At 35.9% G+C, this 72,089-nt stretch overlaps 4 protein-coding genes and 1 pseudogene across 4 annotated transcripts; 3 read left to right on the forward strand and 2 right to left on the reverse strand.

Annotated features, from left to right (window-relative positions):
* Positions 1–6,041: 6,041 nt before the first annotated feature.
* On the forward strand, positions 6,042–6,944 carry LOC122103872 (annotated as a pseudogene).
* Positions 6,945–16,455: 9,511 nt separating this feature from the next.
* LOC122103873 (olfactory receptor 2G6) lies at positions 16,456–17,406 on the forward strand. Its single transcript, XM_042674563.1, has one exon. It carries the CDS (start codon positions 16,459–16,461, stop codon positions 17,404–17,406), a length of 948 nt encoding a protein of 315 aa, XP_042530497.1. The 5' UTR covers positions 16,456–16,458.
* A 10,301-nt stretch (positions 17,407–27,707) lies between these two features.
* LOC122103874 (olfactory receptor 14K1-like) lies at positions 27,708–28,682 on the forward strand. Its single transcript, XM_042674564.1, has one exon. It carries the CDS (start codon positions 27,708–27,710, stop codon positions 28,680–28,682), a length of 975 nt encoding a protein of 324 aa, XP_042530498.1.
* Positions 28,683–52,314: 23,632 nt separating this feature from the next.
* On the reverse strand, positions 52,315–53,268 carry LOC122103824 (olfactory receptor 2T11). Its single transcript, XM_042674489.1, has one exon. It carries the CDS (start codon positions 53,266–53,268, stop codon positions 52,315–52,317), a length of 954 nt encoding a protein of 317 aa, XP_042530423.1.
* Positions 53,269–62,370: 9,102 nt separating this feature from the next.
* Positions 62,371–63,339, reverse strand: LOC122103875 (olfactory receptor 2T2). Its single transcript, XM_042674565.1, has one exon. It carries the CDS (start codon positions 63,337–63,339, stop codon positions 62,371–62,373), a length of 969 nt encoding a protein of 322 aa, XP_042530499.1.
* Positions 63,340–72,089: the final 8,750 nt, after the last annotated feature.

Genomic DNA, 72,089 nt, shown 5'->3' on the forward strand with positions numbered 1-72,089 from the left:
GGAGGATTGTAGTTAGAGGCCAGCCTGGGAAGAAAAATTTTTAACACGCTATCTTTAAAATAACTAGCCAAATTTCAGGCTGCAGGTATAGATCTAGTGGTAGGACCAAGATGAACAAGCAAGCAGAGCAAGCAAAAGGCCTTGAGTTCAAACCCTGATTTCAGTGAAGAAATAGGTAAAAGGCCACACTATTTAGTTTTAATAATTTTAACATTAAGAACTACCACAACAAGCCAGGTGCTGGTAGCTCACACCTGTAATCCTAGCTACTCCAGAGGCTGAAATCTGGGGATTATGGGTCAAAGCCAGCTGGGCAGGAAAAGCCTGTGAGACTCTTATCTCTAATAAACCACTCAGAATACCAGAAGTGGTGCTGTGGCTCAACTGGTAGAGCACTAGCCTTGAGCTGAAGAACTGAGGTACCATGCCCAGGCCCAGAGTACAAGTCCCACAACTGACCAAAAAAAAAAAAAAAGAACTACCACAACAAAAACAAATGAGTGACAAAATAAAATAAAATGTGACAAAATAAAAATAAAATAAAAATGTGAATCCTGAAACTCATAGCATAAACTGTAGAGGAATTAGAAGTTTCTACATGCAATTAAAGTTAGCAATTTTACCAAATGCTGTTCTAACAAGTTTTATATAAGCTTCTATGGGAATCATAAAGAGACAATATGTTTTGAAGAATAATAGTATTTTTTAAAGAGGGAGACTTGCAGTGATTCCACTGATCACTCACAAACCCAGCTCCCCCCCCCCCCAAACTTGAAAGTATCAATTTCTAATCAGATAACTTAAAAAGACAATGATCAACTTTAGTTTTTTATATTGAGGATAAGTCTATGACAATCTGACATTATTGTGTGACATTTGAAGTGGCAAAAACTGCTATAAATTTTTAAATTCTCTGATAGATTTTTCCTGAAAATAATAATTTACTGTCTTCACTTACTCTCATAGTGATATTACCAACAACTTCAGAGAGAAAAATTATCACATTGTCTTCTGATAGTCACTATGTATATTTTAACTAGAATTACTTTTTCATTTCATAACAATATTCCGATGTCAACTAAAAGATCACTGTAAAATCCTGGGGGGATCCAGAGGTTCAGATAATAACTTGAAAAATACTCACAGTAGGGCTGGGAAGTTGGCTCAGTGGTATTGTGTTGCCTTGCATGCACAAGGCCCTGGGTTCGATTCCTAAGCACCAATAAGCAGAAAAAAGCCAAAAGTGGCATTGTGGCTCAAGTGGTAGAGCACTAGCCTTGAGCTGAAGAGCTGAGGGACAGTGCCCAGGCCCAGAATTCAGCTCCTACAACCTCCCTGCACCCCTCTTCCCCACAAAATACAAACTCACAGTTAATGACTGTTCTTAACTCAGACGTAAGAACACAGTATATTCTTCTTAAAGGACTTAAAGAAATTTTAACCCAATTCCTATGCACACAAAATTTGAGAATGCCTTCAGATACATAAAACTTCATTTTAAATTTCATAAATGTTCATTCATGTTCTCTTTTATCTGTGCTTGCTCATGAATCATCAGCAACTACTCTGGAAACAAAGTCCTTATTGTTCAGTAATAACAGGCTGCCCAGGGGTATTTCCAGCCAGATAATTATCTCCAGAGTATAGTAGAAAAGTGCTCAATTAAAATCCAGAATGGACAGGGTTTGTAAAAGCAGAAACAGTATCAATTATGGGCATATAGATAATGATTAACTTTGTGGATGAGTGAGATCAGGGGTGTAAGTAACCATTATTGATAGAGTACATGGAGCATCTGTTTGGATCTCAAATGCAGCATCTTATATTTTAAGCAGCTCAGACCAGATGACCTCATTTATCTTCTGACTAGAACATATACATGGTGATATGCTCAGCTCTGTAAGGAATTGACAGAACTAAATGGCAGCAATTTCCTTTAAAAGCATAATGATGCATGTTTCTTTATTATATGCTTTTTATTGTAAAAATACTGTATAGAGGGGTTACAGTTACTGATGCATGTTTCTTATATGGTTGTTAGAATTGAAACCAGTACCTTGCATAAGCAGTACAAGTTATATCATTGAGGTACAATCATGGCCCAAGGAAGAGAGTTATAAACAATCATTAAATGCCATAGTCTAACATATCATAGAGATTAATAAAAAATAATGAGCCATTTGATCTAGAAATAGTTTTAAATAACTATATTTTAATATTTTTCCACTTTTATCTTCAATATGTATAATTGCTATGTGCACATATTATGAGTAATAGTTACTTTTATTTAATAATTCCCCTAATAAATGAATTATTTTCCCTTATTGTGTCATGCAGTACAAATATAATTTTAATAGATGGGCATATTAGGGTTCTCCAAAAAACATCATATATTTATCTACTGATTCATGTACTCTGGTGTCTGGCATTTCTAAAATCTGCAGAATTGATATTACATCTATGTCTGAAAGAGAGAAGATGCTCTGTAGACATGAGGAACAGTTATAGCATGACTGCACCTGCCAATCACCGAAGGAAGCAAGAGACTTCCGTATTACGTGAGCCTTAGCCGATTGTGTCGGATATACTCACAATAAGAAGTTGGTAGACTTTATTCAGTCAACACATTTAAATTATAATCTCACTCAGACACATATTCACAAAAAACACCATGAAAAATGTTTGAACATATACATGGGCAGCCATGGTTCACTCTAGTGAAACACATCTGATTTTATAGTGGTATTTAATACTTTCATGTCTTACAAACTAAAGACCAGTCTAGATAAGGTGCAGCGATATGGAGAAAAAGCAGTAATGGTGTTAGAAATTCAACCTTTCTAACACCAAAATGTTCAATTTCAACATTCACATTGAAAAGATCAACTTAATTTTAACCAAACAAAACTTGATTGTTCAGAAAATTAGATACAATATTAATATTCTTATGAAACTTTTATAATTCTCTCTAATAAAATCTGGTTTTAATAATTTGAAGTATATGTTTTAGTGAAATACATTACATTCATAATTCTATGCCATCAATACCAGCATTTAAATATCTGAAAATGAAAGTGGGATCCTAATCCATAACTCCAAACTTGCCTCTGACTTCTCCCTTGGAATGACAAGTATATAGTATGTCTGTAAGAATTTTTCCCCAATTTTTAGATGTTTCAAGCAATTGAAATAATAGAATATTTGTCTTTTCTTTGTCTAAATTCAATCTCAAAATAGCTCCAAAATTCATTTCTGCTGAACCATATACAGAATTTTATTATTTTTAAATTTGAATAATATTGTTTTGTGGTATATGATATCAGGACTTTGCCACTGAACTCAATGCTAATTCATGAATAAAACATGTTTTTTTAGTTTGAGAAATGGGAGTAGAAATTTATGTTGTCTCTCAAAGTTAGGACCATACATACAGCTCTCTGTAAAAATTACAGTCCTGTAATTCAGGAAGAGGACAAGCTTTTAAACAAAAGCCTAGCAGCATGGGATTCTGCATACGTTTGCTGAGGCACACTTTAAGACTGAATGTTGGCTTTGCTTCCAGTTATTTTTCAATGTGCAAGTGTTAATCACATACTACTGCTTCTTTATCCATTCATCTTCTGTTGAGCAACTTGAGTGATTCCATCATTATGCTATCAAATGAACAATGCTACAGCAAATATGTAGGTATATTTCTGGTATACTAATTTCCTTTCCTTTAGATATGTGCCCAAAAGTAGTATGGCAGGGTTACAAGTAAGATCCATGTTCAATCTTTTGAAGAATCTGTATGTTCATTTCCACAGAGGTTGTATTAGTTTTCTGTCCTCTATCAGTATATGAAGGTTCCTTTTTATCTACTCCCTCAGCAGAATTTCTTGGTTTTGTGTCCTTGATGGCTGCCATTCTAACTTGAAGTAGATGGAATTTTAGGGGTGTCTCTATGTGTGTGTGTGTGTGTGTGTGTGTGTGTGTGTGTGTGTGTGTGTGTGTGTGTGTGTGTGTGTGTGTGTGTGTGTTCTGGGACCTGGAGCTTGAAGGTGTCCTTGAGCGTTTTTTGCTCAAGCTATGTCTACTACTTGAACTACAGCTCAGTTTCTGGCTTTGTGCATTTAACTGCAAATCCCAATATACCAATCTTGTAAAATTTTAGTGGCATTACACAACACAGCAATTAAACACAATTTACCTTCTTTTAAAAATGTTTGTTATTCATGATATATGCATATGTAAATTATATAGAACTCTTGCCTTACATATGTACGATCGTATGTTCAACTCTAAGCAATAAGTATCCTAGATATTTTCCACACATTTGAAGGTTATAAAGAGGATTGTTGCCATTCAGTTCTCTCAATGTGTCAAAGAACTTTCTTTCTTCCTTCCTTCCCTCCCTCCCTCCCTCCCTCCCTCCCTCCCTCCTTTCCTTCCTTCCTTCCTTCCTTCCTTCCTTCCTTCCTTCCTTCCTTCCTTCCTTCCTTTCCTTCCTTTTGCATGCTTGCTTGCTGTTTTTGTAAAAGTCCTGGGGCTTGAACTCAGAGCCTGGACACTGTCCTTGAGCTTTTCACTCAAGGCTAATGCTCTATCACTTGAGCCACAGATCCACTTAAGCTTTTTGGTGGTGTATCAAAGTCAAGAGTCATGTGAACTTTTCTTGCCTGGGCTGGCTTTGAATTATGGTCTTTAGATGTCAGCCTCTTGAGTAGTTTAAGATTAAAAATGTAAACCATCCACCCAGCTGAAAGTATCTTTCTTATATGTTGATTTACATTTCCTTGCATTTATGCCCAAAGCACGGTAATAAAGTAGGTCTACTTTTAAAATTTTGGTGAAACTTCAGATTGATATCAATACTAGTTACACTGGTTTACATCTTTACATCTTTGCCAATATTTGTTCTTTTCTACTTGATGATTATTATCCTCTCTAGGATGAGATGAAATCTTGGCGTTGTTTTCATCTAAATTTCTTTTGTAGATAAAGATGTGGAAGAACAAAAAGCAAACAAAACCAAAGCAAAGAAACGCAAAAAAAGATGTTGAACATTTCTTCATGTGCTTTTATTTCACATATTTGTACTTTTTGTCTGGAGCTGCTGGTGTGCTGAGGAAATATATTTTTATATGAATCTCCAAGTTGCTGGTATACTCTTTAGCTCTCAAATTTACTGCCTGAGCAAATTAGTGAGGAGAGCAAATTTCTGTCTCTTTCCAGATATCTATCCATTTTTCTCTAGGTCTTTATCATTTCTCTCTCTCTATATATAATATAATAGAGATTTATGTACATGCATATGTATATTTGTTGATATAATATTGGCATTCTTGTAAAATTCATCTAATATATTTATATAAAGATGTATGCATGTATACATAGTGATAAGTATGTATTAGTAGGAATACATGATTTTTACAATTTCTACTAGGTCATTTTCTTTGGATACTTTACACTAAAACAGCTAATTCAAAATATAAGAGAAGTAAGGAACTTGCAAATCAATTTAGTCTCCAATATTTCAATAACACTTATGAGCTTGATGTGTTTGGGATGCATATTCATCATGATTCACATAATACAATGGAATTCACTGCCTCTTCACCCTTATAAGTCTTATTTGTTAAATACTAAGCAAAATTTAAATTTACACAGATAAGAATAATAAAAATAATTTTAATACATAGAAACCAGTTTTATGAAATAGAAGTAAATGCCACTAAAGAAAATAGTCCAAAACGAGCTTTACAACGTCGGTGCCGGGGGGTGGGGTGGGGAAGGGGGTGAAGGAGAAGGATTGGGATTGGGGGGGAGGGGGGAAGCTGGGAAGGGATGTGAAGGGTAAACCAAAGGAGGAGGCTGCAATGCTTGGTAAGAAATGTACGCATTATCTTGCCCATGTAATTGTAACCCCTCTGTACTGTATGTTCACAAATAAAATAAAATTAAATTAAAAAAAAAAGAAAATAGTCTATTGTCATTTTATTCATTATTTCTCTTCCATTCTTTTGTTTGCCAGATGAGCCAGCATTTTCAGAAAATGGCCAATGCCAGCATGGTTGACTGTGTTTCTCCTCCAGGGCTTTGCTGATTTTGGGGATTTCAGATTTCTGTTATCCATATTTTTCCTTCTATTGTACCTGGCCACTCTGTTAGGAAATCTGGTCATCATCATGGTCACTACCATTGACCCAAACCTGCAAATACCCATGTAACTTCTTCCTCAGAAATCTGTCCATCTTGGACATATGTTATATTTTTGTCACTGTCCCTAATGCTTGTGTCAACTCTCTCACTAACAATCAGGAGATTTCTGTGGCTGGCTGTGCAACTCAAATATTCTTGGTCCTTTATTTTGCATAGATGGAGTTCATATTCCTTACCATAATGGCTCAGGACCACTATGTGGCCATCTGACAGCCCTTCCTGTCATCATACACTGGCTTCCCAGCTCAGTGGTCTTGTCTATGGAGTTGTACACACTGCCAACACATTCAGGCTGTCCTTCTGTCAGTCCAATGTGGTCCCCCAGTTCTTCTGTGACAGGTCTTCTCTGCTGAGGCTGTCCTGCTCAGAAACCTTCAGCAATGAACTCTTAATTCTTGTTTTGTCCATGGTGGTAGGTGTTGGCTCTCCTATCTTCATATTTACATCGTATGTGCTTATATTTTCAACTGTGCTCAAGTTCCCAGTCAAAGAAGAGAGAGGAAAGGCCTTTTCCACTTGTGTCCCCCACATTTTTGTTGTGTTTGTGTTTTTTGGTTCTGCTTCTATTGTGGACTTAAGATCTTCAAAATTTCTGCAACAATTGAGGATTTGATTTTTTTTCTGTATTGTATACCTTGGTTCCACCATTCTTACATCCTAATATCTATAGTCTTAGAAACAAACAAGTAAAGGAAGCTGCCAGGAAAGTAATTTTAGGAAAATTTTCTTTAGGAAAATTATAAAATCTTCTTTGCATTTATTCTGTGAAGCAACTGAATGAGATTCAAGTAAAAATATATATCTTCTTCCTAGACTGTATATGTTTCACTGACCACATACATATCACTCTGCTGACTCTTTTATGAGGGGTTGTCTATTTTATTACAGGACATAGATCTAGGTATAAGAGCTCCCCCCATTTCAAATCTTGTATGAATTTTCTTTTTTATACATAATTCTATTACAAAGGTGATTACAGAGGGGTTACAGTTACATAATCAGGAAATGAATACATTTCTTTTTTAACAGTGTTTCCTCCTCCCTTATTTACTCCCACTTTTTTCCCTACTGATCTGCCTCTCCCACAAGTTGTAAAGTTCATTTCCAGCATGGTGTTGAGTGAGCATAAAAGTGAACTGATTCACTTTTTGTCTCACCATTTCTGTGATTCTCCTTCCCTTCCCCAAATCTGATAAACTTATATACAAGACAAAGGGCACAGAAATAAAGAACAGGGATATCAGGGAATAAACCAAAGGAAAAAGAAAGTTAAAAGAAATAACAGAAAACAGTACAATAAAAAATAAAACCAACTCTTGTTTCCATTTCTTGGAGTTCATTTCCATAAGCATCATTTTCTTTTTTCTTTTTTTTTTTTTTGTCGGTCGTGGGACTTGAACTCTGGGCCTGGGTGCTGTCCCTCAGCTCTTCAGCTCAAGGCGAGCGCTCTACCACTTGAGCTACAGAGCCACTTCCGGTTTTCTGGTGGTTTATTGGAGATAGGAGTCTCACGGTCTCTCCTGCCCGGGCTGGCTTTGAACCGCGATCCTCAGATCTCAGCCTCCTGAGTAGCTAGGATTACAGGCGTGAGCCACCAGTGCCCGGCTTATTTTTTCTTTTAAATAAGTTTTTTTTATTGTGAAAATACTGTACAAAGGGGTTACAATTACATGAGCAAGGTAATGAGTACATTTCTTATCAAGCATTGTTGCCTCCTCCTTTGTTACCAACATCAGATACAGTGAAAACAAGGGCTATACTGTGGGGGAGGTACATACAAAGCAACAAAAATATCACATGGTACCTTATAAATAAATTAAAAACAATAGCAAGAAAGAAAAAAAAAACACTTGTGTCCTTATCTTGGGGTTCATTTTGCTTAACATCAACTTATATGAACTTTTCTGCTTGTCTCAGACATATACTAGTTATTGCAAATAAGGGAAACCATGGGACCTATATTTCTTTGGACCTGGATGACTTTACTTAGTGTAATTTTTTCCAAGTCTTTCCATTTCCTAACAAATGGGGCAATGTCATTCTTTCTGATGGAGGCATAGAATTCCATTGTGTATATATACCACATTTTCTTGATCCATTCATCTACTGAGAGGCATCTGGGTTGGTTCCATATCTTAGCTATAGTAAATAATGCTGCAATAAACATAGTTGTGCTGGTAGCTTTAGTATGTTCTTGTTTATGATCATTCAGGTAAATGCCCAAATGTGGGATTGCTGGGTCATAGGTGAGCTCTATGTGGAGTCCTCTGAGGAACTTCCATACTACTTTCCAAAGTGGTTGAACAAGTTTACACTCCCACCAACAATACAGTAGGGTTCCTTTCTGGCCACATCCCCTCCAGCATTTGTTGTTATTAGAGTTCTTGATTATAGCCATTCTAACTAAGGTGAGGTGGTATCTCAATGTTGTTTTGATTTGCATTTCTTTCATGGCTAGAGAGGTTGTGTGTCTATTGACCATTCTGATTTCTTCTTCAGAGAGGTTTCTCTTTTGGTCTTTAGCCCATTTATTTATTGGGCAGTTGTTTCTTTGAGGATTTGTTGTTAGGGGATTTAGTTTTTTGAGTTCCAAGTGTATTTTAGATGTGAGACCCTTATCTGTTGTATGGCTAGTGAAGATCTTCTCCCAATCCATGGGCTTTCTATTGATCTTGTTAGCTATGTCCTTTGCCATGCAGAAACTCTGCAGCTTCATGCAATCCCATTTGTCCAACCTTGATTTTTTGTGTTTCTGGGTCTCTATTAAGAAAATTTTGGCCTGTGCCAAGGAGTCCTAGGGTTTCTCCTCTTATGTCCTGTAATGTGTCTGCTTTGTAAGGGTGTCTGCTTTGACTTTGAGGTCTTTGACCCATTTGGAGTTGATTCTGGTGCAGGGTGATATACAAGGATCTAGCTTTAGTTTTCTACAAGTGATTAACCAACTTTGGCAGCATCATTTATTGAAGAGGCTTTCTTTCTTCTGATTTTATATGGTCATATGCACATAGCTATTGAGCCACTGTGGTTCTCTCTTAAAAATATCCCAGACAGAACTGGGAAGGTGGCTTAGTGGCAGAGTGCTTGCCTTGCATGCATGAGGCCTGGGTTTGATTTCTCAGCACCACATAAGCAGAAAAAGCCATAAGTGGCACTGTGGCTCAAGTGGTAGAGCACACTACCCTTGAGCTGAAGAGCTGAGGGACAGCGCCCAGGCCCAGAGTTCAGGCATCATGACCAACAACAACAACAGAAAAGAATATCCTAGACATATTCTAGTTATTACAGATGAGGGAATCCATGCAGCCTATGTTTTTGGGGGTCTGTCTTATTTCTCTTAATATAGTTTTTTCCAAGTCTTTTTATTTCCTTATGAGTGAGGAAATGCCATCCTTTCTGACAGAAGTATAGAATTCCATTGGGAATGTATAACACATTTTCTTGATCCATTCATCCCCTGAAGGGCTTCTGGGCTGATTATATATCTTAATTATGGGAAATAATGCTGCAATGAACAAGTGCTGGTGGTTTTAATGCGGGTTGGTTTGTGGACATTTGGGTAAATATCCAAGAGTGGGTTATAGGGAAGCTTTATGCTTAACCTTTTGAGGAAACTTCATACTGCTTTTCAGAGTGATTGAACAAGTTTACATTCCAACCAACAGTCTACAGAGTCTTATGTATCCAATCCTATGATTCATTTGTAACAACTTTTCCATTTGTCATCAAAGAACTGAATAAAGATTTATAGAAACAAGTAATTATTTTAGTTTCGTGTATTTTGTTATCTTAAATATTTTAATATCTTATATATCTTAAAACTAACACATTTATACAAAATATAATTATAAGTTAGTTAACATTTCACCTTATCTACTAGGCAGACACTTCATTTTTGAGGGATTTTACAACATTTATATACTCTAATGAGTGGGTCTGCTGAAATAAATTTATTTTTTTTAAATTTTTTTAAAAAATTTATTATAAATTATTTTATGGTAGTATGTTTTTGACTTATCTATGTTGGTAATATAACAAAGTACCCTTAAAAAATTCAAATATGAGCTAGCCACTGATGGTTCATGCCTGTAATTCTAGCTTCTCAGCAGGCTGAGATCTGAGGATTCTGATTTAAATCTAGCCCAGGCAGAAAAACCCCCCATGAGACTCTTATCTCCAATTAACCATTCAAAAAACAGAGGTGGAGCAGTGACTCCAAGTGAAGAGTCCTAGCCTTGAGCTAAAGAGCTCAGGGACAGCACCCAGAGCCTGAGTTCAAGCTCCACAACCCTTGTTTCCCAAGGGATTCTGTATTACCATCCATCCTATGGCTTTCCTGGTTGTGTCTGAAATATTTGTTCTTACTGTAACAAATACCTGAGATAAATCAATTGGTGAAGGAAAAACAATTCATCTGGATCACAGTTTTAGAGGTTTTGTTTTTTATTTTACATTTTGTATTGTGAAAATACTGTACAGAGGGATTACAATTACATGAGCAAGGTAATGAGTACATTTCTTACCAAGCATTGTTGCTTCCTCCTTTGTTTCCTCTTCCTCTCCCTTCCCAATTACCCCTTCCCTCCCCCACCATTTATCTTTACTGAATTTGTATGCACTTCCCAGCTCCCAAATCCTCTAATACTGTAAAGACGTTATGTAGAAAAATCAACTTTACAGTTTTAGAGGTTTTAATCTATAAGCAATTGCCTTTATTACTCTGGGCGATTTGTGGCCCAGTACATTGTTATGGGAGCACATAGCATAGGAATCCTATTGTCCTTATATCTGGGTGAAGAAAAGCAAAACAAAACAAAACAAAAATAACTATGAGGCCAGGTCCAATAGTTCTCTTTCAAGGCATACCCTCAGGGACTTAGAAAGTCCCAGTGAGCCCTACCTCTAAAGCTCCCAGTGGTTTATAATCCAGCTTCCCAGGAGGCTGAGATGGTAGGATCATATTTGAAACCAGGTCAGGCAGGAAATTCCATGAGATTCTTATCTCCAGTTAACCAGCAAAAATCCAGAGGCAGAATTTTGCACTAGCCTCGAGTGTGTGTGTGTGTGAAATCTCAAGGACCAGAACACAGGCCTTAAGTTCAAGCCCCAGTATTGACACACACACACACACACACAAAAGAAAGTTGAATTAAAAATTTCCATTATGTCCATGAAATTAAGATCAAGCCATCAACAGATATATGGTTTTGGATATATTAGCTCTAACCTATAGCAATGGTGGATACTGAACAAAATACTTAAGACATTTACATATAGAACTTGGCTATGGAATTATGTTTATTGTTGTAAATTAACACCCTTATGACTTTAACCAAACATATTCATATATTATAAATATATAATTAGGGGAAGTGGCGCTGTAGCTCGACTGGTAGAGTGCTTGCCTTGAACTGAAGAGGTGAGGGACAGTGCTCAGGTCCAGAGTTCAAGCCTCACGACCAACCAAAAAACAACCCTAAAACATAAATATATAATTAGAGAATAAAAGAAGGTATCTTTGTTAATGAAAAATTGGAGATAAATTGAAGATATACTTGGATTAAGTCTAATTAATAAAATAATATGCATCTTATCTTAATATCATCCAATAAGGGCATGCTTGTTAGTTAAAATAAAATATTACTCTTAATGTCAGTATTTTCTGACACAGTCACACTGCTTATTTGTGCATTATTCTTTATGTTTTTTTTTTTTTTTTTTTTAAGCAATTTAGCTTTGCATATGAGAGGTTCTGAAACAGAAATACAAATCTTGATCTCTGGGTTAAAATGGTTAGCTCAGATATAGTCACTTGTAATGTGGCATATCCTTTTGCTATTCATCAAGCTTTTGAGTTTTATATTCTCACATTAAAATAAGATCATGATACAGGTGATCTGAATTCATAGTAAACTTGAATCAAGATCTCCATGACTGTCCATGTTTTATATTATGTAAAGTCAAAATGGAAATAACCCCTGTTTTCACTGTATTTGATATTGGTGCCCTGCATCTTGTATATACATTTCTCTAATTTGGGGAGAGGCAGGGAAAAAACAAAATGATGAAACAAGGATACAGGCTGACTCATTGTAACAATGAGTTATACAAGACACTACGTTGAAAACAAACTTTACAACTTGAGGTGGGGAAGGAGGAGGGGAAGTGGGGAGGGAAGGGATGGTGGGGGAGAACAAAGGAGGAGGTAAAAATGCTTGATAGGAAATGTACTCATTGCCTTAGTCACGTAACTGTAACTATTTTGTACAGTATTTTTACAATAAAAACATAAAAAAGAAATAATACTATAAGTGCACAGGAATTCAGTAAAGATAAATTTGGCTTTTAAATATTTTGTTGACTTGCAAAAATTTTAAAGTCCATTTCAATCCTCGTAAAATCCTTTTTAAATTCTGACCTGACATGATCAGTCACTATTTTTTAAAATAGTTCTTTCTTCTGTATTTTATACTTATTTTTGTTTCCACATTTCCTTTCCATTTATTTTTAATCTATCTCTAAATAAATTTCAGTTTTTAATTTCCCACCTCAAATTTGTTTAAATAATTAATGGATGTATTATATAATATCAATGCATATATAATAATCAATGTATATATAACATCAATGACAATAATGTTTAAAAAATTTATTCTATTTCTTTTGTGAGCATAGGTCAATTAGAAGACTTGTTTCCCAAGAAGTACTGATTCTAGGACCATAAATCTGTATTGTATCTCTAAAAGTTTAATTGGTGAGTTGGGATTGTAATCCCTGAGGAGTTACAAATTATAAATATGTCAGACTCTAAATGTAGGCTTTTTACCTCTGTATGGAGGTTTTGTACTGCATCTCTCCTTAGAACTACTAATTATTTTATACTCTATCTGTGAGAAAGTCTATAGGTGATAGAGTCTATACACATATGGCTGTTCAGTGGACTTTGCTTGCTTTTCTAATTTCCCATTCTCAACAATGTATAATCAGCTGGCTATGCTCCCTGCCTCCTGAACATCACTAAGCAAGTACCTGCTTCCTTTTCTCCCTCCTTATAAGTTTTATTGGAGTTTCTAGTGTTATTAAGTTTTTTTTTACTTATATTGTATGAGATTTATCACTGATTTCTACAAAAAGTGCTTAATGAGACAGAGAACATCCAGGAAAAAGTTCACTATCAGGTATTCTCTAACATTTTGATTTGAATGTTAGTGTACTTAAAATTTTAAACACAACTTCCAGTCATAGAAACATGCACTATTATATTAATTTCTGTGAGGACTATAAAATGAGTGTGCTGATAGTTTACAAACAAACATTTAAACATGTCCCTAGACTTGATCCATCTCCAATCTAAGAAATGTCCATATCATCATTGTATAGGTTTGGAAAGAACAAAGCCACATTCTTCTTCTTTAAATGTTAGTCAGATGACCTGATTAACTATGGTCATGTCAAATAGGAATAACTGAGTCTGTCAAATACTGATGGCAGAAATGGATATGCTTTTGTTGAACTGATGGATTTTACTAGATATGTACTCTAAATGACAAGTAAGGAAATACAAAATTTTAAGCTGCTTTTATACTCTAGGCAGCTTTCACTTTTTTTTAAATTACCTGATATAACAAAACACTTTTTCACTGGCTCTTTTGTCTTTTTGTTGTTGTCTTTCATGTTGTTTTTCATTGGACTCAGGGTCTGGGTCCTGTCCCTGATCTCTTTTGCTCAAAACTAGCACTCTACCACTTTGAGCCACACTGGTGGTTAATTGGAGATAAAGGGTCTCAAGGACTTTCCTTCCCCTCCTGGCTTTGAACTAGCTTAGATCTCAGCTTTCTGAGTAGTTTGGATTACAGGCATGAGCCATCAGCTCCTGGAATTTTGTCATTTTTAATATTGTACAACATACCGTCTTCAGAACTGATTTCATTAGATCACGATGGATTTTTAATTTATTTTTGCCAATTCTGGGGCTTGAACTCAAGGCCTGGGCTTTTGTGCTTATGAATAGCACTCTACCACTTGAGCCACAGTTCTACTTCTGGTCTTTTGTGGTTAATTGGAGAAAAAAGTCCTCATAAGCTTTCCTGCCTTGGCTGGGTTGGAATCAGGATTCTCAGATCTCAGCCTCCTGAGTATCTAGGATTATAGGCATGAGCCACCAGCCACTAGTCATAATGGATTTTTAAATATATATATGTCTCTATATATTTCTTGTAGAAAGAACAGACACAGATTTATCATTGTAATGTATTTTTAGGGCACACTACAGTATATTACATATAGACATGATGTACAGCTCATCTCTTGTGCTCCTTACATAGCCGACATTTTGTAATTGTTGGGCCATTGGTCAAGAGACCCTGTCACAAGACCTCTAGGACTGACAGAGAATACCAACTATAGCAATAGGAAACTTGTTTCTCTTTTGAGTTTGGTCATTCCATTTTCCACCTTAGTTCACAGTACTAACACAGGAAGGTGTATATATATATATATACATACATAGTAGTATAAAGTAGTTTTCCCTAAACTTGTAGACCTTAAGAATCAAAGGCATAGAAAAACTCATAGCTTCCTAGGATTTTTCCATTCCTTCTTAATCTATGATCACAATTCAGTAAAACTTTTGTTTGTATCCAGACAAATAACAGAAAATTCAGGGAACTACTGTATCTAAATAATGGGAAGGAAAAAAAAGGTTCTAAGAAGGTTAAAAAGTAGATAATTTAGTTTGGTTAAAAAAGTACTGCCTTGTCAAGTCAAATGCTTGATGTCATACCAAACATAAAATAGGTATAATCCAAAGGTTTATCCTTCAGAAATTTAAAAATCAAAATAGAAAATATATTTATCTGAAGGAAAATGGAAATTGATGCTATAAAATGAAGTAATGCTGTTTTTAAAGCAGGCCTATAATCCAAAATGCATCTATGTATATATGCTTATTTAACAATTTAGCATTTGTTACATTATCATTTGGGAATTTTTTTGTGTGTGTATCTGATATTCCTGGGGCTAGTGTGCTATCCTTGAGTTTTTTTGTTTTTATTTTTTAACTTAAGCGTAGCACTCTACTACTTGAGATTTTTGGTGGTTACTTGGACATAAAAGTTTCACAGACTTTTTCCTGTATATTCTGGCTTTGAACCACAATCCTCATATTTTAGCTTCCTGAGTAGCTAGAATTATAGGTATGAATCACTAGCACCCAGCTATCATTTGAGAACTTTTAAATAGTAACAATGACCATAACAAATTGTAATGTTCATTTCCATTTTATTTTTTCCTTGTATTTATCTTTAAATAGTTGTGCAAAGGAGTTAACTTAACATGCCAGTTTGTGAGTACAATGCATCTTGATCAATATCATCCCTTCAATCATCTTTTCTTTCAGTCTAAGGAAGTGTGTTTTTAATACATGCTATACTCCTGATTCATGTTGGATAATGACTTTAATGACTTTCATTATCCATCTGCTTTAGTAACATGTTTCATTAATTTAATTTACATTTGGTTTCTTAGACAATTTTCTTTTGTACACATGAAGTTAGTTTTCATTTTACACAGGCTGCATCATATTTTATTTGGTAAAAATTTGTTTTGATGAAAGCAGATTGGTAGTAAATTTATACATTTGTCAAAATTTAACTATAAAATAAAACTTTTGCATCAAAAAGAACACTAAAACACTATGTTTTACTACATAAATACATAATTTTGATGTGTAAATATATAAATGAGAAATATGCAAAAACAGGTAAAGAATGACTAAATAGACTTTTAAAAAGACTTAAAGAACTAGACATCAGTGCCTCGTGTCTGTAATCCCAGTTACTCAGGAGACTCAGTGGAAGCCCACACATAGAGAGAGAGGTAAGTCCCTGGGACTCTTATCTCCACTTAACTAATAAAAAAAAGCCATTAGTGGCATTGTAGCACTAGTGGTAGAGAGCTAGCCTCGAGGACAAAGAGGCTCAGGGACAGTGTCCAAGACTGGAGTTATATACAATAGACTCTCTCTCTGTCTCTCTCTGTCTCTGTCTCTGTCTGTCTGTCTCTCTCTCTCTCTATATGGTAAAATAGAAGGAGGGGGGTTCATGTCAATGGACATATAGTCAGGAAGCTATTATAGATCATTTAATATTGTCAATGGAATATTTAAACACAATAGCCTCAGCGGGCAACAGATTATCAATGTTTTCCTCATTACCTTCTTTGTCAGAAATATTAATTGTATGGTGAACAAAACTGCAGGAAATGGAAGAAGGCAATAACAGCTCTCAAAAAGGATTTCTTCTCCTGGGATTTTCAGATCAACCTCTGCTTGAGAGCTTCCTTTTTGTTATCATTTTGCATTTTTACATCTTGAACATCCTGGGGAATTCTGCCATCATATTAGTGTCTCTCCTGGACCCGAAGCTTCACACTCCTATGTATTTCTTTCTCAGTAATCTCTCCTGTGTGGACATCTGTTTTACCACTAGTGTGGCCCCACAGTTGCTGGTTACCATGAACAGAAAAGACAAGAGCATGAGTTACGGTGGCTGTGTAGCCCAGCTCTATGTAGCCATGGGGTTGGGTTCGTCCGAATGTGTTCTCTTGGCAGTGATGGCTTACGATCGCTATGCTGCGGTTTGCCAACCATTGCGTTACACAGCCATTATGCACCCCAAGCTCTGTACATGCCTGGCCAGCATAGCCTGGCTCAGTGGCCTGGTCACATCCTTGATCCAGTGCTCTCTCACTGTGCAGCTGCCTCTTTGTGGTCACCGCAAACTGGACCATATTTTCTGTGAGGTGCCCGTGCTCATCAAACTGGCTTGTGTGGACACAACTTTCAACGAGGCAGAGCTCTTTGTGGCCAGTGTGGTCTTTCTAATTATCCCCGTGTCCCTCATCCTGGTCTCCTACGGCTTTATAACTCAAGCTGTGCTGAAGATCAAATCAGCTGCAGGGCGCAAAAAGGCTTTTGGGACGTGTTCATCTCATCTGGTTGTGGTCATTATTTTCTATGGGACCATCATCTTCATGTACCTTCAACCAGCCAAAAGTAGGTCCAAAAACCAGGGAAAGTTTGTATCTCTTTTCTACACCATAGTCACTCCACTTTTAAACCCTATTATCTATACTCTGAGAAACAAAGACGTGAAAGGAGCCTTGAGGGCAACGTTGAAGGGAAGTGTTTGGGGGTCAGAAACCTTATGAGCTGCTGCTATCACTTTGCACAGCAATCATGGATTATTTGCACTATTTCTGTACAACATCAGTAAGTTTATTAAAAGAACCCTTTATTCTAAACCACCGAAAGCACAATGATGTTTCTTTGTTCCCAATCTTCTCCTCATTCTCTAGAATCTATGGTGTAGCTACAAACATCCTTTTGCTCTTTCTCAATAATGTCATTCACTTGAACGTTCTTTTTATCACTGTCTGATGCTATGGCCCAGTTGATAAATTTCCTATTAATTACGGAAAAAGAAGTATGTATATTTCAAAATATATTTATTAATACATTTTTGATGCTAGGTTTGTTTTGGCTCAATATTTTGCTACAATATGAATACATTAATAGACGTACTATATACTATTTTCCCTTATTATTGTTATTAAATATTTTCTCTCTCGGTCTCAAGTTTGATATTGCTCATGATATATTATTATAACTCTACCAGTTTTCTTTTAAATCTGTCCTTTTAATTTTGTCCATTTACATTTCTATTTAAATACCATCTATCTTATACAGGAATAATCGCACATTAAATTTTGTCAAGTTTGACTTTTTTCTTTACAGTAGTTACTTCATTAATATATTTAATTTTAATTTAAGTATTTTGCCTCAAAGTACAATAATAAAAGATAAGATGTACGTTGATCTTTTGATACACATATACAATTTAATGCAACTGAATTTAATTTTATGTTTATAATATGTGTACATGATTATTGAATACATATATAATTACATGAACTTTTACATCCCATATGTAATATGTATATTGTTTTTGTATATAACAAAATGTATATGTATATAACCATGTGTATATAAGTATATGCAATATGCACTATTATAGAAATTACTGTATAATTTATGTTATATGTAAATATATGTGCATATAAATACTATTATGTGTAATTTAACTAACTTACATATAATTTAACCAAGTATAATTTAGCTAACTCACATGCAATTTCTCTTTCTAGTGTAAATTTCCACGGACCAACATTGTTCCATTTTCTCCCAGAGCATAGCCTTACTAAAGACTGCCACTGTTAACCTTTTTTCACTACATGCAGCTTTTACATTCCACATATAGATGAAAATATGTAGTATTATACATTTAATGTGTGGACATTTCACTTTGTGTAATACATTCTAGGTCCATATATACTATTATAAATGATGGGATTTCCTTATGATTATATATCTTAAAGACTTCAATAATTATGTTATAATTATATCTATACTCATTTGTATATTACAACACAATTTATAATATTCAAGATATATGTTCATATATTTACAATAGAATAGTCTTTACTCCATTTATTTTTAATGTGATGATTAGATATTTGGATGAGCATCTGTTCTGTACTGTTTGCTTTCCATTTGACCCATGTGTCCTGTGCATATTTTCACCTTCAAATAATCTTCATTTGCAAAGCTACATTGAGTCATACAGAATCCTAGGTGGACAGATTATTGAGGGAAATTATTTCTGTCTACTGCTTTGATGTCATTTCTATCTAAGAAAATTAAGGATTCTTGTAAATAATAAAATTGAATTTTCTGGCTGATTATTAATTTATCTATTTATTCAATTTGATTCTGATGCATCTTATAATCAATTTCATTCTGCTTTTAATGGCTAAGATTTTAAGCTTCCTGGACCTGAAGATTTTTATTTGAACCTAATTTTTAAAATTTACAACTGTTCCATTACCATAGTTCTATATACTCAAATGAAAAAGTCGGTTCACAGATTACTGAGGTTCTTTCTCTCTTTAGAATGTTTTCCTTTACCAGTTTTTATTTTCTGATTTAGTTGTATAGTGATAACTCTTTATATTTATTCTGATTATTATTTTCAATTAATGTTGAACTTATCAATTCTAGATTTCTAGGTTTTGTGCTTTTAATTTCCTTATATCTTCTGATTGCATTTACATTTTAACTAAAGTCTTTAAACACAGTTACTCCAGCTGGTTTATGTTCTGTCTTCCATCTTTGTCATTTTTATATCCATTCATACTGATTGAAATTCCCTTTTCCATATGTAGTGGGAATATGTACTATGAATGCCCACAAGTCCATCGAGTGATAAGTTGTGTTTACACACAGTATGGACTATTCATAAAATTTAATGTTATTTTGCAATAAAAAGAACTGCAATGTTGAGGCATACTACATGAAAATAAGTGAAATAAAACAGCAAAATGCCTACGTGATAATCCTGTAGCATATATAAACATGTCCATTTCAGGGACATGAATTAGATTAATGGTTACTTGGTAGCCTGATGGTGATTCTAGAAACATTCTCTAAGCAATACTACTTTAACAGAACTTCTGACAGTGTTCAAAATCATAAAAATTGGTTTGAAAATCAAATTTCTTTTCTGATCAAAGCGTGGTTTCCAATCAATGCCCAACATAACCCTAAAGTTGTGGATCCAAATGGCATGTTGGAAAGTAAGAACTGATTAATTATGAGTCACAATTAAAAATGGGTATTTGTCATGTTCTTGAGCTTTGAGAGAAATGTTACCCAGGGAATTTTCACAGTTACTCTTTATCTAGTTGAAGAAATACCAGTTTTTTTCCTAATTTTTAAGTTTGTTTCTCTACATATAATTACTAGATTTTTTCAACCTACACACTAATATCTTGTTTCTATTCATTTTAGTTTGAGAGTTGACTTCTGCATATCAAATATGGGTCCTTACATTCTACTATAATCATGTATTAGTAGTAAGATTTTTTATTTATTTATTTATATTTTTTATTTTTATTATGAGAATACCGTTTTTTTACAGCTCTTTGGAATTATTAATATAATCCATGAATAGATCAATAAAATCCAGCCTTTCCAATCTATCCATCATTTATTTTCCTCTCTTCACCCTGCACTAGCTAGGATTTCTAGTATAACACAGAGTAGAATTAGTAACAGGGGCAACTTTGCCTTTACTTTTATTTTAGGATAATAATCTAATTTCTCAAATTAGCTATTTGTTTGGCAGTGGAATTATGTATTGCTGTTTTCAGTGTTATAACATTCATTCCTCCGACTCCAAGTTTGTTAAAGAGGATTTTAAAGCCATGAATGAATAATAAATAATTTTATCTGTCATGATATTCTCTATATTTGTACTAACTGAATTCACGTGCAACATAGAAACTTTACTCCTGTGTAAATCCATTTGCTACTTCTTTCTTTTGATAATGTAATAAAGTTGCATTATGTGTTATGAATTATGCATGCTATATTATATATGTTTTATATATAATTACATATTAATAAATATTGAGATAAAATATATTTATAAAGGCTGTTATATAATCCTTTTCTTTCAGTTTGTCAAAAATATATTCTTAGCTATTATCTGATCTTTTTTCTTTTCTTTTTTTCTTTTTTCTTTTTTCTTGGTGTGGGGCTCAAATTCAGGGACTGGGCTCTGTCCCTGAGCTTTTTCACTCTACAATACTAGTAAATACATGTTTTCAACTACTGTAATCTTGGTCCTAGTTTTATAAAGGATACCATTAAAGCTGATATTAAAATAGCCAGGAGACTAAACCTCTATTCTTTCTAGCTCTGTGCATTGTGTCAGGCCCTAAACTTATTGAAACTGAAACAACACAGATTGTAGGTCTTGGCTTTATTGTCTAGAACCATATGATCTTTATTTCTTGGGGTCTGTAGGGTACTGTGTCTCTACAAAAGACATATATATATATATATATATATATATACATATATATTTAACAAAAAGTAAAATTATCTAAGTTACATTTTTACTCGGTAGGGAGTAACTTTTGACTCTAAAATAAAAGGCATTCTTAATATAAAGGACAATTGGGGAAACGGCTATGTTATACAGGATTTAAATTACAGCCTTGAAGTATTAACAGAGTCCCTTCTAGAGGCAATTAATTACCTGATTTTAAACTCTTCTTGGAGTAAATCAGAAAACAAGAAAAAGCTTCTTGAACTTAAAAGTATAATGACAGCTATCCTGACCATGAAAATTCAGATTTAGATAAGCCTTTCTTTCTATATATGACTATGATGGAGGACATGATGGTAAAAGTTTGTATTGATAGTTGGAGAAATATTCTGCAAAAAAAATCTGCTTATTTTTCAAAACCATTAGATGCAACACATTTGGATTCACATTTCAAAATTAAAACACATTTCTCTGAAGTTCTTTCCATAAAAACAGCCATATTGATCAAGGAGTAAATAATTTTATACTTATGAATCATTAAAGGATTTAAAATCAACCCCTGAGAGGTGTTCAGTACCAAAGTTAAACCTCATCCTTAAAGCATAGTTGTAAATTGAAAATTCTTATCCAAAATAGAAAACAACCAGATATAGGTGCCATCTTTATAGTTGATATCAAGCTAGTAAGCTGTTTATGTAATATAGGTATATATTAAATCTACATATTTTGAAATTCTGCTAATATTTTATGATTTCATTAAAATCCAAATCAGTATCTGTATAGGAAATACTGTTTTCTCTTCACTCATGCCTTTGACTTCTCTCTTAATTAATAGAATAGCTTGATATCTTCTGATCCTGAGCATCTCCTTGTCCTGATAGGGACAACCTGTCAACTAAATTTCCTTACAACTCTATTTCTCCTATCACCTCCTAAATTAAATAGAAAAAAAAAACTTTTCCAGACTGGATCAGCAGTCCACTCTTAGCATGAAGTGGTGTTACATGTAAAAGATGTAAAAGATGGACCGTCCATCTTCTGTACTACTCCTCTTAGATTAAATGGAGTCAACATCATTTTGAGAGCAAATGAAGCAGGATAGGTTGATGAGGTCTTAGGGGAGATACTGTTTTCCACAAATATTAAAAGGACCATAAATTAGACATTATTGGCTGATGCCTATAATCCTAGCTACCCAGAAAGCTGAGATCTGAGGATTGCAGTTCAAAGCTAGCCCTTACTTCCTGTGACTCTTATCTCCAATTAATCAGCAAAAAGCCAGAAGTGGATCTGTGGACTGAAATGAGGGAGCACTAGCCTTGAGCACAAAAGCTCAAGGACAGCACTCAGGCTCTGAGTTCAAGACCCAGAATAGGTACAAATTTACTTTTAAAAAAGGTAATTAAGGCCAGGTGCTGGTGTTCATGCCTGTACTACTAGCTATTCAGGAGGCTGAGATCTGAGGATCACAGTTCAAAGCCAGCCCTGGCAGAAAAGCTGTGAAACTCTTATCTCCAATAAACCACCAGAAAACTGAGAGTGGCGCTGTGGCTCAAGTGGTAGAGCACTTGCCTTGAGCTGAAGAGCTCGGGAACAGCCCAGTTCAAACCCTATGACCAACAAAAAAAGAAAAGTAATTTAAGGAGATTTTTAGAAATTTTCATTGTGACACAAAGGGATTCAGAAAAATAGTAAATAATAATCCTTTATACGTATTTATACTTATAATAAACACATACATATGTAGCTTTTCCTTTACATATCTTATGAAACAAATCTAAATTCATAAATAAAATATGGTTGAAACAGTAGTTTTACAAAACCAAAGTGTTTTTAAGGAAAATAGAGTAAATATCTTAGTTATTAGGAAGTTTGTTGTTACTGTATTCTGCTGAGTTTGAGCCAAAGATTTTTATTAACAAAAAAACCATATTATTTGAAACTCATTTGAAACTCAAATGTGTATTTTATGTTTAATTGGGTGATTTTTGTGAGGAATCAAGCTTTTTCAGAGCTGCTCCTCTCACAGTTATAATTTTTCCTGCCATAATAAGTTAAATTATATATACAACTATTGACATATTGGTTTTGTGAATGCGTTATTTACAGAAGTATTTTTAAATTTACATTTATAAATAGTACAAATAAATAGCACAAATTTTTAATACAAAAAGTTTATATCTTCTTCCTGAATGCCGTCCTTTGTTATTTAGAACTGAATATGTTCAAGCCCCACAACCAACCAAAACAAATAATTACATGATGAAAACATTTATCTAAATTTATTTGTTTACTCAAACAGTTTTATAAAGGAGTTTCAATTCTATTTAAATTTCTCTTTTTCTTTTCTTTATTGTGAAAATACCATACAGAGGGGTTACAATTACATGGGCAAGGTATTGAGTACATTTCTTATCAAGCATTGTTGCCTCCTCCTTTGTTTCCCCTTTCCATTCCTTCCCATCTCCCACCTCCCCCAGCCCCCCCATCCCCCACCCTCCAGCCAGAGTTGTAAAGTTTGTTTTCGACATAACGACTTGTACATCTCATTGTTGCAAAATGGGTCCACCTGTATCCCTATTCAAACAATTTGTTTTTTCCCTTCCCCTCCACAAATTATACCAACATCAAATACAGAAAGATAAGGATTCAAATGGTTTTTCTTTCTTGCGATTATTTCTAACATATTTATGAGATGATTTCTTTGTTGCTTTGTATGTCCCTCCCCCACAGTATAACCCCTTTTGTCACTGTATTTAAATTTCTTTATATAGATAGATAGATATATGAACTGAAATTGAACTGTCACAAAGTTAAAACATAAGAACAAATTGTTAAATTACAGTAGAACTCAAGTTGCACTGGCAGTGCATGGTGGTTTTCTGGTCAGGAAGTAGGTAAACCCTCAGTGATCTTACAGGAAAAGCCACAGCAGGAGCACTAGGTGAGAGGTAAGAGGGACAGGGCCAGGCTGCACACATTGATGATCATAGTGAATAAGGCTCCATGAAGAACTGTGTCATGGTCCCCATGAGAACTGTTTGTCCTCAGTCCACTGTTTCCCAGAGGGTGATGCAGAGTGAAGTGAAAATTATTTCAACCTCATTAAAAAGGGGATTTCAGTCAACCTAAAATGCCCTGACTTTCTCTCCCACCTTATGGGTAATAGAGGATCTCTATAGATAAAAGAGCATCTCAGCATTTATAATGTGTTGGAGCTGTGTCAATAGAGACTTCATGAGATTGTAAGAAAATACAATCTTATGAACATACACAGAAGTCTTTATTACATGTAAGAAATTTCCAGCAAGAAGTTGATCCAGGTAAAATCTGAATTTACTTTGAAGTGTTTATCTTAGAAACTCATAAAAATGTTTTTTCTACATTGCATTATTATATGGGGTATAATGTGATAATTTTAGATAATGTTATGCATTCATACAATGTTTAACGTCAATTCAGGGTATTTAGCATTTCTTCCTGAGAAACTGTTGTCATTTCTTGGTGTAAGAAGCAACTCAGAGTCCTCTCTTTTACGCTGGAGTTTGCCACAATGAAACTGGCACCCACGTTAGAAGATTAATTTATGATATTTGATCTGGTGCCCTGTAGGATTGATGGTGTATACTATATTTTAATTTGACCTGAATCTAAAATTATTAATGCTTAAAATAAGAAAATAAAAGCTACTTGCAAATCCTCACAACAAAAATTAGTTTTAGCATTAAATAGTCATCTTTCATAGAGAATAATAACTTTACAAACGAAAGTAATTGAAGATAGCTGAAGGCTGTCTTTATCCATTACTTAGTGTGGGCAGAAGCCTTACTTTTAAGATGGCTAACCCTCTTTTACCATGCATAAAATGGGGATGAGTCCAGTATTTGTGATAGGACTGTTATGGGGCTTTACAGGGAGTGAAACACAATATTAAGAATCACTCTTGAAAGTGCCTTGAATAGTCACTGAATTTGAGCAATTAAAAAATAATTGAATCAAAGACAGTATAAGAGGTTCAATTAGGATTCAGGTACCAGTAAGAGTAAGGGGAGCCAAAAGAGCGGGTGAAAGGAGGTAAATGTGATCAAATTACATTACATTCATGGAGATAGACAAATTAAACCTGTTGCAAGTATTTTTTTAAAAGTAGAGGGAAGCGAGGTGCCAGTGGCTCACTCCTGTCATCCTAGTTACTCAGAGGCTAAGATCTGAGATCACCTTTCAAAGCCAGATGGAGAAGTCAAGTCTGTGAGACTCTTACCTCCAATAAACTACCCAGAAAAAGCCAGAAGTGGCACTGTGGCACTAGCCTTGACCAAAAAGAAGCTCAGAGACAGAACTTAGGCTCTGAGTTCAAGCCCTAGAACCAACACACACACACACACACACACACACACACACACACACACACACACACACATACACACACACACACACATACACACACACCTACACACACATGCAGGGAAGATAAAGAAGAGAGATGGAAGTGAGTTGATTGGGTCAAATTGTATGCGAGTATGGAAATAACATTGAATTCTCCTAATACAACTAAGATATACTAATATTTTTAATATAATGCTTCATATCTTACTGTACATTCTACATGAATGTAGGGACTTCTTAATAATCTGGACCAGATATACTCTTCTAACTGAAGAGTTGGGCTCTTGCCCACTTTAGTTAGCAAACTATTAACACCTTCAGGCCTTTCAAACATGTGTGTGTGTGTGTGTGTGTGTGTGTGTGTGTGTGTGTGTGTGTGTGTGTGAGTGAGTGTGTGTGTGTGTGTGTGTGTGTGTGTATGTGCGTGCGTGCATGCTGATTCTGAGGCTTGAACTAAGTGCCTAAGCATTCTCCTTGAGGGTTTTTTGTTTCATTTTGTTTTTCTCAAGGCTAATACTCTAACACTTCAGCCACAGATCCACTTTTGGCTCCTTGGTGTTTTTTTGGAAATAAGGGTCTCATGGACTTTCCTACCCGGCTGCATTTGAACCATGATCCTCAAATCTCAGCCTCCTGAGTAGCTAAGATTACAGATGTAATCCAAAAGCACCTGGATACATTATTTTATTCTTCAGAAAAATCATCTGTTCAAAATGCCCACTTGATGAGCCTTTCAATGATTAGATATGCTATCCGTTTCCTTGCTAGACTCTACACTATTGAGGGTGAAAGCAATTTTCTCATTTTGATATGTGTGCTCTCTCCCTGAAGTCTAGGAGTCCTGAACTCTTTGCTGCCTCACCCAGAGCTGGTGTGAATTCCTCTCTCTACCACCTAAGAAGTCTTGGCAAGCTGGATGAATCTCAGTTGAGGTAATTAGCAAATATATTTTTAAGTGAAGTTTATTTTTAAATAAAGTCCAAGGGTAAATGCCTAATTTATGATTAAAAATTTTTGTTTGACTAAAATTATCCTGTATTATCTCCAAGAAAGAATTCTTATATGCCATTTTTTCCCACTCACTAAATGATTCATCTGTATCCAAGGACGAATGTTTAGTCAGGGATGCATCTCACCAGTTCTGTAATTCTACTTAGTACAAATAACTAGTAATTCTGCTTACAATAAGTAACATTTTTTAGCATGTAGGATTTTGTGCTGTGTGCTTTCCTATCAATGATAATAATACTGGATACCCACGTTGTGATTGTAAAGGAAGAGAGAGGAAAGAGAATAAGAGAGAAAGAGTCACAGAGAGAGAGACAGAGAAAGGGAGAGGGGATGTACATTAGTACATTTGTAAACAGACTTTTGGTTGGGAATGGTTAGTATGGCTCATATCAGCTCCATATTTATAAACTGTTCATCACCCATAAATTATAAATTGTTCATCCTCAATAAATGTTATTATACTGATGTAGTCACATAATTACAAATCTCATTTTCAACTTTTTTATACACCTAGCTTTTTACCATCAGCTTTGTTATACATTTGTAAAATTTAAAATAGACAATATTTTTATTCTTGGCAAAATAAAACTGAACTTGCTTTACAAATTTATTATGCTATAACAATTATTTTATTTTTTTAAAAAATCAGTTAACAATTCAGGGTAAAGTTAATAAAGATTCAGACATAATTAGTAAATATAAGGCTCAATGAAAAATATTTTTTTTCAATTTTTACTGTGTCTAATTGACCTAACACATAGGGGAAATGGTACTTTAGGGTCACAAAACTTTAACATATATTTAAGAAAGTAAAAGTGTGGTGGCCTGGGAAGGTGGTTCAGTGATAGAGTGCTTGCCTTGCATGCATGAGGCCCTGGATTTGATTCCTTAGCCCCGGCAGAAAAGGCCAGAAATGGTGCTGTGGTTCAAGTGGTAGAGTGTTAGCCTTGAGCTGAAAAGCTGAGGGACAGCACCCAGGCCCAGAGTTCAAGCCCCACAACTGACAAAGAAAAAAGAAAAAACAGAAAGTAAAAGTGTTTGTGTTTTATAAATACAACATAGTTGAATTCTTATAGGAATGAATATGTTCTGTTAGACAAGAGGAAGGACCTGCATACACTTCCTTCCTTGGGCTCATGTGAGGTAAATACAGTGGACGCCATGACCAATCACACAGCACAGATGGACTTCTTCCTCACCCAGTTCTCTGACGACAAGCAGCTCCAGGTCTTCCATGGCTTTCTGTTCCTGCTGATCTACTTGGAGGCTCTCATGGGGAATCTCTTCATCTTCATCCTTGTCACAGTGGACCCGTGTCTTCACACCCCCATGTACTTCTTCCTGAAGAACTTGGCCTTCCTTGATGCAGGCCTCATTTCAGTCACAGTCCCTAACCTCATTCTGCACTCTTTTACCCATAGGAGCCTCATCTCTTTTCCAGGGTGTGTGTGTCAGCTCTTCTTGGTGATTCATTTTGTTAGTTCAGAGCTTTCCATACTGACTGCCATGTCCTATGACCGCTACGTGGCCATCTGTCACCCACTGCGCTATGATGTCATCATGAACAGGGGACTCTGTCTGCAGATGGTGGCTGTTTCTTGGATGTTTGGGAGCCTCTTTGGGGTCTTATACTCAGCTGGAACTTTCTCTTTAGCATTCTGTGGCTCCAGAAGACTCGTACAATTTTTCTGTGATGTCCCCTCTCTACTGAAGATTTCTTGCTCTAAGAGGCATGTCACTATTGATGTTAGTGTGGCCATTGCAATCCTATGGGGGCTGTTCTGCTTGGTGTGCATTGGGAATTCATATGTTTACATCTTCAGTACTGTGTTGAGAATGCCATCATTACAAGGCCGGTCCAAAGCCTTCTCCACCTGCGTGCCTCATCTCATAGTTGTGATTACATTTTTAATGACAGGTGCCATTGCTTATTTGAAGCCAGTCCCTGACTTCCCATGTCTTGCTGACTTTTTGATATCAGTTTTCTACTCTGTGATGCCTCCATCTTTGAACCCGATAATATATAGTCTGAGAAATAAGGAAATCAAAGTGTCTGTGTGGAAGCTCTTATGGAAGTTGCGTCATTACAAGGGTTATGGAGTAAACAATACACTCATATCTAGAAAGGTCTACTGATATGTTTATTTCATTATTTCCAGGAACTTTTTATACTCTCATAGGTTCTGAGTTCAATCATGTAACTAGTTCAATGTGTATTTTAAGCAAATATTTTGTTTAACAATTCTAGACTAACTATGTTGAAAATGAGCTATATAACTTGGGGGGTGGTAAGGAAAAACAGGGAAATAGTGAAGGAAAGAATGACATTGTTCAAAAAGAAATATACTAATTACCTGACTTATATATTGTAACTGTAACCCCTCTGTATATCATCATCATAATAATAAAAGAGTTTTAAAAATTCTAGAATAAGACCAGATTGAAACAATTGTCATCTCAGGACCTATATAAGCTATTCACAAGCTCTGTGACAGGCTTAAATACAAGAAAGCTATTTCAAGATGCTTAAAATCTGGGAATACATTGCATAACATTTTTAAAGGGCCTACCACACAGTTACACTACCACCAATCCACTAGCCCAAACCCTATTTTGGCATTATAAATGAAATGATTTATATTTCATTCTCTAAATTTTTCTCACAGCTGAATAGATTATAATTTCTGTTACTCCCTCTCTTTGAGTGTGTGTGTGTGTGTGTGTGTGTGAATGTGTTGAGTGCCTGTGTTCTACATTCTACAGATAAAATGGAATGGTCTGGAATGATTTATATATATAGATATAGATATGTCTATATATATTACATATTTGTATCTATCTATCTATATATAATGCTGTCTCAAGTTAGGTCTACACTGATACATCCAAACCACTCTTCAAATGATTAAGAGTTATTTATTCTCCTTAAGTTTACTAGTCCTGTAAATTAGTCATCCACTACAAGCATTCATAGCTAACATTATTTTTGTTATTCAGTGCTGTGTGAACTTTTGGAGTTAATTGGGTCCTGTTTTCCTCTCCTCTGAAGATCATTATCAAACAGAAATATCCCCTGAGCCAAAAGAAACAAATTACCAGAGACTTTGCTAGTGACTCAAGAAAAGGACCACATTATAGATAAAAGAGAATATGATTGAATCATTTTTAAAATATGTGGATGGGCTTCATATATCTGAAGACATAGGGAAATTTTTTTTTGGTTGGACGTGGGGCTTGAACTCTGGGCCTGGGCGCTGTCCCTGCACTCTTCAGCACAAGGCGAGCACTCTACTGCTTGAGCCACAGCACCACTTCTGGTTTTCAGGTGGTTTATTGGAGATAAAAGTCTCACGGACTTTCCTGCCCACAGGCTAGCTTTGAATTGCGATCCTCAGATCTTAGCCTCCTGAGTAGCTAGGATTACAGGCATGAGCCACTGGTGCCTGGCTGGGAAATTTTTTATGTTATCTTAAAGCTTTTATTTGGCAAAATTATTAAGAGAAAGCTTTGTCCTCATCTTTAGGTTAAAACTAATCCTTTTTTTTTTTTTTTGGTCCGGTCGTGGGGCCTGAACTCTGGGCCTGGGTGCTGTCCCTTAGCTCTTCAGCTCAAGGCTAGCACACTACCACTTGAGCCACAGCACCACTTCAGGATTTTTTTTCCTGCTTCTGTGGTGCTGAGGAATCGAACCCAGGGCCTCATGCATACAAGGCAAGCGCTATACCACTGAGCCAACTTCCCAGCCCTAAAATTAATCCTTTACTGTGAATATGCTGTGGCTACTCATGTCCTTGATCTTCTTATTCACAGTAGAATTACCTGGTGATCTATAGTTGTTGCTGTTGCTTTTAATAGAAAGAGAATTATAGTCAGAAGAATAACAGAGTATCAGTTCAAAATCTCATCTGCGTTTGGATGTGAAACAATTAGTTACTTTGTAAAAAGAGTAAGTCAACAAAACTAATAATTACTTTAGGAAAACAGCAAATTACAGAAAATCTCATTCCTTATAATATTTGCTGAATTTCAAGTATCCTGTGGAGATGGTATATTTATATCAATCATTTCCTGGGTGACATGGTACATGCTGGTCTTCCCAGCTGCATGGGAGGCTAAGATTGGGAGGATTGCTCTTACAGTTAAGCGCAAACATAAAAGCTCATGAGACTAATTCAGTAAAAACATTTGGGTCTAATGGTACCTGCCTGTCATATCAGCTATGCAGAAACTATTAGTAGGAAATCACAGTCCAAACAATTCTTAGCATAAGGCAAGACATCATCTCAAAATAAGCAGATTAAAAAAGCAAAGGATGGAAGCATAGCTCAAGTGATAGAGCACTTTATCTAGCAAGTGCAAAGCCCTGAGTTCTAACCCAGTACTACCCTCTGAAAAACAGATATAATAAGAACTGCAAGTGAAGTGCAATATAAATCAAATTTGATAAATACTGCTTTTTTCAGTTTATTTCACTTTTGTAACTGGTTATATTTACAGAGATTATTATGCTTAATGTTCATACTATATAAAAACTTTATAGCAGGGCATAGGAGTTATAGGTAAATACTTTTAATAATTGTTTAAACAGTGGTCTTGAATTCTTGACGTTTAATCATTTGAGTGTAAAATTTTAGCGAAATTATATTGCCTTGTACATTTGCAATTCTTATTGTCCTATGTTACATTTTGAACATGTTTGGATAAATCGTATTCAGGTTTTATTTATTTGTTTAGTAAGCATTCTCTGTCTGCCTATATCTCTGTCACTCTTGGTACTGGGGCTTGAACTCAGGGCTTGGGTTTTGTCCCTGAACCTTTTTGTGCTCAAGGCTAGCGCTCTACCACTTGAGCCACTTGTTGCAGATAAGAGTCTCACAGACTTTCCTGCCAGGCTGCCTTTGAACCATGATCCTTTTATCTACTCAGAGAGGATAAACTGAATCAGTATGACAGAACTAACATTGTTCAGCCTTGTACTGTAAGTGAGCTTGGGGTTAGGACTATCAAAAATCTGTTGTAACTTTCAGGTCTGCATTTACTTCAGAACTTTACCTTCTTTGCGTACCCATACCACTGCTGGCTTTAGTTAACGTTGAAGCCTCTGGGCACCACAGCATCTAGATTCCTTCAGGTGCCTCTGTTTGTTCATCCATGAGTGACAAAGCTTGAATCTTCAGGGTGTTCTTTGCCTGTGTTGGAGAGTCTGAAAACAGAGCACTGAGTTCTGTACTAGATGGGGGAAATCAAAGGAACTTGGTATCTGCTGGCTGATCTCAGCACTATCAAATCTTGGGCATTAGGTGATGTGCTTTGTTTTAGTCTTGACATGCTTTCCAATATTCTTGTTTCTATGACAAGATCTCACTATGTATCCCTAGCTAACTTCACATATATGATTTTCCTGCCTTGGCTTGCCAAGTGCTGGAATTAAAACAATGAATACACCAACCATTGTGTTCAACTCCAATTTATTTTAGTGTTTTTGTTCAAATTATTATTTAGAACTTTTGTATATGATTTCCATGCATTTGTATATTTTCCTACTTTCCTTTTGTCTTTGATTTGATCTCTGATTGTCCTTTGTCCTTTGATGTCTAATTTTTTTCTTATTCAGGTTGGGAAAGAAAATTTAATGTCTATCATTAGCAGTGTAATGCTTAGTTTCATGGGTTGGGTTGAATTCACTTCACTCCAACATAGTTATTTAACTAAATATAATATAGAGGTTATTGTAGGGGTGTTTTAATAGAGGTAATTCCTATACATAGTTATCATTAAGTAATACAAATATGGTTCAATATGAATAAAATATAATAAAATATAAATAGTCTCCATCTAATATATTTTAGATCTTAAGGACAAAGGCCAAGTATTCTGCTTCTAGCATGACTAAATACATATATGACAATCATTTAACAATAATACGTATTGATTTATCAAATATTTCAGATTATTGATAATATCTCAAAGAAAACCTCAGTAAGTTAAATATGGAGTGACTTATTGAAAAATTAGATAAGTTATTATCCATGTACATGTAAGATAGCTACAAAATAATTTGAAAAATAAATCTATATACTTGGGAATTTAAAAACTCAACTCAAAGCAAGTAATACTCTAAAATACATACTGACTCAAAACTACTAATGATTCATTATAAAAAAGAATAAAAAATTAAAATGCATGCTCACAAAATAACTAAGAAAATTATGAGATTTTTTTCCCTATTTTATTGATAAGAGCAACCTTCTGTTCCCTGAGAGCATTTTTCTGTCCTGGCTGGGTCATTATTAGTTTAGCCAACAAATGCTGAATACCCCATTCTAAAGACTAAGGACTTGCTTGTAGGCTATAAGATTTCATTTATTGTATATAGTTCCTTGGGCTTTGGAAAATATATTGTTGTATATTCCTCAGATCAATGTCAATTACGACAGTGTCTTTTCTGTAAAAGTTCCTGTGTTCTCCTTTGTAACAAATTATTCAGCTACAATATCCATCATCATGTACTTCAGCCAGTGATCTTTGCTTCATCTTTACTTTTCCACAGTATGCAATGTTATATAAATGAATAAGGCAAACAGATAAACTTTGGAACAGAGTTTTTTTTTTAATTTTAATTTTTTATTGTGAACATACTGTACAGAGGGGTTACAATTACATGGGCAAGATAATGAGTACATTTCTTATCAAGCATTGCAGCCTCCTCCTTTGTTTACCCTTCACATCCCTAGAGTTTTTTTTCCTTTAGTGAAATAAATTTAAAGTCAAGCCATCTTGTTGAGTGAGTCAACAGATCATTTTTTAAAATTAAAATTTATTTTTTAATTGAGATTAGGTGGTTACATAAATTTTACATATTTCACTGTATTGTGGAAGAGTGATACTTAAAGTCACAAACACATTTTAATCTTCACAAAGCAAATTGTCATTATCATGGTCTACAAGGTTTGTGAATTCTATGAGCTTTGACAATGCAACTATTTCTTCCACATCATGTGATATTTACATTTCTTTCCTTTTGCTTAGTATAAGCTCATTTAGTGTAAGATCATTTGTTTTTATTGAAACATAATATTTTAGTTTTTGGATATACTACCAATGGTTTATTTATTTATTCCTCTATTGAAGGACATTCTGGTTGTTTACAATTTTAGTGACTATGAATAAAGATGCTATCTACTTTCATGTTCAAGTTTTTGTGTAAACAATATGCCTAGGTTAAAAATTTTGATTATTGTGTTCCATGGTACATCTATGGACAATTATTTGCATTAAAAATAAAAGGAAAATCTGCAAATAAAAAAAGATTTCATTTATTGTATAAATATACTACATTTTCTTGATCCATTCATCTACTGAGGGGCATCTGGATTGGTTCCATATCTTAGCTATGGTAAATAATGCTTCAATAAACATAGTTGTGCTGGTAGCTTTAGTGTGGTCTTGTTTGTGATCATTTGGGGAAATGCCCAAAAGTGGGATTGCTGGGTCATAGGGGAGCTCTATGTGGAGTCTTTTGAGGAACCTCCATACTGCTTTCTAAAGTGGTTGAACAAGTTTACACTCCCACCAACAATGCAGTAGGGTTCTCCTCTGGCCACATCCACTCCAGTATCTGTTCTTATTAGATTTTATGCCTCCATCAGAAAGAATGACATCACCCCATTTGTTAGGAAATGGAAAGTCTTGGGAAAAAATTATATTAAATGAAGTAAGCCAGATCCAAAGAAACATAGGTCCCATGATTTCCCTTATTTGCAAGAACTAGTATAACTCTAGGGCAAGCATAAAAGGTCAAAAGCTATGTACATATGACCATATAAGATGATATTAAGAGAAATGAACCCCAAAATAGGGACACAAGTGGTTTTTTTTCTTTCTTGTTATTGTTTTTAATGTCTTTAAAATGTACTATGTGATTTTTTTTTTGTTTCTCTGGTATATTCTTTCCCCGCGGTAAAACCCCTGTTTCTACTGTATTTGATGTCAGTGTCTTGCATATTGTATATACATTTTTCTATTTGGGAGGGGAAGGGAAATAACAAATGCTTAAATAGGGATACAGGTTAACCCATTGTAACAATGAGATGTACAAGACACTATGTTGAAAATGAACTTTACAACTTGGGGGGCAAAGGAAGTTGTTGAGGAGGTAGGGACGGAAGGGATGGTAGGGGAAAAACAAAGGAGGAGGTAACAACACTCTATAGGAAATGTACTCATTACCTTACTCATGTAACTATAACCCCTCTGTACAGAATTTTTACAATAAAAACATATAAAAAGATTTTATTCATTTGTTTTCATTTCGAATACATTTATCCTCTATTTCCTGAATAAAATGTCCTACCGGCAATTATGAAAAGGTGGTTCCCTCATTGTTTAATGTTAAGTGAGATTTTGTGAACTTCTTTATTCCATATTTCTTTTGATTCTATATTGCAGATGTCTGCTAATAGCTTTCTACTGCAGTGACAAGATTCCCCAAGAAAATCAACTTAATGGAGAAAAGGTTTATACTGGAGGAAAGGTTTATTTTATCTCCTATTTCGGAGGTTTGAGTTTATGGCCAAATGGCTTTATTGCTTTAGGCTTATTGTGGGAGAGAACTTAGTAGTGGTGGAGAGCAAAGAATAGAGCAAACACTGGTCACTTCGTAGCTACCACTATTATAATGTTCTCTCTCTCTCTTTCTGTCTGTCTGTCTCTCTCTCTCTCAATGTTATTAGGATAAGAATCCATCAGTAAATAATTACAGTGAGTATTAGAGTCTACAAGATCAACTCATTTCCCAAAACCAAGTGTCTGAGCACTTCCCTTTTGGGGACAAGCCTTTAGCACTTAAGTTTTAGAGAAATTCTCATATCCAAACTATACCTATTTCTCTGTACTTGTAATCTAAACAATTGTGTGATTCCCCCCCCCCCATAATGAATAAATAAGTTCTTAACAAACCATTTGCATTCCCACTTGGCCTAACCTTTTGTCTCAGAACAGTTCTGACATATACTGACAAAAATTTTATTGAGTAGATTTTGATACAACGAATGTTATAAATGAACTATTTTATACTCAGAAGAGGTCCAACAAAAGAAAATATCAAGAAATGTTTATGTGCACTAAATATTTAAAAAATGAGAAAGTAAGCCAGGCACTGGTGATGGACACATGCAATCTTTTTTTTTTTTTTTTAGCTTGTATAAAAATTTATTAATCTTCAGTGTAAGAAAAGAACAGTGATCCATTAACATTCCCTAATGATAATTCTACTTCACCATCATTAACAGTTACTCGCTGTTAATTTCCAGCTACTTGCTAGAAAAAATGGGGAACGATATTGATCTTGGATCTGTTAACTTATATAACTGTCAGGTCACATCCATGAGAGCTTAGACAACTGGAGCCATTTTTGACTTACAGTCCTAAATCTTGACAAAGAACACTCAGAATTAACCTTCAAAGCAAAATTCAGAGCTTTTTTAGACTAGATATTCTTCCTTGTACTGGATCATTCTATCCCTAAGTATGAAGTTGGCTGTAGGATTTTGAATATCATCTTTATCAATTTGAAGATTCTTTCTGTTTCTGTCTGGCTGACAGTTTTATCTTGAATAGACATTGTATTTGTTCATGGAAGATATTGGTTAGAAGTTTTCTTTTCTCTTGACATCTTTCTCTAGTTCCGGTATTAGAGTAATAATGTCCTCAGAGAATGAGTTGGGAAATATTCCCTCTGCTTTTATAACATGGGATAGATGAAAGAGAAGCAGTATTTCTTCTTGAAAAGTTTGGCAGAACTCCTCTCTCCCTGAAGTGAATACAACTGGTCTGGATGTTTTTCTGGGTTGGTTCTTAATTATTTATTCTTTTATACATATAAGTCTATTCAGATGATCTGCTCTCCCTTGTATGAGTTTGGATTGTATCTTTGAAAGAATTGCTTCAAATCATCAAAATTACCACCTGTGTGTGCATAGAATTGTTCATCATATGCTTTTGTTATATTTACAATGACCATGAAATTTGACGGACCCTCCTTTATGTCTGTCAGCACAAGGGTTTCCTGTCTTTCTTTCTGAGCCTGATTAGTGGAGAAATATAGATTTTTATTGATCTTCATAAAGAAATAATTTTGTTTGTTCTTCAAATTACTATCATGTTGTACAAAGAGGTTGCAATTCTACAAGTCATAAATACAATGCATCGTGATCTAAAGGGAGAAATCAGAGCTAGTTTTTTTTTTTTTTTAATTTAATTTTATTTTATTTTATTTGAAAACATACTGTACAGAGGGGTTACAATTACATGGGCAGGAAAATGCATACATTTCTTACCAAGCATTGCAGCCTCCTCCTTTGTTTACCCTTCACCTCCCTTCCCAGCCTCCCCCCTCTCCCCCACCCAATCATACCCCCCCTCCCCCCCCCACCGACATTGTAAAGCTGGTTTTGACATGACATTTTGTACTTCTCATTGTTGCAACAGATCCACCTGAATCCTTAAACGACTTGTTTGTCCCCGTCTCCTCCACATGTTATACTGACATCAAATATAGTGAAAGCGGGGGTTACACTGTGGGGGAGGGACATACAAAGCAACAAAGAAATAATATTATAAATGCGTTAGAAACACATGCATGAATGAAACAAAAACATTAAAATACATATTTGAGAGTTCGTTTTCCTAACATCACATTCTCTGACTTTTTCCGCTTGACTCATACCTATACTAGATATTGCAAATAAGGGAAACCATGGGACCTATGTTTCTTTGGGCCTGGCTTACTTCACTTAATATAATTTTTTCCAAGCCTTTCCATTTCCTAACAAATGGGGCAATGTCATTCTTTCTGATGGATGCATAGAATTCCATTGTGTATATATACCACATCTTCTTGATCCATTCATCTACTGAGGGGCATCTGGGTTGGTTCCATATCTTAGCTATGGTAAATAATGCTGCAATAAACATATTTGTGCTGGTAGCTTTAGTGTGGCCTTGTTTGTGGTCATTTGGGTAAATGCCCAAAAGTGGGATTGCTGGGTCATTGGGGAGCTCTATGTGGAGTCTTTTGAGGAACCTCCATACTGCTTTCCAAAGTGGTTGAACAAGTTTACATTCCCACCAACAATGAAGTAAGGTTCCTTTCTGTCCACATCCCCTCCAGCATCTGTTGTTGTTAGAGTTCTTGATTTTTGCTGTTCTAACTGGAGTGAGGTGATATCTCAATGTTGTTTTGATTTGCATTTCTTTTATGGCTAGGGATGTTGAACATTTCTTCATGTGTCTATTGGCCATCCTTCTTTCTTCTTCAGAGAAGCTTCTCTTTAGGTCTTTCGCCCACTTACTTATTGGGCAGTTGTTTCTTTGAGGATTTGTTGTTGGGTGGTTTAATTTTTTGAGTTCCAAGTATATTTTAGATATGAGACCCTTGTCCGTTGTATGGCTAGTAAAGATCTTCTCCCAATCCGTGGGCTTTCTATTGATCTTGCTAGCTATGTCATTTGCCCTGCAGAAGCTCTGCAACCTTATACAATCCCATTTGTCCAACCTTTCTTTGATTTGTTGTGTTTCCGGGTCTCTATTCAGAAAATTTCGGCCTGAGCCGAGGAGACCCAGGGTTTCTCCTATTCCATCCTGTAATGTTTTCAGAGTGTCTGCTTTGAGTTCAAGGTCTTTGATCCATTTGGAGTTGATTCTGGTGCAGGGTGATATATAAGGATCTAGCTTTAGTTTTCTACATGTAGTTAACCAGTTTTGCCAGCACCATTTACTGAAGAGGCTGTCTGTCTTCCATTCTATTGTTTTAGCTCCCTTATCGAAGATTAGATGGCTATAGGTCTGTAGGTTCATTTCTGGGTTTTCAATTCTGTTCCATTGGTCCTGAGGTCTGTTCTTATGCCAATACCAAGCTGTTTTGATTACTATGGCTTTATAGTAGAGTTTGAAATTTGGTATTGATATTCCTCCAGCAGTGTTCTTTCCGTTGAGGAGCATTTTTGTTATTCGGGGTCTTTTATTGTTCCATATGAATTTTTGGATTGCCTCTTCTATTTCCTTGAAGAATGAGGGTGGAATTTTGATAGGTATTGCGTTGAATTTGTAGATAGCCTTGGGAAGTATTGCCATTTTCACAATGTTAATCTTTCCAATCCAGGAGCATAGGAGGTTTTGCCATTTTTTAAGTTCTGTGTTGATTTCCTTTTTCAAGATTTTAAAGTTTTCATCATAGAGGTCCTTCACTTATTTAGTTAAGTTAATTCCTAGGTATTTTATTTTTTGTGGGGCTATTACAAATGGAGTAGCTTTCCTAATTTCAGCCACACTTTTCTCATTGTTGGCATACAGAAAAGCCATGGATTTTGGGGGGTTAATTTTATAACCTGCTACTTTGCCAAAGTTTTGAATCAGCTTAAGTAATTTGGGAGTGGAGTCTATGGGATTCTTTAAATACAAGATCATGTCATCTGCAAAGAGGGAGAGTTTTATTTCTTCTTTCCCTATTTGGATCCCCTTTATGCCTGCATCTTGTCTTATTGCTGTAGCTAGGCATTCTAACACTAGATTGAAGAGAAGTGGAGAGAGTGGGCATCCTTGTCTTGTTCCTGAGTTAAGAGGAAATGGCTTTAGTTTTTCACCATTGAGTATAATGCTGGCTGTAGGTTTGTCATATACAGCCTTTATTGTACTGAGGAATGTTCCATGGATTCCTAATTTTTCCAAAACCTTCATCATAAAGGGGTGTTGGATCTTGTCGAATGCTTTTTCTGCGTCTATTGAGATAACCATGTGGTTCTTATTCTTGCTCCTGTTGATGTGATGAATAATATTAATTGATTTGCGTATATTGAACCAGCTTTGCATCCCTGAAATGAATCCTGTTTGATCGTGATGTATGATTTTTTGGATGAATTGTTGAAGTCGGTTGGCCAAAATTTGACACATGCAATCTTAGCTACGCAGGAGGCTGTGATCTGAGGATTATAGTTCAAAGTCAGACTGTGCAGGAAAGTCTGTGAGATGCTCATCCCCAATAAACTAGCCTTAACTAACTAACTAACTAACTAAATAAGACAAGATAAACAGTGCCCAAGCCCAGGACTGGCACACAAAAAGAAACAGGAAAAAGGGAATGAGAATGAGAGAGAGAGAGAGAGAGAGAAAGAGAGACAGAGACAGACACACAGAGAGAAACAGAGACACAGAAAGAGGTGCTTGACAATTTTAAAACTTGAAAAAAGAGCAAAATCTTACTCACAGATGAATATTTATTCATGTAAATGAAAATGTATATATATGTTAAGCCCCATTGGAAAGAGATCATTTGTATTTGAAAAAATGTAGTATAATGCTAAAAGAGAAAATTAAGAAATACTTACTTTAAAAAAATGTTCAAGATACAAAACAAGATTCTCCAGAGATCTCTCCCCTCAGAGACAAGTCAAACAGCTTTTTATAAATTCCCATGTGAACAGAAGAGCTAAAGAAATCAGATGGGAAACAATGGTGCTTTCTTATAATTTAAGAAAATGAAAAACCTTGAAGAATGCAGGAAGGACAGAAGCCTGCATCTTCTCCCTTTTCCAACTCTAAGAAGTACAGCAAGAAGAGAGACTCCTTTAAACATGCCTATTATTACATTTAAAATTTTTTTCTACTTTCGTGAAATACTTATTTCTACCCTTTCCATGCAAAATGCCTGATAAAATTGCTGTGATGTTTTTTTTTGGAAATTTATTGTTATGTCTTATCTTTTATCCATTTGGTGTCTCTGTTTGTTTGTTTTCTTTTTTCTGAGTCCGGTTGTGGGGCCTGAACTCTGGGCCTGAGTGCTGTCCCTCAGCTCTTCAGCTCAAGGCTAGTGCTCTACCACTTGAGCCACAGTGCCACTTCTGGCTTTTTTTTTCTTTTTGCTTATGTGGTGCTGAGGAATGGAACCCAGGGCCTCATGCATGCAAGGCAAGTGCTCTACCACTAAGCCACCTTCCCAGCCCGGTGTCTCTGTTTTTTAACTGAAGATAAAATCCATTACCACTTGAGGTAATTAGTTATAACTAAGAACCTGCAACTGCTATTTTGTTGACTGATGATTTGTTTTCTCACTCTCTGCTTCTGTGGTTAAGTAATTTTTTCTACTAACTTGTCTTTATTCCTAGCTATTTATTTTATAATGTATTTAATATGAGTTTTTGCTTTGTGATTTTACTTACTATAAGCTTTTGTTAACAGGAAATAAGAAACTTCACTGTATTCTTATACACATACAAAATGAAACTGAATAAAAATTAAGACTTTAAATCTACCACTCCACAATTTGCAATTTGATGTCAGAAATTCCATCTTTTCTATTTCTACCTCTTGACTATTGTAGTTAGGATCCATATTGGTTTTCATTTTATTATCTTTTAGTGGTTGTACAAAAGAAGATTGATCCAACATATTAGTTTACAAGTACAATGTATTTTGATTAATGTCACACCTTTTTATAATTCTCTTCCAACTCTACCCATCATCTCCTTACATGGGTCACTTTTCACATATGTACAATCAATATTATAACTACGTTCACCTACCCTTCCTCTCTCCACTTCCCCCTTCCCCTAGTCCTGTCTCCACCTCCGCCAACCCCGACATGCACATTTTAGCTTCTTGGTATTCATCCCACTAAATGTAATTTGTTTTTATTTCAAGGCGTTATACCATTGGAATCCACCCTTGTATGCATATGATCCTGTGTATGTTTTCATATATATTTATAATTAAGATCTAACTTCCACATATGAGAGAAAATAAACTCTTTTTATCTGAGCCAACCTTCTTTTTCCAGGTCCATTTTCCTGCAAATGAAATATTATTTTTCTGGATAGAATATATATATATATATATATATATATATATATATACATATTTATATATGTTTATATATACCAAATTTTCTTGATCCATTGTAGGGTGTCTGAGCCATTTCTATAGCTTGGCTATGGTGAATAGTGCAGCAATGAATATGGGTATATGAGTGTCTTTACTATATCTTGATTTATCATCTTTTGAATAAGGTTTCAAGAGTGGTGCAGCTGAATCATTGAGTAGTTCTATGTTTATATTTTTGAGGAATCTCTAACCTGCCTTTCATAGTTTTTACACTAGTTTGTATTCTCACCAAAAGTGTAACAGGGTTAGGATTCATTTTAATGACTTTTAACCTTCAGATTAAAGATAGAAGTGGACTGTACATCAGAATTATAACCCTGAAACATTGTAAATTTCTTATTATGCATACTTTCACCAGTATGTTTTATGTTTCAGATGTTTTCTGATTGGCCTCCAGCAGTACTTTCTTTGTTTAGTGGGAAAGTCATTATTTCTCATTTATTTATCAAAGTTATCTTTTTTATTGTGAAAATACCATACAGAGGGGTTACAATTACATGGACAAGATAACAAGTACATTTTTTATCAAGCATTGTTGCCTCCTCCTTTGTTTTCCTTTCCCATCCCATCCCATCTCCCCCATCTCTACCCTACTACTGAGTATAGTCTTCAGGGTTAGTAGGAGTTTTCATTGAATTTTATTTTATTAATCTGCATATAGCAAATCACTATCTCTGGTGTTAGGTACTCTGCTAAGAAATCTGAAGCAAGGAACATTGGATAATCATATATTTGTTATTTGCTTCTTTTCTGTGTTTAAGATCCTCTTTGTACTTTAACTCGGGAGTATGGTTATAATATGTTAAGGGGTAGTAATTTTTGTTATTGTTATTTTTGTCCTTTGGTGCTGGTGCTGGGCTTGAATTCAGGGTCTGAGCACTGTCTCATAGTCATTGTTCAAGGCTACCACTTGAGCCACAGCTCCGCTTCCAGCTTTTTTGGTGGTTAATACAAGATAAGAGTCTCATAGACTTTCCTGCCTGTAATGTTCTGATATTTATCTTCAATCTCTGGTAATCTATGAACTTTCTGTCTGGATACTTTTATATTTCTCCAGGTTTTTGAAAGGTTTTCTCCTATTACTTTTGTGAACAAATTTTGTACCCTTTATTACTTTACCTCTGCTGGCTCCTAATTAATATGCAAACCTAAAGACTCAGACTTTAGGCTTACTCTTGGGGTACTATGAAATACAACCATGATGATACTTTGATTTCTTTTCAGGATCCTTTTGTTCCCCTTCTGTTTCAATCTGGAGTTCACATTTTGTCTATGTAATCAGATCAGCTGCTAAGGCTGTCCATTGTCACTTCAAGTTCCATCTATCATCTATCTCCCTATCTAAATCTAATTTTTGTTAAATGTTTCAGATAAATTTCTGATTTCTATGTTGTTTTGTGTATTCTCTTGGTAATTTCCTCATAAGAGCCATTTTTGAATTCTTGGTCTCAAGGTCACCCACCTGCATCTGGTGAGGATAAACTGCTTCTCTCTCTTTTGTTCCATTTGGTGAGGTCAGGATTCTCCCTTTGGTCTTGATTCTTATAAAAGCATGTCTTTATCTTCCCATTAAATGATTTGGTTTTATTCCAGTAGTTACCATCTAACCTTTTTTTTTTCTTTCTGTTTATCTTTGGAAGGTGATTACAAATTGTTGAATTTCCTTTACTTGGAAACAATTCATACTCTAACCACAAGATGGCTCAAGAAGCCGAGAGTTGTCATGGATCTTAGAAGGTTTTTTTTTTTTTTTTTTTTTTTCAATTTGGTAGAATTTTCTATTTGGCAAGATGCAGTTGTTATTTTTGACTAAAGGAATCTCAAAGTACAATCTGGATTGCATGGGAAGGCCTGACAGGTACATCCTTTAAGAAAAGTAATTTGAACCTATAAAAGGATCAATACTTAAAAAAATTACAATCCCAGATAGAATAAAGGAATTCTTTACAAATACTTTTCTATTTTTTTTTGATTAGGAAAATTGTAGAAGGATTTATTTAAAATAAGAGCAAAACTACTTCAAATTCAGTTATTAAGGTAAAATACTATCACACTATAAATGATAGTGATATTTCTGGAAGTATAAAAGACTTGAAAATGTGTTCACAATGATAGTAGCTAGATGAACTGAATTATTCAAAATATGATTCTATTCTAAATCTTGTATATTTTATGTAAGATTTGCCTATCTATGATTCATGCTTAAAATATAAGGGCCTTACCATAAAGAATGGATCATTATTTGAGGTAATCATATTAATTAGCCAGATTTAGTTTTTCTACAATAAATTCACACATTGAAACATATTATACCAAATACATGACATTATTATTTGATAATTAAAAATAAACTTAATTCAAAAACATGAACATAGTATATTTGATGATGAACTTAATGATGTATTAAATAACCAGAAAATAACCACGCATGGATCAAGTGGTTGAGCACCTGCTGAGCAAGCAAGTTAGTAAAGGCCAGATGAACTTAGTTGTTCTTGTCAAAGTGCCAGTTTTACATGGTCCTCTATCATGAGCTAAGTGAAGCTAAGAATCTGAAGTAAAATTCTATGGAAACAAAATAAAAAGTGCTGCATCTGATGAAAAATCACCTTCTATCATTGATTCAGGTTCAAGACAGATCAGAAGGAGTCAGAGTGCTGAACTTTGCTGAACTTGTATGAAATCAGCCTTTTATAGTTTTGCACTTTCCATTCTTGTCCTCAGATACAATAGGACCAAGTCCTTTTACTGTTAATCTATTTTTCAGATAAAGCCCTCCCAAAATTTACCCAGATGGAGTTGAACCACCAAGACTGTCCTATCCAAAGCTAATAGACAGACGGCATTACACATATGCACATCACACTTGGCCTCATGTTTTTCTTTTCTTAATGGGTGAGTCTTAAGACTAAGACACCAGTTTTCTGCCTGGAGGTTCCAGTAACAATATTTTAAATATTGTGAGTATATTATCATTAAATAGTATTTTTATTATTATATGTGTCAGTTCTTTTTTATGTTCTTATTGTGAAAATACTGTACAGAGGGGTTACAGATACACGAGCAAGATGTATGAGTACATTTCTTATCAAGCATTGTTGCCTCCTCATTTGTTTTTCCCCTACCATCCCTTTCCTCCCATTCAACTCACAGCCCACCTGCATGCTATATCATATTCAACAACTAGGCTACATTTCAGCACTTGTACCTTTTTTCTTTTGTCAGACTAAGATTTGAAACAGGGTTTTTCTGTGGGCTAGCCTTGTGCTATACCAATCAGCCTTGTGTTTTTTGCCACTTTTTTGTGCTTAAATTTTTTTTTGAATTGCCTCTTTTATTTGCTTGAAGAATGAGGTTGGAATTTTGATAGGTATCGTGTTGAATTTGTAGATAGCCTTGGGAAGTATTGCCATTTTCACGATGTTAATCTTTCCAATCCAGGAGCATGGGAGGTTTTGCCATTTTCTAAGTTCTGCTTTGATTTCCTTTTTCAAGATTTTAAAGTTTTCATCATAGAGGTCCTTCACTTCTTTAGTTAAGTTAATTCCTAGGTATTTTATTTTTTGTGGGGCTATTACAAATGGAGTTGCTTTCCTAATTTCAGCCACACTTTTCTCATTGTTGGCATACAGAAAAGCCACTGATTTTGGGGGGTTAATTTTATGCCCTGCTACTTTGCCAAAGTTTTGAATCAGCTTGAGTAATTTGGGAGTGGAGTCTATGGGATTCTTTAAATACAAGATCATGTCATCTGCAAAGAGGGAGAGTTTTATTTCTTCTTTCCCTATTTGGATCCCCTTTATGTCTGCATTTTGTCTTATTGCTGTAGCTAGGCATTCTAATACTAGATTGAAGAGAAGTGGAGAGAGTGGACATCCTTGTCTTGTTCCTGAGTTAAGAGGAAATGGCTTTAGTTTTTCACCATTGAGTATAATGCTGGCTGTAGGTTTGTCATATACAGCCTTTATTGTATTGAGGAATGTTCCATGGATTCCTAATTTTTCCAAAATCTTCATCATAAAGGGGTGTTGGATCTTGTCGAATGCTTTTTCTGCATCTATTGAGATAACCATGTGGTTCTTATCCTTGCTCCTGTTGATGTGATGAATTATATTAATTGATTTGCGTATATTGAACCAGCTTTACATCCCTGAAATGAATCCTGTTTGATCGTGGTGTGTGATTTATTGGATGAATTGTTGAAGTTGATTGGCCAAAATTTTGTTGAGAAGTTTTGCATCCAAAAATTCATATGGAACAATAAAAGACCCCGAATAGCAAAAACGCTCCTCAACGGAAAGAACACTGCTGGAGGAATATCAATACCAAATTTCAAACTCTACTATAAAGCCATAGTAATCACAACAGCTTGGTATTGGCATAAGAACAGACCTCAGGACCAATGGAATAGAATTGAAAACCCAGAAATGAACCTACAAACCTATAGCCATCTAATCTTCCATAAGGGAGCTAAAACAATAGAATGGAAGAAAGACAGCCTCTTCAGTAAATGGTGCTGGCAAAATTGGTTAACTACTTGTAGAAAACTAAAGCTAGATCCTTATATATCACCCTGCACCAGAATCAACTACAAATGGATCAAAGACTTCAAAATAAAAGCAGATACTCTGAAAACATTACAAGAGGGAATAGGAGAAACCCTAGGTCTCCTTGGCTCAGGCCGAAATTTTCTGAATAGAGACCCGGAAACACAGCAAATCAAAGAAAGGTTGGACAAATGGGATTGCATGTAGTTGCAGAGCTTCTGCATGGCAAAGGACATAGCTAGCAAGATCAATAGAAAGCCCACGGATTGGGAGAAGATCTTCACTAGCCATACAACAGACAAGGGTCTCATATCTAAAATATACATGGAACTCAAAAAATTAAATTCCCCAACAACAAATCCTCAAAGAAACAACTGCCCAATAAATAAGTGGGCTAAAGACTTAAAGAGAAACCTCTCTAAAGAAGAAAGAAGGATGGCCAACAGACACATGAAGAAATGCTCAACCTCCCTAGCCATAAAAGAAATGCAAATCAAAACAACATTGAGATACCACTTCACTCCAGTTAGAATGGCAAAAATCAAGAACTCTAACAACAGCAGATGCTGGAGGGTGTGTGGACAGAAGGGAACCTTACTTCATTGTTGGTGGGAATGTAAACTTGTTCAACCACTTTGGAAAACAGTATGGAGGTTCCTCAAAAGACTTCACATAGAGCTCCCCTATTACCCAGCAATCCCACTTTTGGGCATTTACCCAAATGTTTACAAACAAGACCACACTAAAGCTACCAGCACAACTATGTTTATTGCAGCATTATTTACCATAGCTAAGATATGGAACCAACCCAGATGCCCCTCAGTAGATGAATGGATCAAGAAAATGTGGTATATATGCACAATGGAATTCTATGCCTCCATCAGAAAGAATGACATTGCCCCATTTGTTAGGAAATGGAAAAACCTGGAAAAAATTATATTAAGTGAAGTAAGCCAGGCCCAAAGAAACATAGGTCACATGATTTCCCTTATTTGCAATATCTAGTATATGTATGAGTCAAGCAGAAAAGGTCAGATAATGTGATGTTAGGAAAATGAACCCTTAGATATGTATTTTAATGTTTTTTTCTTTCATGCATTTGTTTCTAATGCATTTATAAGATTATTTCTTTGTTGCTTTGTATGTCTCTCCCCTACAGTATAACCCCTGCTTCACTATATTTGATGTCAGTATAACTTGTGGAGGAGATGGGGAAAAACAAGTCATTTAAGGATACAGGTGGATCTGTTGCAACAATGAGAAGTAAAAGTTGTCATGTCGAAAACGAGCTTTACAACGTTGGTGTGGGTGGTGGGAGGGGAGCATTGGGGGGGGAAGACTGGGTAGGGATGTGAAGGGTAAACAAAGGAGGAGGCTACAATGCTTGATAAGAGATGTACTCATTATCTTGCCCATGTAATTGTAACCCCTCTGTACAGTATGTTCACAAAAAAAATAATAAAAAAAGGAGGAGGCAACAATGCTTGATAAGAAATGTACTCATTATCTTGCCCATGTAATTGTAACCCCTCTGTATGGAATTTTTACAATAAAAATAAAATAAAATAAAATACCATCAGAGAAAAAAATTTTTTTTGAGATATCATCTGTCTTCCTGTCCAGGTAATAGCCTGTTTTAGACTTTGGATTGTGATAGGTAGGATAACAGGTACAGGCTGCGATGCCCAGCTCTTCATTTTGAAGTGATGAAATGATTTCATGAACATTTCTTCCTAGCTTGATCTCAGAGTATGATCAAATCCATCTCATTATCATGAAAAGACAGTAATCTTTTGGTCCGTAGTCTGACCTCACTAGTGCTGAGTCTGCTGGGGTCTCGTTCCCAGGCATGGCTCACCACTCCCAGCCCTATCACAATCAACCTTACTAATAGACTTTGTCATCTGAAGCAGTTGAGCTCCTTGGACTTACTCATCTCTTTAGTGGCTGTCCTCCTCTATGGGCCTGTGAGCTCTGCAATGCAGCAGTTTCTTTACTCTCTCTCATGTAACTCCACATCTATGGCACAGAGCCCGAAACAGTGAATAAATATGTATAGAATTGTCAGCAAACAGAAGCCACATGCCATGATATTTCTCAAACTTTTCCCACATTTTGTCACTTTTAAAATTAATTTTTCAACATGAACATAGCAGTGTCCTTGAAGCATTTATCATTAGCTTGGTATCCTTTGAAATATGCTAGAATCCTGGAAGGAAGAAAATTAATGTTTGGGAAAAGTGTTTCCCAAATCCATTGCCAAGTTAACACATGTAGCTGCTATCTCTGTTATATTTTCCTTGTCAGTGAGGCAAATATTTAAAATAATCATATATTTTAAAATCTCTGTCTCTCTGTCTCAGCTTGTCTGTCTGTCTGTCTGTCTGTCTGTCTGTACGTGTGTCTCTACTAGGTCTTGGGGCTTGAGTCACTGTTGCCCAGCTGATCAATTTCTCCCTTTAATAATGGTTTGGCTTTGCATAGTTTACAAATAGTTGTATAGTTCATTTCCAACTTAGTGTCTAGTGAGTATCACTGCTGAATTGGTTCACCCTTTGCCCTACCTTTCTGTGCTCTCCTTCCCCTCTCCAAATAAGATTAACTCATATACCAGACAAAGGGTACAGAAAACAGGAACAGGAACAGAAGGGATTAATTAAACAGCACTATAAACATGCACACATTGAGTAAGTAGTTTTTGAATTCTGGTTGAAATTGGGTCTTAGTATGTAGATAACTGCATTGAGTACAGAATTGAGTACCTAAGCCAAGCAATCTATGTCCCTGAGAACTCACATGCATGAGTTAAAACTCTAGTCTGAGCTCATAATACTGAATATACCCAGAATGAACTGGGTAGTGGTGATATAATAAAGCTAATTGGGATTTTAATAATGATGACTAATTATTTACAGTAACAGTGAGCTCTATGTACCTTAACATGTTGATGTTCACACAAACAAGCTCAAGTGTCAAGACTTGAATGGACTGGTAAAAGAGGAACTGCTTTAAGACCCAGATCATTTGGGCTCTTAAATACCTAACAACAGTGTCCAAGCAATGATGGTTTTGACAACCAAGTACGTGCCAAATGAAAAATCATCAGTACCAAAAGATAAAGCAAAGTTACGACAGTTACTTGAAAGGTGCTTGTTAAATCACTCTTATATTATTTGCATGTTTTCTCTCACTGCTTTAATGAATACACAAAGAATAAACCAGTTCCTTTGAAGATAATGTCTTATAATTAGGCACAAGATGGTAGAAGTTGTCTCAAGTCCTACCCTTTGGATGTTTAGATAGAATCTGAAAACAGTCACTTAAGGTTTTCATCATTTATAGATGTTCTAATCTCTGGATGTAGAACTACAATCCAAGGGGAAAGGGGACTAAACACAAATGTTGAAGATAAAATTACAAATGTCAATGTATGCAGTGTCTGAGATCTGTAACTGTTTATTGAATTAAGATAAAATAGTTTCTAGTCATATCTGTGTCTGGAGAACCCACATAAGAATGTCAACTGACATGTTTCACTTAATATAATTTTTCTGGTCTGTTTATCTATCTATCTATCTATCTAACACATTTCCATAAGGGGAATCTGGGCTATATATTCTATACAGTGGCTGTAGTGAATAGTGCAGCAATGAACATGCTTGTGCAAGTATAATCTATTGGATAAATGCCCAAGAGTGGTATTACTGGATCATAAGGTAGTTCTATATTTAGTGTTTTGAGGAATCTCCAAACTGTTTTCCAGAGTAGTTGAACATGTTTATATTTCTACTCACAGTGTATTGTGGAAAAAGTCTCTACAAAGGTTGAGCTCTCAATGCATTAGAAGCAATAGATGAAGACATAAAGCATACCTGCTCTAAAAAGACACTCCCCATACTTGACATTGGATTAACTTTTAGAAAAATATTAAACTTTGGTATAAGGAGGCGAAGTAAAATCCTCAGGAGATCACAGGTCAGAAATTTAAAGATCAGATTTTATTAGAAATTGAAGGAATATGTGAGAATATATAAAAGCCAATTCAATATTAATGAGAAAACTATAAATATGCATTTAATCAAAAGCTTGAATAATCAATGAGTCCAGTAGTCAGAGTTATATTTTAGAGAAATCTCTTAAAACACAGGAGGATTCACTGCATAAAAGGCAGGGAAAGTTTTAGTATGTAGGGTGGAGGGGCTCGAAACAACATGTAGAAATCCTCGAAACTCTAATTTAAAAAAATGTCACCTTATGATTTCAAATCATGATTCATTAGACAGGATCCACTCCACCAAGAATATTGGTTGTTCTATTTTTAATTGTCTCCAAACACTAATCCAGTAATGCAAACTTAAATTTCATGGTGCAAATTATTATTTTAGAAATTTCATAATAATAATTTTACTCTAATCTTGTAAATTATATTATTGGAAAGACATACATGAATATGATATATTATCCTCACATAGGCAATGCTAATTCTGTCATAAAAATGATCACTGCAGTTATCATCAGTCATTATTGTTATCATACTTTGTTATGGAGGGAATATTAAATGCTTATTATTTTCTAGGTACCATGCTGAGTATATGTAGTGGGTTATCTGAAAAATATGCTCATGTCAAAATCGTAAAATCAATTCCCAGTGGCCTCATAAGGCTTCCATATCATCCTAATATGTTTTCCTATTTCATTTACTTGCCACTCTGCAAAACCATTTTATTCCCTTCCCAAAGTTTTACCAAGACCTCTTTGCCATACTAAGAAAGTAGTGATGATCTTACCTGCTTTTGTTGTTCCTTAAGTGCACTTCCTGGACTCTCAGCCATTCGATCAGCTATACATGGACATATCAACCCCTCTGGGCACTCTGGCTCCCTCACAGGATACCCACCCACTTTTTAACCTATTATCATTATTATCTTTGTACCAAATACTATCCTTAATTGTATAAAGATCTCTAAGATCATATAATATTAACAATGAATGCATGGATATTACCTGTCTTAGCTATGTTCAATTTGTCATTGTTACAAAAAAAGATAGGAGAAGTAAATCGATCTGAAACTTTCTATAATAGTTACTTTGCCCACTTCCTCTCCCTTCATGTTACCTTGAACCCTCTCTAAGCATATATTCTTTGAAATCATTCAAATAAATGTTACAATGATCTCCAAGTGCTGCATGCCATGATCAAGCCCTATCTCTCATTCTCATCCAACCATTATCTGTATTTGCTACAGCTGAGCTGGCCCATTCTTACACTTTCTTCACTTATGTCTTAGATGTCACATATTCATAACTCAACAGACCTTATCATTCTTTTATTTACTTCCCATCTGATTCCAGTGGCCTCGGTCCCAGACTTAAATCCTTTCTCCTAAGTGAGTTCTACTAACCTTGTGTTTCTAAATATCCTTTATACTCTAAAGACTACCAAAGACATAATTGATATTTCAAACTTTAATCTGAACTCCAGCTAAGTTCATAAATGACTTAAATACTAAAATTAATTTTAGAGGCTTATTGAACTTAATTCTTCAATTTAATTCAATTTAATTAATTTAAATTCTATTCGATTTAATTCTTAATTCCTCTTACCTACCACTGTAGAAGTTTTATAAGCAGCATCAAATAAAATTTTATTTTATGTCCACTTATATAAAACCCAATTAGTAACCTTTTTGCTACCTTTGTTCCCCAAATATGTAAGACTTATGCAGTAATTTCCACTGGTCTCTTTTCCAACTAAGTTCATGTTCTTTGAAACTTCTCGAGTTTTTTTCTTGCTTCCCTATTTGCTATCCACATGTATATTTACCATGTCACACCTCTTCAAAAAATGATTTCTCTCAGAACTGAATTCAAATGAGTGTTGTTGCAAAATGACAGAGTTGAGACATTTGAGGCTTCTGGTCAAGGATGCTTTTATTACATTCTCATGGAAAGTGACAAGCCAGTGTCCTTCAATATTAAATATTGTAGAATATTTTCCTTGCATAGTTATGGAATACTTGGACATGATGTTTTTGTAGTTGGTTCCCTTCCTAGATATAGGAACTTAGAGCTTTAACTTACAATGCAATAAATAGATTTTGTTCTTTTGTCAATGATTTCTTCATAATTAGTAAATCATGCCCTTATCTAGGAAGCCAGAATCCAGATAGAATGAACCAACCAAACCGTCAATAGTAAAACAGGTTATCAGATAACCAAGTAATCTCTGTTGACAGGGAAACACGGACAAAGTCTTTGGGAAGCCCAATCCTCAGGCGACGAAAGACCTAAGCATTACTTGTGGCTACTTTCTGAGTAGATGAGCAACGCATAAATATCCTTTTAAATGCCCGGATGACATCCTTGTTTCTGAGACTGTAGATGAGAGGGTTAAGCATGGGTGTGACGATGGTGTGGAAGGCGGACACCACCTTGTCCTTCTCGAGTGTGTGGAATGACTGGGGTAGCACATAGGTATAGAAAGCAGCTCCATAGAAAATGCTGACTACGGTTAGGTGGGATGAACACGTGGTTAAAGCCTTCTTTCGGCCCTCTGCAGAGCGCATGCGGTGGACGGCTAGCAAGATGAGAGAGTAGGAAGTGGAGATGATAGAGACCGGGATGAGCAACATGAGCACACAGCAAACGTACATCAACGCTTCGTACACGGACGTGTCGGCACACGCCAGCCTGAGAACCGCAGGAATCTCACAGAAGAAATGATTGATTCTGCGGGAGCCACAGTAGGGGACGTTCATAGTGATGGGAGTGAGCAGGAATCCATCAAGTGAGCCGCCAAACCAGGCACCAGCAGCCACCAAAAGGCACACCTTGCAGTTCATCAGAACTGGATACCTGAGAGGATTACAGACAGCCACGTAGCGGTCATAGGCCATGAGGCCCAGGAGGAAGAACTCTGAGCCAATCATCGTCAAGTAGAGGAAGATCTGGATGCCACAGCCCACAAAGGAAATGGTCTTCTCTTGAGAAACCATGTCCACCAGGAGTTTTGGGACAGTGGTGCAAATGAAAAGGGTGTCCATGATGGACAGCTGGCAGAGCAGAAAGTACATGGGGGTGTGGAGCCGGGAATCTACCTGAATCAGGACTATCATGATCAAATTGGCCATTACAGCCACCACAAAAATAGCAAAGATAACTGTGAAAACAATCCCTGTAGCTTCCCTCCTCACCAGAAGCCCCAGCAGAATAAAGTCAGAGGATGAAGTTCTTTTTCTCATTGATGTTGCCTGTGGTAGCTCCTCGCGAAGAGGGAAACTCAAAAACCAGAAAGAAAATGAAACACGTTCAATAATGAGTGGAACTTGGGTGGAGATAGCACTTCAGAGACTACTGGTGGGGATACAATTTCCCAGGGGAGAATGCTAGAGAAAAACAAACAAGCCATCAGACCATGACGATCATGAATAAGTAACCATGACTTCTCTCTGGTATACAATGGCCCTTATCCTGTCGTGTGTAATTGAATGGAAATTGGATAACAATAGATTCAGCCTATACCTGAGTAGGGCTTTAGCGTTTCTGTTTTGTTTCTCATACCCATAGAATGGCTAAGAAAATACTAGTACAAGAAATATTGAGTCACTGATCATTTGAAGGAGGTATAGGTAAATGAGATGGGTAAATTAGTAAATAAAGAGTTAAGAATTTTGTAGGACTTAGTGAACAAAATTTTCCCCATGATCTTGTTTATTTTTTAAATATCTAAAGATGAGCTTCTTCAGTATTGCTAGCAGGGTCTTGTTATCTAATATTTATTTATCCATACCTTCTATTCACCATTTTTTTTCATGTACTTTCCTTACTCTGTAACATGTTCCAATAATTATAACAACCACCAGAAAAAAGCAAAACCAAATCACAGCACTGATTATGCTACCAATTGAGTCAGCACTCTTTCCATTGTTAATACATTTTTGAAAATAGGCTAAAGGAGTTAAATATATAACCTTGTAACTATGGCAGCAAGAGACATACAGGAGCAAGAAGTCAAATAAGCTAAATGTCTGTCAATGTTTATAGGCACTAAATCCAAAGCTTAACTAAGGATTGGAGAGCTATGGAGCAAAGAGCAACAGGTAAAAAGATTACAAAACTGAGTGTGTGTGTGTGTGTGTGTGTGTGTGTGTGTGTGTGTGTGTGTGTGTGTGTATGTGTGTGATTCTCTTTCTCTTCCCAGATCCATTAAAGATTTATTATAAAGGAAAAAAGAAGACAACAACCTCATATATAAATAATATACTTTCACACAATGGTACATTTTAGTGACTTGAAAGAAAAATATTTATACATGTAAGATTGAGAGTCTATTGAGGAAAGCTAAAATACATGCTGAAATTCAGTTGTATTTGTATCTTTCCATTCACAGAAATATCCTTAGCCCTTCCAAATAGGTTTGCCAGATTTAGTAATATAAATGTCCAAATGTCATTGTTGTTCAGATAAACATCAAGCATTTGTCTGTGGTATGCTTACTCTCAAGAAATATTCAATATTTATACAATTAAACTGTAGCTGATTGTCCCCTGTCATGATGAACTCATAACTAGCTTGACAAAGGTTAAAAATTGTAGCAACAGTGGAAAGTGACAAATAGAACCAGCAAACCTAAAATAAATGAAATCTACTGCAAGAATAAGATTCTAACATCAAAATTTAGCTAGCTTCAAGTTTCTCACTGATTAATATATCCCAGTTACTCTGTAAACAACCCAACATACCTGTGGTCAAAGGTCTTGTTCCTGAGGCTTGGCTACCCAATCCATTCACTTAGTCTCCATTCTGTCTATTAAGGATAATTGAAAATTAATATTGCTTTACAAATATCTTTGTTAAAGTCTATTAATATAAAATAAATTTTATTTTATTGTGCACTCTAAAATGTCTTTAGTAAATTGAACTATAAAAAGAGAGGGAGAATACATTTCTTTTTTATATTAAGGAAATTTTAATGTCTTAGCCAAAAAGTATAAAATAATTTAAATGAAACGTGTTTATTTCCTATCATGTTCACAGCTGTTGGTCATACTAATTTGAATACACTTGGGAAAGTTGTACCACATTTTGTTAGTATCTGTCCTGAACGGATAATTCATGACCCACTGGCACACGGTGTTCTGAGCATGTTACATTCTGAGATGATAACCTGTTTTAGTTGCACAGACAAGTAGTCATTTGTTCACTTCTCTTCCACTCACTCCCAGCCCAGTCCTTTGTCCCTTTAGATCCCTTCCCTGGGCTCTCCCATATCAGAAAGGTCATCTTTAATGCCATTAAGACGTTGATCTTAAAATATCCTGTGCTGATATTACTTTATGATTTCATATTCCTTCACATTCCTCAGCAGCTTGTTTAGTTTATAAGCCATTTCTCTTATACTTCTGCAAAGCAAGTCTGTATGATTAACACTGTTATTGTAGCTTATTACCTGTACACTACCATCATTTGAAAGAATGACTGGCTTATTAAAAACAAGTAATGAAGTCAATCATAATGTAGAGTGTTTTCTCTAAGAAAATATACTTTTAATAGTATTCCTTAAACATAATTATGGGTTTATTATACAAATGCTCAGTATATAAAATGCAAAGCTTTATATACATTTACAATAAAAGTTATAATGAAATAAATCCCATCCCACATTTTCTGCAAAGAAAATTGGTTGTAGGAAAAAAAATGAATAACTTTTAAAAATCTAATAGTATTAAAAAGGGTATATGACAAAGTGACAAAGTGAGGTATATACACACAAATTCAAGATAATTACCTCATGTGGTTTAAACTCAAGATACTTGGACATAGAGTAATTAAGACAACAGTATAACATATGATGATAGGTGAAGATCATTTTTCTTCTCTTCTGACCCAGAAAAAGCAATGACAACTCTCCTTTCTATTAGACCTTAATTACTATATAAAGATAACTAGACCTTCAAGTGTTATTGTACATGCTGAGATTATATTATAGATGTTAAGTATATTTTTAACTTATTCATTAAACACATACACAGAAAACCAATATGTATGATCTAATTTAGCAACAAATTTTCATCTGCTTTTAATAACAAGAAAACACGTGTCTCACTTTTGGTATATTCAACAATAAATCAAGTAGACTTGTTAATTTGCTACTATATTAAACTTAATGCCATAGTCGATTCAGATAATATTAATGAGCAGCAGAGCTGCCTCCAAATACACACTCAAAGAACCTTATAGCCTAATCTCTAGAAATCTGCATGTACTTCCCTATAAGGCAAAAGGCCTTGAAGATGTGATTAATGATTCCACAATGAAGTGATTACTTGGGATTTGTAATCACAGAATCCTTAGGAGAAAGGAGTGAGGAAGGAGAGTCAGAGAAGATATAATTTTGGAAACAGAAATCATAATGATTTACTCCTTTCCATTGAAGTCAGAGGAAACCACAGGCCTAGGACTATGGCTGGCTCCCTAGAAAACTCAAATGATCTCTGAATGCTTCCAGGAAGTCATCCAGACCTCTCAGCACTACGACTTTAGCTAGCTGTGTCCAATTTTGAAATTCTGATCTCTAGAACTGCAGTAGAAAAAATTGGCTATGGTAATTTGATATACATAGGAAACTAGTATGCCAATTACTAATTTTATCAGATTTTTAAGCAAAATAAAGGCAAATTACTAATGATGACCTGATCAAGCATACTTTCACAAGCCCCCACATTCTGACAGTTACTCTTTACAACATGGCTGTAATTACCACCATCATACTCGTGGAAAAATCAAATTGGAAATAGGGGTTCAGGCTCTGGATGAAGCTTCCATGATCTGTTATACTAAACTGCTCCACAAAGACAAATATCCTTTACTAAACAACAGGTAAGTTTGTCAGTAGTTAATAAAAGTGAAATGAAGACAAGGTGCAAAGCCATAATCACATGTAAGGAAAATAAATCCCTGACCAAAAGTGTTCAGCAATATAAAGGGCAACCACATGAAGTCAATGAGTTTCTCAGAAATACCTCCCTAACAGTGGGAAATCCCCAGTCATCACAGACAATCCCTGTGAGTGCAAGGCTCATAAATTTCACTGCCTCTTTTGCCACCCCAGAGGACTCCACAGAACCCTTCTAGTAAATGTATAAGCATAGCTCCTGCCTCGATTTACTTTTACTTTGTGTCTGTCATTGCCAATTTGATGCCACATTCACCTAATTCATGTGCTGCCCAAGGGGAAACATGATGAGATGTTAAGCTATTAATCTGAAGCCACTCATCTGGGAATGGAATGGCAGAAGGCAGTAGCTGAAATCTGGGGATCTTCCCTATAATACAAACCTTCCCAGCTCCCTCAGAAGACACAGTCTGCCCAACACTCTCCTTTTCCTACAAATGCCAAAGTACAAAATAGAGGGCTGCAGTGCAGAGAAATAGTTTCAGGAAATCTTATTTTACTGTACTTGAAAACAGGGTTGTATGAGCATTAAAGATTAAAAGTGTTCTCACTAATTCCAGGTATAAATGATAAGGGTTATACTTTGTCTCTGAAAGAATAGCTAGTCAATACCAGGAGTCTGTAAAGTAATGGGAGTGAATTTCTATTCTGAGGAAATATTTGCCTGGTGATACCAGATTAATGAGCAATTTAGTCTATAAAATATTCATCTTGTTCTCATAGTAGAATGTCTACCTAGCAAGTTTGAAGCCATGAATATAAATCTCAGCACTACACACACACACACACACACACACACACACACACACACACACAGAGACTCACATCATCATCTATTGTTATTTTTAGTAAGAAAACAAGAAGAAACTTAAACATATCTTTACTGAACTCAGAATATATTAAATTTTAGTACATAATAGAATTAAAGTGATCAATAGAGTAGAAAGGAGGTCAATATCCATTTTTATGATGACAGCTTCAGGGTATTTTAAAGGGAGAAGTCTCCTTATTTTTAATATGCATACGTATATATATGTTTTTATACATACTGAAACACGTGAATGAATATACATTGTGCATATATATATATATAAACATGAATATACATTGTTCCTTCTTTTGTGAATTCTTAGTAAACTGTCATTAAAAGTCAGTTGTCTAATTGATCCGTAAACACTGTTGTTGCTTGTAAGTAACTGAAATTTTATTGTTTCTCCCTACTAAGTGCCTTAATAATTTTAGTTTCTCTGATTACTCTTTCTTGTCTGTAATCGTTCTTTAATAAGAAGACTTTATCCTTTCCGTTATTAGAAATTTATGCTACATAAATATAAGTATTTACTTGAATAAAAATACGTAGAAGCAACAATTTAGGCAGGTTCATCTCTGTATTTCTGACCTGTATTACCCTTCAAGATGAATCTTCACATCCTTAGTAGACCAGATTTGTGGGCATCCAATAGAAAATAAACAGAGCTTTTATCTGCTTGCTCCTAGAGGGACAATAGTCCCCAGGTCATTAATACGATTAATAAGCTAGCAGCTGGGTATTGAGTCACATGCTTATCTATTTTGGAATTTGTCTGTCAATTAATGTCATTTTTGGTGCCCAAATCCCAGACCAAGGGATCTGAGATCCAATCTGCCTCTTGTTTGGAGTGAGGATTAATTTGCTCTGTTACTGGCTTTTCCATTTCTGACAATACTCATTCTTCCCTTAAATACTCCATCAAAGTGTGTAGGGATCAGAGTCAAAATCGTGCAATCCAGATGAGTTGGTTTTGAAAAACAGTTTTCTCTTTTTCCCTCATCTTCTACAAGAGTGCCTGCCACTATGAAAGTATGCAACTGGGGGTATTAAACTTATGTTTATAATTTTATCTCAAAAGTAAACTTATTATTTCAATAACAAGGGAAATTTGGAGGTCAAATTTTTTCACAAGAATTTGGTGAAGTAACTGGGGAAAGATTTCTGGGGAAAGATTTCTGGGGAAAGATTTGCCTCACATGTGAGGGAAAAGGGAAGACACTATGTATGTGACAACATTTGAAATGTTTATCGAAGTATTAAACTAGAGCAAACAAGCCCAGCGTTGTAGCTCATGCCCATAATCTCAGTTATTCTAGCAGGTGGCTCACTTGAGTCCTGGACTTCAAGACCAGCCTAGGGAACATTGTAGGGACTAGTTTCAAAAATAAATAGAGAAACAAACAAATAAACCAAGTAGAATATACAATACAAAACCTCATACATCAGAATAGAGATGGGTTATAAATCGCTGCAATGTAATACACCAATGTTGAATAGACTTCAAAACATTGAAGAACTCTTTCTACTATACCAGCTTCATCCCTATGGTATCACTAGGGATTTGTACAATTCACTCTTTAAACTTATTTTCCAATACTTCTTAAACATGATTGTATGAGATAAATCCCTTTATTACCTATGTTAATTAACTATGATTGCTCCTTTATTAACTATGATATCATTGTTGTATGAGTTAAATTCATTTATTAAATACACAAAGGCTCAATCTTAGAAAGTTGGGATATTAAGTCATTAAATATTAATATATATCAACCAGAATTAGGCAAGATACCATATAAGTAGGAAAGAAGACAAGAATGTCGCAGGTGGAGGAAAAAATGTGAAGTTTGAAACTAATTTGGGTGGAAACTACCAAGAAGGATGCTGGTTATTGTTAGCAAGGAGAAAGATAAAAGAGAAGATGTTAGAGCAGAGAGTGATGTAGGCATGTCTCAGGTAGTAAAGCACCTGACTCATAGGCACAAGTCCCTGAGTGCAGTCCCAGTACAAACAAAAAGAAAAATCGCAAGTAATAAAGCAGAAATATAAAGTTAAAGAACACAAGTGGAATAATGTTGAAGATGGTTCATACGAATCGGTCTGCTTCATTTGAAAACATTCATCCTCTGGGCCATTTTTCCTCTTTTCTATTTGGTTCCTTGTACAATTTTAATACAGAGATAAAATTATACACAAAGTTCTGTAGCAAAACCTACCTAATTGTGAGCATGTAGAAGAGAATAATCTTTATGACAATAGCACTGATGAATGACATGTTTTCTCTATACTAACAGTAAATACTGTAAGTTTGAGTAAATTTTGGTTAGTCTTTAACTTTTCAATAATTTTTCTCAATTTTCCTTTGATAGGAAAAATAAATACCATATGAATGTTTTGTCTGGTATTATAGGACCTATATGAGGTGAAGTTAATTTTAAATGAATAAATGATAGAAAGTTCATTGTTATTCTTCTTTAGTTAAAATTATGTCAAAATATTGGATCTAATCCCAAGTACCATATCTATGTACCTATCTATCTATCTATCTATCTATCTATCTATCTACCAGTACATGAATGGACAGATTGGGAATAAGTAAATTAAGCAACAAGACACTAGAAACTCAGAGAAGGTATCTTAATCTATTGATTCTAATTTTTATATTTTCACTTTATTTAAACATAAATGGATGGTTTGCATGATTTCAGCAATATTAAGATATTAATGAGATCATTTTCAATTAATCAAGTGTTAAAGAAATAAAAACATTAATTATTTATAACAGAATGGTTATATATTGATCATTCACCAATGAATATTTATGTATCTAAGTATTTGTCCATAAATATTTATTTACTTTTTATTTATTGTGCCAAGTGTGAAGCTTGAACTCAGGACCTGGGCATCATTCCTGAGCATTTTCTTGCTCGTCTCATACTCTACGACTTGAGCAATAGTTCTATTTCCAGCTTTTTGTTAGTTTTTCAGAGATAAGAATATCACAGGTCTGGTGCCAGTGGCTCACTCCTGTAATCCTAGTTACTCAGGAGGCTGAGATCTGAGGATCACGGTTCAAAGCCAGCCTGGTCAGAAATGATTGTGAGACTCTTATCCCCAATAAACCACTCAGAAAACCAGAAGTGGTACTGTGGCTCAAGTGGTAGAGCACTAGCCTTGAGCTGAAGAGCTGAGGGACAGTGCCCAGGCTCAGAGTTCAAGCCTCACGGGAAAAAACAAAACCAAAATCAAGAATCTCACAGTTTCCTGCTTGGACTGGCTTCAGGTTGTGGTCCTAGCTCTATCTCCTGAGTAGCTACAATTACAGGAGCCACCAGCTCATGCTGTAGCAAACATTTATTAATTTCTAGGCATATAGTAAACTCCATATGAATAAAGATATGTTAAGAGTCCACATACTGGGGCTGGGAAGGTGGCTCAGTGGTAGAATGCTTGCCTTGCATGCATGAGGCCCTGGGTTCGATTCCTCAGCACCACATAAGCAGAAAAAGCCAGAAGTGTCCTTCCCCTATGATATATCCCTTGTTGTCACTGTATTTGACTTTGGTGCCCTGGTATTGTCTATACATTTATCTGAATAGGGAAGGGATGGGGAACAACAGAATGGTGAGACAAAAAGACAAGAGGGAAACCAAGGCAACGGTAATATACACAAGACAATATGCTGGAAATGATCTGTACAACCTGGTGGGTGGGGGGGGGGAGGGAAAGTAGGAGAAAAATGAGGGAAGGGGTAACAAATTTGACAAGAAATGTACTTATTACCTTACTTATGGGACTGTAACCCCTCTGTTTATCACCTTGATAATAAAAATATGGATATATTAAAAATGAAATTAATTCATCAAAACATAAAAATATCCCTTGTAGTTTTCATTCCTTACTGGCAAGGAGGGGGTTGGGAATGAAGCGGAATGATAGAGATTGAGCGAAATCCTGGGTTCTATCCTCAACATCCATAGAAAGGCTTAGCCAAAAGGCACAGAGAATGCATGACATATTACATAAAAAAAAATCTATGCAGGAAGCTTAAAAGGGATTCACTCTTGCTCTGTCCCACATATTTCTGTGAACATGCTCTCTCTCTCTCTCTGTGCTCTCTCTCTCTCTCTCTGTGCTCTCTCTCTCTCTCTCTCTCTGTGCTCTCTCTCTCTCTCTGTGCTCTGTGTGTGTGTGTGTGTGTGTGTATATAGTCCTGTAGTCCTGGAAATAGAACCCAGGCTGATTTGTATGCTGTTCAGGTACTTTACCACAAATCTCTATCACCTATCTTAAATATATACATGTATATATATATTTTTTTGAGACAAGATCTGATACAGTTTCGAGGATAACCTTGAACTCATTGTTTAGCCAAAGATGTTTTTGAACTTGAAATTCTCCTGCCTCAGCCTACCAAGTAACTCATAATGCAGGTGCACCCAATGTATTTGGTTCAGACACAAGATTTCTTTGTTTACTGATAACTTCATATTGTGAAAATGATATTGATTTTTTAAAGATAATAACATATTTTCCAGAAAGACTTTATTATTGGTCATGTCAACAAAGATGTGTGCACTAGAATTCCCTAGATCCATCCCCTGCTCTGATTCTCTGGGAGGAGGCAAATCTCCCTAGGATTTTCCTCAGAGCTGTGCCCACATCTTTATTCCTCAAGCTGTAGATAAGCGGGTTAAGCATGGGGGTGAGGATAGTGTAGAAGGCAGACACAATCTTATCTTTCTCCGGTGTGTGGTAGGAATGGGGAAGCACATTAGTGTAGAAGGCAGCCCCATAAAAAATGCTCACCACCATAATGTGGGAGGAACAAGTAGCAAAGGCTTTGCGCCGGCCCTCAGCAGAGCTCATGCGATGGACAGTGACTAGGATGCGTGTGTAGGAGACGGAGATGATGGATATAGGAATAAGAAGCATCAGAACACAGCAAGCATACATCAGTGTCTCGTAGAGTGAAGTGTCAATGCAGGACAGCCTCAGCACAGCAGGAATCTCACAGAAAAAGTGATTGATCTTCCGAGACCCGCAATAAGGAAAGCTCATGGTGACAGGTGTCAGCATAAATCCATCCAAAGAGCCACCAATCCAGGACCCCAGGACCATGAACAAGCAAATCTTACGGTTCATGAGGACTGGGTATCTCAATGGGTTGCACACAGCCACGTACCGGTCATAAGCCATGAGGCCCAGCAGGAAGAATTCTCCTCCAATAAGGGTCAGGTAGAGGAAAATCTGAAACGCACAGCCCAAGAAAGAAATGGTCTTGTCCTTGGACAGGAGGTCTTGGAGCATCTTAGGGACAGTGATACAAATGTAGACAGTGTCCATGATGGAGAGCTGGCTGAGCAAGAAGTACATGGGTGTATGCAGTCGGAAATCCACATGAATGAGCAGAATCATGACCAAATTGGCTGTTACAGCCACCACAAAGATGGAGAAGATCACTGCAAAAAGAATCCCAGGGTATGCAGGATTGGTGATAAGTCCTAAAAGAATGAAATCACTGGAGTTTGGGAGAAGGGTCTCCATGCCTATGGCACATGATAGATAGATCCCTGGGCTGTAAAGGGAAAAATGAAATGGGTGGGTTAAATAATTTCCCAATGTTTTCCCCAGACATATACTAGATATTGCAAATAAGGGAAACCATGGACCAATGTTTCTTTGGGCCTGGCTTACTTCACTTAATAAAATTTTTTAAGTCTTTCCATTTCCTAACAAATGGGACAATGCCATTCTTTCTGATATATATATATATATATATATATATATATATATATATATATATATATATCACATTTAAGGTCAAAAGCTATGTACATATTACCAGTTAAGATGATGTTAAGTGAAATCAACCCCAAGATAGGGACACAAGTGATTTTTTTTCTTTTTGCTATTTTTCTAACATATTTATAATGTACCATGTGATTTTTTTGTTGCCATGTATGTTCCTCCCCCCACAGTATAACCCCTGTTTTTCATTGTATTTGATGTTGGTGTCTTGCACCTTTAACTTTTTTTTTTTTTTTTTGGTCTGTCGTGGGGCTTGAACTCTGGGCTTGGGCGCTGTCCCTGTGCTCTTCAGCTCAAGGCGAGTGCTCTACTGCTTGAGCCACAGCGCCACTTCCAGTTTTCTAGTGGTTTATTGGAGATAAGAGTCTCACGGACTTTCCTGCCCGGCTGGCTTTGAACCTCAATCCTCAGATCTCAGCCTCTTGAGTAGCTAGGATTACAGGTGTGAGCCACCGGTGCCCGGCTTAGTAGCTATTTTTTTTTTCTTTTTGGTCGGTCATGGGCCTGAACTTGGCTTGGGTGCTGTCCCTCAGCTCTTCAGCTCAAGGTGAGCGCTCTACTACTTGAACTACAGTGACACTTCCTGCTTTTTCTGCTTATGTGGTGCTGAGTAATTGAATCCAGGCCTCATACATGCAAAGCAAGCATTCTACCACTGAGCCATCTTCCCAGCATCCTGCATCTTGTATATACACTTCTCTAATTTGGGGAGGGGAAGGGAAAAAACAAAACGTTAAAATAGGAATACCCATTGTAACAATGAGATGTACAAGACACTGTTGAAAAACAAGCTTTACAATTTGGGGTGGGGGGTGGAGCGTGGAGTGTAGTAGAGGAGGTGAGAGGAAAGGGATGGTAGGGGAAAAATAAAGGAAGAGGCAACAATGCTTGATAGGAAATGTATTCATTACCTTGCTCATGTAACTGTAACCCCATTGTACAGTATTTTTACAATAAAAAACTTAAAAAATTAATTTCCCAATGTTGAGAAACTGCTCACTATGAAGAGTAGATGAAAAGGAAGGTTGAAACTAGTATGATGGTAGTATCAGTTACCATGCAATTGGAAGCAGAACAATCCTGAGTAGGAAGATAGTTGAGAAAAGTCATTGTGCCCTTATCTAATAACAAAATGGAAACAAAAAGGGCTGGAAGATTTACTTCAAGTGTGGAGCAGCTGCATAGCATGGAAGAAGCCCTGGGTTCAATCCCCAGTAAGAGAGAGAGGGAGAGGGAGAGAGAGGAAGAGGAAAGAGACAGAAAGGAATTTATATTGACTTCAGAATCCTTTTGATTTCTTCCTTCAAAATTAATAGCTAGTATGATATTATACAAATAATTGATATCTAAAACTTTATTAAAAAGTTAATTACAGCTGGTCCTCAACTGTAATCCAAGTTACTTAGGAGGCTGAGGTCTGAGGATCGTGGTTCAAATCCAGCCCAGGCAGGAAAGTCTGTAAGACTTAATCTCCAATTAACTACCAAAAATCTGCAAGGGGAAGCTGTGGTTCAAGTGGTAGAGCAGTATCCTGGAGCAAAAAAACTCAGGGACAGCACCCAGACTTAGAGATTAAGCCCCAGGATCGACACACATACAGATAAACAATTAGTTATAGATCCATATGCTACATGCTAGATGTTAGATGGAAATGTAATAATCTATACAGTACTTCCTTTAGAATCTCCATTAGATTTATTGTAAAACATATTAAGTGTTCCACATGCATTTTATAGTTTATCATTGTAGATTTAAAGGGTGTGTGGGGGTTAGGATCTGTGCCTTATCTTTTAATCATTTCCTAATCAGTTACTAAATATTTGTGTGAAAGTTTGAGACCTCGAAGATTAGTAATCAGTTATGAGGAGTCCATTTTGAGGGACAGTGTCCACACTGTCCTGTGGTGGTGTGGGCAGGAAAGCAGGTATAGGTCTAAATGTGACCTCTTTTCAGCACTTGAGTCAATTTGTTTCACAGCATAATTTGAAATAAAAATTCTCAGGTGAGTATTGCCACATAATCTGCTGAGTGAACAACATTTTCTCTTTATCATCATAAAGTTGTTTCAGAGCCCATAAAGCCTGCCAAAATTGTACGATTAAGTACTGATCCGAGCATTCAGTGATGAAGTGCACTTTTCATAAATTATTGTTCATCAAAAATACTCAAAAGTTTCCCTAGTAGGAAAGTACTCTGAACCTACTAGAATCAAATGTTATTGTACCAATCCATGGACAACATGTTTTCCAGTCTTCCATTTATTTTTCTATTGTATTATTTTTCCTTGTGTGCGTATAAGTAAAAATAACTAGGGATGATACAGAAATTCCTGACTTTGAATGGAAAAAGACAATAGCATCAAATGTTCTTTTAATTAGTTGCACAAATTCTCTTGTTCACATTTTGCTATAGTAATACAACCATGCACTTCTTTGAAATGTTCAGCAATAATAAAAACACTAGATCAGTTTTTATTATCAGATCACAGTGTGCCTTACTCAATTTCAGCCCATTTTTATAAAATCTATTCTCCACGAACACTATAAATATACCTGGATCTTTCAAGTATCAAAAAGAAATGAACCCTCTTAAAGCAAAAATAATAATAGGATCAGTAAGGAAACAGCCATTCTTCCTTAGCCAAGAGGGAGATCTGTTATTAGTTATATTTTAAATAAGTTAAACTACAAAGCAAAAAAATAAGCAGTAATGTTGTGTTGGTCTGTGCTGAAACTCAAATTTGTTGCACATTATCTGTTGAGAAAAAAACTGATTAATATTAAATATTACTTCATGACAAAGTTGAAAGATTTCTGCACTTTTTGTCTTCTTTAATATATGAATAATTTTCTGTGACAGCCACAATCTTAAATCATAGTCAAAACCCCTACTTTTTCTTAGTGTTACTGGGGACTGAACTCAGGGCCTTGGGCTTCCTAGAGAGGTGCTTAACCAATTGGTTCATAACCCCAGACAAAAGAAACTGTCAAGGGAATTCTAATTAAAAGCCCATTTATATTTTCTTTGTAATAACTGATGGGGAATTAAAATATTCACCGTAGCAGACATTAACTACTTTATTCAATAGCTTTTGTCACCTAGATAACTTATGGATTATATATTTTATTTTTTTTTGGGGGGGGTCCGGTCGTGGGGCTTGAACTCTGGGCCTGGGTGCTGTCCCTCAGCTCTTCAGCTCAAGGCTAGCGCTCTACCACTTGAGCCACAGTGCCACTTCCGGCTTTTTTCTTTTTGCTTATGTGGTGCTGAGGAATCCAGCCCAGGGCCTCAGGCATGCGAGGCAAGTGATCTACCACTGAGCCACCTTCCCAGCCCGTGGATTATATATTTTAATAACAGACAATAACAATTGATATTCCAATCAACCCTTTACAGTATGCTTGAAGAACTGAAATTTCCAAGACTGTGACAATGAATCAAGTTGAAAATTACCTTTAAAAATAATAAATTGTGCCAGGTGCTGGTGCTTCATGCCGATAAGCCTAGCTACTCAGGAAACTGAGATCTAGGATCACAGTTCAAAGCCAGCCTAAGCCTAACTACTCAGGAAGCTGAGATCTGAGGATCACAGTTCAAAGCCAGCCCAGGCAGAAAGTCCATGAGAATCTTATCTCCAATAAACCACTAGAAAACAGGAAGAAGGAAGTGGTGCTGTGGCTCAAGTGGTAGAGCGCTCACCTTGAGCTGCAGAGCACAGGGACAGTGCCCAGGCCCAGAGTTCAAGCCCATGACCGACAAAAAAAATAATAACAATAATAAATTGCTTTTGAAGCCATAAGTAAGCCAGTAAGTTTGGTTTAATACAAATACGTAGATTGCACTTTATAGTACTGAGAAGGATCAGCATTCTTCCAGGTCTCATGTTAGGGAAAATCTGAGATGAGAATACAAAGCTGAAAAGGATATGATCTCAGGTTTGGGTCTTTCTGCAGTCCAAGGCAGGGAAGGCCAAGTTAGCAGACTTAGTTATAGTATCATCTAGAAATTTCTACTTCCCAGTAACTTTCATAACATTACCCAGTGTCACCAGATAAGCACCTGTCAGGCAACACAGGGGAGGCAGTAGATGGTCAATGCAGAGGATGGTGTGCATGAAGCTGTTAGTCTCTGGTGTCTTTGCATTGGGCTATGAAGGGAAAGATTGGCGTTTTGTTTGGTGAGTGACATGAATAATTGTGGTCTGCCCTCTGGAAAGTTGAGTTAGGGAGAATAAGGAACATCTTGTAAAAGACAGCAGAATCTTTCTGTGGCAGAGGTCAAGGGAGGAGGTAGGCACAGAAATGCAAGCAGCTAAGCGTTTTCACAGCAGTTTTTCAGAGAGGAAGTCCAGGTGAGTTTAGAAGATATTTTAGCAGCCAGGCATGCATAGATTCAGGAATCTAGGATTCACAGAACTGCAAGAACAAAGCTGTAAGTGACTTCCTCCTTCAGGGAATGTTTCCCACTCCATTCTCAAAGAGGGAATAGTCAAGGGCAAAAGCTTTCTATATTCAGGGGCAATTACTAACATGATCTAAGGAGTCATTATATCCAGTATTACCTAGGAGGAGCATACAATGCAGCTTGAGAAATGAAGCCTATACCAACTATACTCAAAATAGCAATCTCCTTGATCCCTACCTTGCGGATTTCTAGGGAAGCAAAAACAATGTGTTGTTCATGATTATGCTTTAAGCAACAACAACAGCGAAAGTATGATAGAAGCACTTCATGCTGTTGTGTTGTGTTGAGATGCAAAACCTAGGAAAATTCTAAATTGACCTAGGGTGTCATAAGGAAAAGTAAAAAAAGAAGAAAAGACTAGGGGCTTCTGTGATTACTGTCAGGGGAAGCTGGGCAGCAGGCATTAGCAAGCATTTGAATGAGAACCAATCCAGCCCTAACTAAAGGATACTTTAAGGAGTTATAAGGAAAGGTAATGAGAAGAATGGAGAATATAAGTTAGGAGACTGACACTCAGACTCTTAAAAAATAATGTGTAAATGTGATTCCAGTTGGAAAAATACAATAATATTAAGTAAGAAAGATATATCTGATAGCTGTCTTGAAAATAATGACATCAATAGTCACCTCTGCTAAGAGTGATTTTTCAGCCACAAGAGGCTGTGGCCACTGCCTTTTCTGCTCCTTTTTTTCTTCACCCTTGTGCAAACACTTCTTTGTGTTAATGCATTTGTATGTTGCTTCAGACATTAAATAATTATGTCCTATTCCTTTCTTTCTATGACAGTTTAGTATTCAATGGTGTGCATTGGTCTATTTCCACTCATGTTTTCTTTAATTTTCGTTGACACATATTTCCAGAGATACTCGTTTCCTCTGTTCTAGTCATTCAAATGACAACTGATTTTACGGAAGAATGGTAACTAACTTACTTTCTCTCATGACTCCAAAGCAGAAAATTTGAAAGTAGAAAATTATGAAAAAATAAGACTTTCCTCACTTCAAAAAGATATTACACTAGTGTTACATGGGTAGGATTCACTGAACCCTTAATGTGACAGGAATATGTTCAGTAGGAGGATTATGAGATTTTTGTGTTATCTTCCAATTTACCTTAACCTAATTGCCCAGGTTATCACCAATGAACCAGATAAGTATAAGTTCCATTGGGTTCCTGGAGAAACAGGAAAAAAAGGTGTTTAGATATCCAGCTGCTAGCTGCCAACTGCTAGAAAGAGTGGGCTGCTGCGTTTATCTCCAGAAATATGCTTCAAAGCAGTGGTATCAGCTTGTGTGATGACAAGCAGAAATCAAAAAATCTTAGCATAAGATTTGTGTAGCTCATCCCACATAACATAGAGACTAAAATGAAGGCAAGAGGGAAGAAACAACTATTAAAGAGTAGAAATAATAGATCCCAGGTTGTGCAGGGATCTACAGCTCATCATTGCACCCAGAAATCTAAATGTCCAACATGTAGATGTCACCCAGTTTGTGTGAGCTATTATTCAACCCAATATACATTCATACAAGAGAAGTTGCCATCTGAAGGATTTTGTTCATGAATATTTTCTATTTATGACAAAAATTATAAAATTTCTCATCTCCTCCCAAACACAAAGCCTTTCTCCTATGTATTTGCAAAGAGGGCAGTCTTCTCATTAAAATTATTTAGAGAGCAATCCATGCTCCTCCATTAGTATTGAACACTCCTGGCATGGACATCTTAACATTAAAATCTGTGATCATGACCCTTAAGCATGCTTTCTTTTTATTATTATTATTTTTATTGTGAAAATACTGTACAGAGGGGTTACAATTACATGAGCAAGATAATGAGTACATTTCTTATCAAGCATTGTAGCCTCCTCCTTTGTTTCCCCTTCCCATCCCTTCCCATCCTCCCCTCCCAATCCTCCCCGCTCCCCCCCCACCAAAGTTGTAAAGTTCGTTTTTCTTGACATTAGTTCTCACATCCATTTTTATTTTTAGTTTAAACCATTTAAACCTTCTACTTTCCAAATAGTAGATGGATATATTCATGCTTAATCTCAGAGAGATTACTGCTAAAGTACCAGATAAGTTGAGCAAAACAGTTACAGAGTGAGCCTAAAGACAGAAGCTCAGTATTTACCAATGTCTCCTCTGTTTTTCATGAAATCTAAGCTCCTACCTCAGAGCCAGTGAGTGGAAGCCTCAGTAAAGATGGAAGTGTGATGGCAGAAGTCTTAAATACCTGGAGTGCGGAGGTGAGGCCAAGTCTGAAGAAACCTTAATCATGGATTTTTACACCCCCAGGATTAATCTGTTGGTTATTAATTGATTCAGGCTTACTTGATTTGTCAGAGATGCAGTCTATTCCCAAATGAAAGGCTGGAATGGTTCCTGATATTTCATCATACAATTTATAATCTAATCCTGTCATCTCTTTGGTCAAAGGCTAAGATTTAGAAACACATTAAATTTAAAATAAATATCTTAAAATTTATTTTCTTTTTCTTAATTTCATTTATTTTTGTATTTGTTAACTCAGGATCTCGTACTTGGTAGCAGATGCTTTACCACTTGAGCCATTCCCTCAGACTTTAAAACTAAATATTTTAAATGTATAATTGAAAGTCTGATGACCTGAAAACCCCTTTTCTTTCAAGTCACTCATATGTATTCTTTGTGGGTAAAATGCTTAAAAGATATATTTGAGCTGGGTGCCAGTGGCTCATGCCTGTAATCCTAGCTACTCAGGAGGCTGAGATCTGAGGATTGCCATTCAAAGCAGGAAAGTCCGTAAGACTCATCTCTAATAAACCACTCAGAAAACTGGAAGTGGCATTGTGGCTCAAGCGGTAGGGAGCTAGCCTTGATTGAGCTGAAGAGCTAAGGGACAATGACCATGCCCAGAGTTCATGCCCCATGACTGACAATATATATACATGTATGATATTTTCAAAGATCACATACTTTTAGAATTATTCATGTCATGGGTAATGTGAAATAAAATTAAGTTCAAAGAATGAGATATGAAAAAACTGGAGAATAAAAAATAGCCAGCTGGTTGCTGGTGGCTTACTCCTGAATACTAGCTACTCAGGAGGCTGAGATCTGGGATCTGTTCAAAGCCAGCTTGGGCAGGAAAGTCCCTGAGACTCTTATCTCCAATTAACCACCAGAAAACTGGAAGTGGAGCTGTGGCTCATAGTGGTAGGGCGCTTGTCTTGAGCTGAGGAGCTCAAGGACAGCACCCAGCCCCAGAGTTCAAGCCCCACACTGACAAAAATTTAAAAAAAATAAAAATTAATAAATGAATAAAGAGCCAGGTGCTGGTGTCTCACATGTGTAATCTTAGCTACTCGGGAGACTGAGATCTGAGGGTTGTGGTTCAAAGCCAGTGGGGGCTGGCAAGTCAGTGAGACTCTTTTCTCCAAATAACTACCAAAAATCAGAAGTAGTGCTGTGTCTCGAAGTAACAGAGTACTAGGCTTGAGCAAAAAGGCTCATGAACAGAGCCCAGGATGCCAGTTCAAGTCCCATTACCTACAATGTTGGAAAGGAAAGACTAAAGGAAGAAAGAAAGGTAGAATAATAGAAGAAATGCAGTAAAACTAAACCAATACAGTCTTAGAGTTCAGTCTTAGATTAGAACTAGGGAAATTAATTCTAATACTTTTTTTTTCCTGAGTAGAAAACAAAGAAGGTGGTCTTGATGGGAATAGAATTAGTTCAATGATAATAATAACAACATTATGATTGAATGTTTTTACTCATGTACTCAGTATGGTAATGGGTGTATTAATTAAATGATTTCCAGTAATTAAGAATCAATTAAACACACACCTGATACCTTATACCTTTTCTTTTACAGATGAAAATCTGAACCAATTAGAAAATAAATATTCTCACTCATTTAAATGCTATTCAACACCTAATTTTTTCTAAAGAATATCATATAGATTACCTAGTAATTCACAAATCCTTCAACTATCTATTAGATTGATTGAAATAGATTACTCTTGAGTGTGCAGTGT

The sequence above is a fragment of the Dipodomys spectabilis genome, unplaced genomic scaffold (assembly GCF_019054845.1).
Source record: "Dipodomys spectabilis isolate Male_0828 unplaced genomic scaffold, ASM1905484v1 ptg000019l, whole genome shotgun sequence".
Classification (NCBI taxonomy): domain Eukaryota; kingdom Metazoa; phylum Chordata; class Mammalia; order Rodentia; family Heteromyidae; genus Dipodomys; species Dipodomys spectabilis.

Bases quoted from the DNA above. Each gene is read 5' to 3' on its own strand.
- LOC122103873 (XM_042674563.1), top strand. From the start codon at position 16,459: ATGGAAGAAGGCAATAACAGCTCTCAAAAAGGATTTCTTCTCCTGGGA.
- LOC122103874 (XM_042674564.1), top strand. From the start codon at position 27,708: ATGACCAATCACACAGCACAGATGGACTTCTTCCTCACCCAGTTCTCT.
- LOC122103824 (XM_042674489.1), bottom strand. From the start codon at position 53,268: ATGAGAAAAAGAACTTCATCCTCTGACTTTATTCTGCTGGGGCTTCTG.
- LOC122103875 (XM_042674565.1), bottom strand. From the start codon at position 63,339: ATGGAGACCCTTCTCCCAAACTCCAGTGATTTCATTCTTTTAGGACTT.